Genomic DNA, 72,089 nt, shown 5'->3' on the forward strand with positions numbered 1-72,089 from the left:
TTTTTCTTTAGGAGGGAGAGAGAGGGGGAGGGAAGGAGGAAGGAAGAAAGAAAGAAGGAAAGGAAGAGGAAGGAAGAGAGAGAGGAGGGAGGGAGGAAGGGAAGGAAGGAAGGAAAATAACACCAGAAAGAAAGAAAGAAAAAAGAAAGAAAGAGACAGAGAGAAAAAGGAGGGAGAAAGAAATGAAGGAAGGGAAGGAGGAAGGGAAGGAGGGAGGAATAAATGAAAGAAAGAAAGAAAGAAAGAAAGAAAGAAAGGGGAAAAGGAGGGAGGAAGAAAGGAAGGAATGGAGGGGCGGAGGGAGGGAGGAAGAAGGGAGGGAGGGAGGAGAAAAATGAAAGAAAGAGAGAGGGGGGGAGGAGTAAGAGAGGAAGGGAGAGAGGAGGGAGGAAAGAGAGAGAGAGAGAGAGAGAGAGTGGGGTGGGGGGGAAACATCATTCCCACATACCATTACATTATTCTAGATTCTGAAATAAACACTAGCTGCCAGTTCCGGCTCAGTACCTTGTTTTACCTCAGGAAACAAAATATTTTTTTTCCTAAGGCCAAGCTGCACAATCTCTTCTCAGCCTTGTTTGAACAGGATCCGCCCCAAGCCATACTTGGCAAATCGAGCAGATGGAATCAGGATACAAAATTGAATTAGTTTTCATTTCCTTTGCCTTCTCCTTTAATTTAATCAAATTTATATGAGTTATTACGTACCCAAATCTGTGGAGATTTGCACAGTTAAAAACCCACACGTGAAATCAATTGAAATGTTTAACTGTTGAAAGAACCAGGGAAAAGCAAGCAAAAACCAAGCAAAACCAAGACGGGCAATCGAAATTAAGAACCGAGATGGTTAAGTTTTATAAAATATAGATGATCTATGTTTTTAGCTTCCCATCATTCGCTTCTCCTAGTGCTGCATTTTGGTTCTCTGAGGTCTGCATTCAGGCTTTTATTTTTCTACAGTTCTAGGCAGACCCAGGTGTATTTTCCAATAGCCAAGTTTTAGTATCTTTCCAGTCCGCGTGTCTCTGTACACGATGGTGGGGGAGGGATGTTATCAGGAACAAAATGTAATTTTCTATAAGAATGATGGATAATATTTTTAAAATACAGCAGCGTGGTCACATTTTTCTTGGGGACGGAGAACGTTACCAGATATTGGTTTCGATTCCTTGACAAAAACGAAATGGAGCCCTTTGCCGATCCGTTGACATTCCCATTAATCCCTTGGAACCGGCCTTCTTTCCTCTTGTTGGTCAAAGGACTTGAAAACCGTGCAGCAGTTCCTGGGGCATCCTTCATCAAGCAGCTGATGCCACCGCTGGAGAAGGCACTTAAACGTTCTTCATTTCCCAGCAGCTCCTGCATTTCGAGCAGGAGGAAGGAGCCCAAACAGGGAAAGGAAAGAGACGAGTTATCCTGCACTAGAGGACTTGGAAACAGAAGCTGGAAGGTCACCTTGGAAGAGATTTTCAGGTGGAACCTGCACCAAATATAGGGAGTTGAAATAAAAGACACCTAAGGAGCTTTCTATGATTCTATGAACAGGCATGTTAGGAGATACACTGTCTGTCTATCTAATCTAACTCTTAACTATCATTTATCGACCAACCACATTCACCCACTCACCCACCATTTCTCTCCCTCCTTCCCTCCCTCCCTCCCTCTTCTATCTATCTATCTATCTATCTATCTATCTATCTATCTATCTATCTATCTATCTATCTATCTATCTATCTATCTATCTATCTATCTATCTATCTTTTCTATCTGTCTCTCCTCTCTCTCTCTCTTGTATAATATTTATCTATCTATCTATCTATCTATAAATCTATCATCTATCTATCTATCCTTTTATCTATCTATCTATCTATCTATCTATCTATCTATCTATCTATCTATCTATCTATCTATCATCTATCTCTCTCTCTCTCTCTTTCCATATCTCTCTCCTATCTCTCTCTCTCATCTATCTATCTATCTATCTATCTATCTATCTATCTATCTACTCATCTATCATATCTGTCTGTCTGTCTGTCTGACGATCTTTCTTTCTTTCTTTCTTTCTTTCTTTCTTTCTTTCTTTCTTTCCATCTCTCTCTTATCTATCATCTCTCTCTCTCTGTCTGTCTCTCTCTCTCTCATCTATAGCCTATCTATCTATCTATCTATCTATCTATCTATCTATCTATCTATCTATCTATCTATCTATCTATCATCTTATTATCTATCTGTATTTCCATCCATCCATTCAACGGGTAATATGGCTGCCCATGTATCCAGGAAATTCTGGATGATGAACAAAATAAAAAGTAATAATAATTCAAGCAAAATACCAACTAAAATTTTTATTGAGGCTCAATAGAACCGAAAATACAGCATCCATCCCAGAGCTCCCACACTTACAGTGTTACCCCAGGACCAGGGGAAACAGCCTGGTCTTCACGGGCTTGCAAAATAGCTAATAGAGCAGGGCCTGTCTATATTTCAGGGGGAGGTTCTTCCATAATGCAGCTGCCATAACAGAGAACTGGAAGTATTAGTAGATGCTTACAGCTAGCCAGCCGTTGCATCATTTTTTTCAGGTGGGAAAAGAAAGGGATTTCTTTTCCAGCAGGAAATTTGGGGTCAGGATAAGGCACTTGATTGCTATTGATCAGCTAAGCAGCACAGAATTGCTGAGACATAACTACTGGCCAGAAGCAATAAGCACTGAATGGCAGTTGGTTTTCTGCAACTGCCGTTCATTTCACTTTCAAAAAAGTGAAAGTGACCGTTTGCAAATTTTAGAAACTGAGGCTAAACTTCTGCTTTGCTTCCATTGTGTTATGCACTGTTGATGTTACTTAGTTGGGTAATGAAACCTCTGCAAGAAAACACCAAGAAACCCACAGATCAAATCTCAGCTACAACATTTCCCTTCTATTGAAACATCTAATGAATCAAAGATTTGGAAAGTAAATGCCGATTGAAATACCGAAAAGAATATTTCAAATTCTTTCCTTTCCTTGACGTCTTTTAGGCATCTGTGAGATGAGGGGCTGAGATAAAGTCTGACAAAGCTGGTTTCACTACCAACGGAACCTAAAATTTTGAGCTAAACAAAGAAAAGACATCGGACTCTGCGCGTTTGCGAAACTAGGCTATTTTTCCTTGCTTGAGTTTGGGGGCTGCTGGCAAGAAAATTGTGGGTTTCGTAGAACATAGAATAAAAGAGTGGTGCGGTGGGCCAGAGGTGGCGTTCTCACCTCACAATCAGGAGGCTGTGAGTTCGATCCTAGGTAGAGGCAGATATTTCTCTCCCTGGGCATGATGAGACTATATCTACTGAATATCGCTCCGCATTGGTGACAGGAAGGGCATCCCGCCAGTAAACACTCAACTCCATTCAGTTGCCCAGACTCCACCCCACAAGGGATTATGGGGTCATTAAAAGATGATAATGATGATGATAGAACATAGAATCGAAGAGTTGGAAGCTCTTGATGTTTCAGACAAATGGTTGTCCACTCTCTTTTTGAAAGCTTCCAGTGATGGAGCACCCACAACTTCTGAAGGCAAGAAGTTCCACTGGTTAATTGTTCTAGCTGTGAGGAAATCTCTCCTTATTTCTAGGTTGGATCTCTCCTGGATTAGTTTCCATCCATTGCTTTTTGTCCAGCCACATGATAGCCGTCTTTCATTTTGTATATAAAAAGAACAGTTTGGTTTTTTTTAAAATATATATATAAAACAAGTGTGCTTCTTCCGTGATTCCAGTTTGTGAGGTGAATTCTTTTTCAGTAATTAGCAGAAATGAATACAGATAGTCCTTGACTTACAACTGCTCATTTAGTGACAGTTCGAAGCTACAACGGGATTGAATAAAGTGACTTAGGACCATTGTTCACCCTTACGACCGTGACAGCATCCTCATGGTCATGTGATCGAATTTCAGATGCTTGGCAACTGACTCATATTTATAACAATTGCAGTGTCCCAGGGTCACGTGATCCTCTTTTGCGACCTTTTCTTTTTTAAACGATTAAACAATTTTTATTCAACTCTTGTGCCTGACTGTGACCATTTACATATCATCCCATTAGTGTTCTCCTATACTCTATATAATTTTACTAAATCCACTATCTGTTAGTTCCCCTTTTTTCCTATTTTCAACCCAATTATACCATTTCTCCCATATTACATTAAAATCCAAACCCATCCGTCCTTTTAGTTCAAGTGTCATTTTGTCCATCTTGGCACAATCCAATATTTTTCTAATTATTAACTCTTCAGAGGGTGTATTTTTGTTTTGAAAATAGTTTTTTATTTTTTTATTTTCTTATACACATATTATAGATGTACATTTTCTTATTCATAAATAATCATACATATTCTCTCTAAGGAAAGCACAAAAATAAAACATTTTAATTACATTTGGGGTTGCTCTTCTACCCTTTCTTTCCCTCCATTTTACAACCAACCTTCTTCTTCTCTTTTCCCTCCCTCCTTCTTCTCCTTTCCTACCTTCTTCCTCCTCCTCTCCTTCCTCATATCTACTTCCCTTTCCTCTCCCCCACTCAGAGGGTGTATTTGAGCTTCTCCAACATTGCAACAAATGCCAATCTTGCCGCCGTTGTCATATGTAAAATAATATATGTTGTTGTTTTTTCATATTTTATTTTCATCATTCCTAGAAGAAACTGTTCTGGTGTATATTCTATCTGGAAGCCTGTTACTTCCTGTATCCAACTATGTATTTTCATCCAATATTTTTTTTTGTTTCAGAGCATAACCATTATCCCTTTTGAGACCTTCTGAGAAGCAAAGTCAATGGGGAAGCCAGATTTGCTTAACAACCGGGTTACCAGCTTATCCACTTAGTCTCTAAGTGATTCACTTAGAGCTGGGGTCTCCAACCGTGGTCCCTTTAAGACTTGTGGACTTCAACTCCCAGAGTTCTTCAGCCAGCTTTGCTGGCTGAGGGACTATGGGAGTTGAAGTCCACAAGTCTTAAAGGGACCAAGGTTGGAGACCCCTGACTTAGAGACTCTGGTAAGAAAAGTCATAAAATGGGGCAAGATTCACTTAACAAATGTTTTATTAACAACAGATGTGTTGTTGGGCTCAATTGCGGTCGTAAGTCAAGGGCTACCTGTAATCTAATGTGGGGGTGGGTGGGTGAAGAATGGTTAGATGCTGGAGGAGATACGTGCAGGAATCTGTTAGAAGAGTAATGTGGGAAGCTAGCCGTCTCCTAGAAGAATGAAATGTTTTGAGGAATATTAAAAAGGCAGACTATTATATCTCCTTGGATGAGAAATGGAGAAACATGTTTTTTTAGAGGGAGAAAGCAGCCCCCACCTTTCCTAATAGCCCTCAGCAGATGTCAGCACTTAAGAGATAAAGAGATAGATAGCTGTATTCATAAGCAAACACCTTCACCCAAGATCCAAAACAGGAGGAAAGCCATTAAGACACAGTAGGAATTGCCCAACACCCTTTCAGAACACAAGCCTCTTCACTACATCATCTCACAGCAGCCCAAACTTTAACCAAACGTAGCTCAGACAAACACGGCCCCTACATGACCCCATGAGAGTCTGATAGCAGCCAACAGAATATATGTTCTTGCACAGGAGCCAGAGGTTCAAGTACAAAGCCCAAGAGAAGGTATAAAAAAACACCCCACTCTCAACTCCATGTGGTCAGCTGCCCAGAACCACAAACTCATGTGCTTCTGCTTCATCATTAAACCATCTTTCCAATCTGCTTCCAGCCTCCATTTTGTCTCCAGTGCCTTTCTCCCAGTTCTTGGAACTGAACCAGATGGATATTTCTTCCCATGGTAGTGAGCTGGGAAGGTGCATTACAGCAAATTCAGGTTGCACAGGCAAAGCTTAAAAAAGGTGAAGAGAAAAAGGCATCACCTAAAAAAGGGGAAACTGGTAGCCAAAAGCAACATCAATGAGAGTTGTTTGCATATGGGCTCATCTGGAAAAAAAAATAGAAAATCTGTTTTGTATTTGCAATCGACATGATTCTGCTGCATTTAGTTTTCTTGCAGCCACATTTGAATTTGGTTTTCATAGCCTGTTTCAAAAGAAAGGAGCAATTTTTTTTCCTGCTCTCCTGGCAAGGCTTTATGACCCAGCTGGATGCAAAAAAAAAATAAAAATGAAGCTTTTTCAAGCTCCCCCCATGGCCTCTTGGAGCCTATAACCAAGCTCTGCAAAAATAATAATTAAAAAAAAAACACCTGAGATGTTGATGGATTCAGCCAAAGTTGAGATCACCAGGGAGAATTACTCACTGGAAATTTAGGTCTGTTACAGTCCAAGTGCAGTTAATGTGAGATGTAGAAATTGCATTACGGTAATTCCATGCTGGGAGGAACTGTATCAATTGGCAATTCTGCTGTGCTGGAGCTAATGAAAGTGCTGAGCTTTCAAACAAGGTGGAGACCCAAAAAACAAAACAACAACGCTTGAGCGGTTTAGTCTTTGAGAACTTCCATGCGACTTCACTCTGTTCTGCAGCTTGGAGGCTTAGTGTGGGTCTTCCTGTGACTATTCCCATATTTGAACTGTGAGGCAGGTCCGATGTATTAATTTTTTTTTAAATTAGTGACTAATTCAACCTTCATTGGACCCCCCTGGGAATGATGCAAGTTGCAAAACTCACTAGACGCCCTAGGTCACAATGGCGCAGAAACTGGGTACTGCAAAGTCCTTATTTTTGTTGATGAGGGGGGCAAATGATGTTCAAAAGCACCAGAAGGCAAGACAAGAAACAATGGATGGAAACTAATCAAGGAGAGAAGCAACTTAGATATAAAGAGAAATTTCCTGGCAGGGAGAACAATTAATCAGTGGAATAGATTGCCTTCAGAGTTCTAGGTACTCCATCACTGGAGGATTTTAAGAAGAGATTGGTCAGCCATTTGTCAGGAAACTTATTGGGTCTCCTGCTTGAGCAATGGGTAGGATTAGAAGACCTTCCAGGTCACTTCCAGCTCTGTTATTCTATTACAGTTACACCAAGAGATTTAAAGTACAAGTTGCTGCAGATGGATGGGCAATCAATGAAAACCAGAGTTTGGGCCGATCACCGAAAGCCTGGGAGTTCTAGTTCTACCTTAGGCATGAAAAACCAATTGGGTGACTTTGGGCCAATCACCGAAAGACTGGGAGTTCTAGTCCTGCCTTAGGCAAGTAAGCTTGCTGGTTGACTTTGGGCCAATCTACTCTCTCTCTCAACCCAACTCACCTCCAAGGTTGTTGTTTTGGGGAAAATAGAAAGAAGATTCTATTTAACATCTTCGCTGATGATGTTAAACTATTTAACACTATCAACAATACAGCTACCCTTCAAAAAGACTTTGATTTTGTGTCGGAATGGTCAAAAACTTGGCAACTCCAAATCTCAACCAGCAAATGCTCTGTCTTACACATTGGAAAAAAGAATCTGAACACTAAATACAAGCTCGATGGACATTACCTTGTAGATGACCCCAACCCTGTTAAAGACCTTGGAGTTTTCATATCAAATGATCTAAGTGCCAAAGCCCACTGCAATTACATCGTAAAAAAGGCTTTAAGAGTTGTAAACTTAATCTTGTGTAGCTTCTTCTCCAGAAACACTGCACTACTAACCAGAGCATATAAAACATTTGCTAGACCAATTCTTGAATACAGCTTGCCTATCTGGAACCCATACCTCATTTCGGACATTAATACAATTGAGCGTGTCCAGAAATATTTTACAAGAAGAGTTCTCCACTTCTCTGAATACAACAAAATACCTTATGCCACCAGACTTGAAATCCTGGGTTTAGAAAATTTAGAACTCCGCTGCCTGCAACATGACCTGAGTTTAACTCATAGAATCATCTGTTACAACGTCCTTCCTGTTGAAGACTACTTCAGCTTCAATCACAACAATACACGAGCACACAATAGATTTAAGCTTAATGTGAACCGCTCCAATCTTGATTGCAGAAAATATGACTTCAGTAACAGAGTTGTTAATGCCTGGAATGCTCTACCAGACTCTGTGGTCTGTTCCCAAAATCCCCAAAGCTTTAACCAAAAACTGTCTACTATTGACCTCACCCCATTCCTAAGAGGTCTGTAAGGGGCGTGCATAAGAGCACCAGCATGCCTACCGTTCCTGTCCTAATGTTCCCTTTGATTGTATCCAATTTCATATAGTTATTACATACTTATGATTATATTTATGCTTATATATTGTATAGTTATTTCATGCTTTTGCTTATATATGCTGTTGTGAGAAATAAATAAATAAAATAAATAAAGAATGAGTACTAACTATGTTTGCCACCTTGAGTTATTCATAAAAACAATAAAGGCTGGAAATAAATCAATAATTGAAAGAGAACAAGTCTGAAAAAAGCAGGAGGATTTTGTCTGCTTGCTTCCTACTGCATTCCACTAACTAGTGCAGTGTTAGGAAAGGGACCTGAAATATTAGCAGCCAGCTGTTTTCCATGGAGATAAGCAGCATCTGGCCAGTTGTCCTTAATAGATTCCAGTCTTCAATCTTTCCGAGATCAGCCTTGCCTTATTGGCCCTGGCCTTTTCTTCGTGCTCTTCACCTAATGACCTCTCTGCCTTTTTCTTTTAAACTTCGGAAAGCTTGTAATTCATGTCTGCTTCTTGCTAGCATGCAAACCTTGTCTTCCTTTGCTTTGAGCTGAATCCAATAACCAATTAAGCCTCTTAGAAAGCCTTATTTGACTTGAGCTTTCATTTCCCGTCTCACAAAGATGGCCGCGTGAATTACCTAATCGTTTCAGAAGAGGTTTCATGGCTTAAAAAGAGAATTGGGAAACAACCTGGTGGTGCATTCGCCAAACATTCGCAGTGCGGTCTTAATTTCAGGATTCATATTTATAGGTGGAGGTTTCCACCTGTTCAATCTGTGCCTTGCCCAGGTTCCTGGTCATGACAAAGAGAAGAAGAAACGGGTTCAACAAAGGAGAAAGGAGACTTTATGGTCCAAGTGTTAATACCACTTTATCATTCCTTGGTAAGGCCACACTTGGAATACTGCATTCAGTTTTGGTCGCCACGATGTAAAAAAGATGTTGAGATTCTAGAAAGAGTGCAGAGAAGAGCAGCAAAGATGATTAGGGGACTGGAGGCTAAAACATATGAACGGTTGCAGGAACTGGGTATGTCTAGTTTAATGAAAAGAAGGACTAGGGGAGACATGATAGCAGCGTTCCAATTTCTAAGGGGCTGCCACAAAGAAGAGGGAGTCAAGCTATTCTCCAAAGCACCTAAGGGCAAGACAAGAAACAATGGATGGAAACTAATCAAGGAGAGAAGCAACCTAGAACTGAGGAGAAATTTCCTGACAGTTGGAACAATTAATCAGTGGAACAACTTGCCTCCAGAAATTGTGAATGTTCCAACACTGGAAGTTTTTAAGAAGAAGTTGGATACCCATTTGTCTGAAGTGGTGTAGGGTTTCCTGCCTAAGCAGGGGGTTTGACTAGAAGACCTCTAAGGTCCCTTCCAACTCTGTTCTTCTATTCTATTCTAAGGGTAATTTACAGCATCCTTTTGCTGATAAGAGAAATCAGGGTAACTGTGGACCCAGAATTATGCCATTTGCATTCTGATGCTTCCGACAACAAAGTCAGCCCCTCCTGAAATTCAAGGATTTTTCGATTAACCGCCATTCAGAGGCAAACTCTACAATGCAAGAAGCCGTCCTTCTTTCTTCTTAATTTGACAGTAAGCAAATAATCTGATGTCTCCTGCGGTCATTATTTATTTCTTGGCTCTCATGTTTGCGGAGTTGTAAAATTCAGTTTCCTGCCTCGGAGTCACTTTTTTCTTTTTTTTTAAAGAAAAAGATGTCTCCACTGATGCCAAAGGAGGGTTTTATTTTATTTTATTAGAAAAATATGTCTGTGTTGGGATTTTTATGAGAAAGATTAAACTCCCTTCCAACTCTAAGCCTAGTAGTGCTGATGAATAATAATAATAATTTTAAAAAAGAAAGAAAGAAAGAAAATGGCAACTTCGCTGTGTTTAAATATTGATGTGGAAAGTAAAGGTTGCAGTGATGGTGATGGAAATGCCCTAAGATTAGGAAATTTTGGGGGAAGATAAAAAAAAATGGCTGGAAGAGATAAGTGGGCGGAAGATGTAAAGAAAACCAGAACTATTCCTCCTGGGTATTTTGGAAGGGAAAATGGGGGAAAAAATTACAATATATAATATTACATATACTGACGGCATGTAGAATTGTCATAGCACAAAATTGGAAACAACCGGATATCCCCGCCAGACCAAATTATAATTAAAAAATATATGAATGTGCAGGATAGATTATCTATGGAAATTAAGGAAAGGGAAGACACCAAGTACTATTTTATATATATATATATATATATATATATATATATATATATATATATATATATATATATATATTTGTTTTCTATATATATATAGGTCTTTGGTTGTTCGGGTTTTCTCCCGTGTAAAATTGGAAGTGTCTTGGCGACGTTTCGACGAAGTCTCATTCGTCATCTTCAGGCTTCAGCCGTGCTCCCAGAAGCAGGCTGAAGCCTGAAGATGACGAATGAGACTTCGTCAAACGCTGCCAAGACACTTCCACCTACGCGGGAGAAAACCCGAATAACCAAAGACCTACATACAAACACCCGCGAAAAACTCAGAAAACATATATATATATATATATATATATATACATATATATATATATATATATATATATATATATATATATATATATATATATATATATGTAGGTTGTTAGATTCGGGCAATAACGAGGCAGGAGACCAGGATAGTGACAACAGCTCTTTACTATATGGTGAACCCAGCAACCCGGGCTGGGAAAAACCTCTCCTTATATACAGTATAGCCGGTGGCTTCAACCAATCAGCAACGTGCTATTTTCCCGCCAAAACTTTTAAAGATACATTACACTCCTTCCCTCCCAGAAAACACTTTACCAATATTTACATAATTTTTACATCTTATTTCTCAACGTAATCACGCAAGTAGACTGGGCGTCTCCTGACTCTTTCAGACCTGCGCAATTCATTCTCTGGGAGTGAGTCGAGCTGGCCGGAGGGACTGTTCGTTCCTCTCAGCTCCTCCTCTAGGCCATCCGGCCCTGGATTATTTGCAGAGTTGTCCCTGCTGTCTTCAGGAGGAACCGGTTGGCGTCGCTGGACCTCCTGGAATTCAGATAAGTCCTGCGTTAGCCCCGGGTTTGTGTTAGTTGCGGATTCTAACAATGAATAGTCAGGGCATGTTTCGCCTGATTCTGTATTGCTTGTTATGCGTTTTCTTATCTGGTCTATGTGGCGCTTCCATACCCGGCCATCTTCCAACTCTATTAGATATGACTTTGGTCCTGTTATTTCTAGGATTGTTCCTGCTAACCAGGTTGGGCCCTCGCTGTAGTTGTGTGCCCACACTAGGTCGCCTGTTGCCATCCCTCTTGTTTTACCGTGTGCCCCTTTGTAACCGTCTGGTGTGTAGTTTGGGTTTAAACGGTCTAGTGGGCACCTAAGCTTCCGACCCATTAATAGCTCGGCCGGGCTGCGGCCAGTTGTGACACAGGGGGTTCTGTGTTGGACTGCTAAATATGTATCAATTTTTGTTTGCCAATCGCCTGGCCTGATTCTGGACAATGCTTCCTTTGCGCTCCGAACGAAACGTTCTGCAAGGCCGTTCGTCGCAGGGTGGAAAGGCGCCGAGAGGACATGTCGGATGCCCTCCTCTGCCAAGTACCCCTCAAACTGGGTTGCCGTGAATTGCGGGCCGTTATCGGAGACTAACGTGTCGGGCAACCCGTGGGTTACAAATAGGTGCCGTAGGACTGAAATCACGGCCTCGGCTGTCATGGATTTCATGAGAATGATTTCCAGCCATTTGGAGTAGGCATCGACTACTACCAAAAAGGTTTGGCCGTGGAAGGGGCCGGCAAAATCGATATGGATCCTAGACCAGGGGCCCTGGGGTCTCTCCCATTCCCGAATTGGGGCCGTTGGGGGTAGCGGTCTGGACTCCGGGCAGGCCTGGCATTTGCCTACCCTTTCAGCAATTTCCGAGTCCATTAGGGGCCACCACACATAGCTTCTTGCTAGACCCTTCATTCTCACGATCCCTGGGTGGCTTTCGTGAAGGAGATCCAATACCTTTTTTCTCAATTTCTCTGGGATCACCACTCGATCCCCCCATAGCAGGCACCCCCCTTGAGCCGAGAGTTCCCCACGTTTTTTTACAAACTCTTTAAACCCCTCGTCCGGCGCAGCGGGCCAACCTCTTTGTACCCAACCAATCACAGTTCTTATTGTAATGTCCTTATACGAAGCCCGAGCCACCTCTTTGGATGTGACTGGGCCAGAGTCCAAAGCGTCAATTAGCAGAACTGGTATCCCCGGAGTGGGGTCTTCGATAGTCTCTGGTAACGGGCATCTGCTCAGGGCGTCTGCATGCCCTAATTCCTTTCCTGGCCGGTGTAGTAGTTTGTAAGAATACGCTGCCAGGAAGATAGTCCATCGGGTCAGTCTTGGCGAAAGTGCCACGGGCGTTGGGCGGTTGCCTGCCAGCAAACCTAGCAAAGGTCTATGGTCCGTGATGATTTCAAAATCACGACCAAATACATACTCATGGAATTTCTTTACTCCTGAGACTATAGCCAAGGTTTCCTTATCAAGCTGGCTATAATTCCTTTCAGTTGATGACATGGTTCGGGAGTAGTATGCAATAGGGGCTTCTGTGCCATTTGGTAACCGGTGGCTGAGCACAGCCCCCACCCCATAGGGAGATGCATCGCAGCTTAACACTAATGGCAGCGTGCCATTGTATTGGATAAGGAGGCTATCACTCGTTAGGAGATTCTTTACCCCTTCGAATGCCCTAGCTTCCGCCTTTCCCCAAGACCATGCAGCCGTCTTAGCTAATAATTTATGCAGCGGCTCTGCTACTGTTGCCTTATTCCTTAAGAATACTGCATAGAAGTTGACCAGACCTAAGAATGCCTGTAACTCCGTTTTGTTCTTTGGAACCGGGCCTTCCTGATGGCCCGTACCTTGCTCTCAGTGGGGTGAATCCCTTCCCTGTCTATCCGGTAGCCCAGGAATTCCACAGACTCAACCCCGATCTGGCATTTGTTTAGTTTAACCGTGAGACCGGCAGACCGGAAAATGCCCAAAACTTTTCGCAGCCTCACCCCTAATTCCTCTAGGTTTTCAGCGGATACCAGTACATCGTCAAAGTATGGGACCACCCCTGGTAGGCCCTGCAATAGCCGCTCCATCAGGTTCTGAAATAACCCTGGAGCCACACTAACCCCAAACTGTAATCGGGTACACTTAAAAGCCCCTCTGTGAGTCACAATTGTCTGCGCTTTGGTTGTGCTGCTATCTACCGGCAGCTGTTGATAGGCTTGGGCCAAGTCTAGCTTGGCAAAAACTTGCCCTTGCCCCATTGAGTACAGTAAGTGCTGTACCACTGGGACGGGGTAAGCACTCTTTTGCAACGCTTTGTTAAGCGTTGCCTTGTAGTCAGCGCAAATCCGGACCGACCCGTCTGGTTTGACTGGGGTGACTAATAGGGGTCTCCCACTTAGCATGGTCAACTGGCACTAGAATTCCCTGGTTTACTAGCTTGTCCAGTTCCCGGTCAATCCTGGGCTTTAGGGCGAACGGGACCCTTCTAGCCTTTAGACGAATAGGGGCAACCTGGGGGTCTAGATTAAACGAGATAGGGGTCCCCATGTACTTGCCCAGGCAGTCTCTGAAAACATCCCCAAATTCTTTCACGAGTGCGTCTTTGAGGTCGACTTCGTTTCTGAAGATTCCAGTCACTCCCATGCCCAATGCTCGGAACCAGTCCAGTCCCAACAAGCTTGGCAGGGTCCCATCGACGATGGTGATGGGCAGAGTTTTCTTGTATTGTCCATACTCGACGTGGACGGACGTTACCCCTCGGACGGGGATGCGATTCCCTTGGTAGTCTTGTACCTTTAATTTCTGTGTTTTCAGCTTGCGCTTTGCGATGGCGGGTAAGGCTCTCACGAGAGTGTCCCAGGACATGATCGTGATCGATGAGCCGGTGTCCACCTCCAATCGGCACGGCACCCCCTCAATCTTTGCCTTTGTAAAGATTTTTTTCTCTATGCGAGTTGATGCGTGACCCACTCTCACGACAGTCTGATTCAACTTCGCGCCTTTTTTAAACTGACCACTCGCGGGCCGCTTAGCCGTTCCCGCGCTCTGATTGGCCGGTTTGAATTTTTGGCAGGAAGGTTGGGGAGCTCGACAGACCTGTGCTAGGTGCCCCTTCTTTTCGCAACGCCGACAAGTTGCATCCTTAAATCTGCATTGTTGTCGTTGGTGTTGCCCTCCGCAACTCACGCAGTCACCTCGGTCATCTTTCTCCGGCCTTCCGGTGTGGAAGACTCCTTCCTCCTCCTCACCGTCCGATTCGGCCTGGACCTCTTCATGGTGGACCGGGGTTGATTTTGCCCCGGCCGTTGGTGTGATTTGCTTTTGTAGGGTTTCCGCCGCTTGGGTAGACATCTCGTGAGCCCTGGCTTCGTCCAAGGCGTTTGCCAGCGTTAGGTTGCTTTTAGACAGCAGCCGCCTCTGCAAACGGATGTCCCTGACCCCGCGGATGAGTTGCTCCAGCAATGCCTCGTCCAAGTCTCGGTACTCACAATGTTTTGAGGCTTTCCTCAGGGCGGCCATGTATGCGCTGATGGACTCGCCCTCTTGCTGTCTGCGCTCCCCGAATTCGAACCGTTGCACATACTTGGATGGCATTGGTGCAAAATGGGCTTTTAGTAAAGTTTGCAGAGTTTGCCACGGTACCGACTGTACCAGCGTTGGCTCAGCCAGGGATTCTGCGGTGTCGAAAACTTCTGGACCGCAGTGGCTCAGGAAATAGGCTCGTTTCCTATTATCTGAAACTCCTTGGAGTTCGTTCGCCTCTAGGAAACACTCGAAGTGAGCCATGTATGACCCCCATTTTTCCTTAGCTGGGTCGAATGGCGCTGGCGGTGTGTAGCCGGACATCGCTGCTTTCCGCCCTTGTTTTGCTGGGTTCGCGTCTTCCTGGTGAGTTCAGCTCTTTTCCTGGCGCTCTTAGCCTCGAGATCCCACCTTCGTCACCAGTGTTAGATTCGGGCAATAACGAGGCAGGAGACCAGGATAGTGACAACAGCTCTTTACTATATGGTGAACCCAGCAACCCGGGCTGGGAAAAACCTCTCCTTATATACAGTATAGCCGGTGGCTTCAACCAATCAGCAACGTGCTATTTTCCCGCCAAAACTTTTAAAGATACATTACATAGGTCTTTGGTTGTTCAGGTTTTCTCCCATGTAAAATTGGAAGTGTCTTGACGACATTTCAACGAAGTCTCATTCGTCATCTTCAGGCTGATGTTTACTGCTTCGTGCTTCTAGGAGCAATGTGTGATCACAGCTGTTTCTTCCTTTTAACTTCTAGTGGGGATTTGAACTGATTGGTTGGGAGCTTGGCCATGTTCTGATTGGGTGGAGGTGTGTTCTGATTGGTTGGGGGGGTTTGGCTGTGCTCTGATTGGATGGTGGGGATGGCTGTGCTCTGATTGGATGGGGGTGTGTTCTGTTTGAGTGGGGGGGGCTTGGTTGTGCTCAGGTTAGTCTGAGTTGCAGGGGGATTTGAGTTGGTGAGCTGCACTGCTGTTGTTTGGCTTCGCGTTCGTGGTCGTGCTACATCTTCATGGTGGGTGTCAGTCTGCTGCATGTATGGATTGAAGATTAGTCTGGAGATTAGTCTCAGATTAGTCTGAGCACAACCAAGCCCTCACCTAAACAGGACACACACCCAGCCAATCAGAGCACAAAAAAACCCCCATCCAATCAGAACACAGTCAAGCTCCCACCCAATCAATTCAAACCCCCACTAGCAGTTAAAAGGAAGAAACAGCTGCGATCACACATTGCTCCTAGAAGCACGAAGCTGAAGCCTGAAGATGACGAATGAAACTTCGTCGAAACATTGCCAAGACACTTCCAATTTTACGTGGGAGAAAACCCGAATAACCAAAGACAGACATACACACACACACACACACACACACACACACACACACACACACATATATATATATATGTTTTCTGAGGTTTTCGCGGGTGTTTGTATGTAGGTCTTTGGTTATTCGGCTTTGGTTTTTCGGGTTTGGTTATTTGAGTTCTCAGCGTAAATTGGAAGTGTCTTGACGACATTTCAACGAAGTCTCATTCGTCATCTTCAGCTCGTGCTCCTAGAAGCACGAAGCTGAAGCCTGAAGATGACGAATGAGACTTCGTCGAAACGTCGCCAAGACACTTCCAATTTTACGCGGGAGAAAACCCGAATAACCAAAGACATATATATATATATACAAAGACCTACATATATTATATATGCTTATGCTTATATATACCGTTGTGACAAAATAATAAATAAAATAAAATAAAATAAAATTTGGAATAGATGGTATTCCTGGCTTAAGAGTAAATCTAAAACATAAGCAATATTTTGTTTTGAAACCAAAATGTGAACGGAAGTTATTTTAACTTAGATAAGGATGCAAGTTGAGATAGTGATAGATAGAAGTAGAATTTGTGCATGGAAGTTAATTAGAATAGAGATACCAATGAAGAACAGCTGTTACTAGTGTTTAAGTTTCGATGTGCTTGTTTTTGTTTGCTTGTTTTTGCTGTGTGTTATTGGGATGCAGTGGCTCAGGGGCTAAGACGTTGAGCTTGTTGATCGAAAGGTTGGCAGTTCAGCGGTTCGAATCCCTAGTGCTGCTGTGTAATGGGTGTGCTCCCGTTACTTGTCCCAGCTTCTGCCAATATAACAGTTCAAAAGCATGTAAAAAATGCAAGTAGAAAAAATAGGGACCACCTTTGGTGGGAAGGTAACAGCGTTCCGTGCGCCTTTGGCATTAAGTCATGCCGGCCACATGACCACGGAGATGTCTTCGGACAGCGCTGACTCTTCGGCTTTGAAACAGAGACGAGCACCGCCCCCTAGAGTCGGGAACGACTAGCACATATGTGCGAGGAGAACCTTTACCTTTAACTTTATGGTTTTCTATTTTTTACTCTTTGTTTTTTTTTTTGGACTGTGTATTTTAATGTTTGAAAATTTAATAAATATTATTATTATTATTATTTAAAAAAGGTTCCAGTGGTGGGGGGATCACTTGGGCTGTGATTCCTAAGCTAGGGGATCCAACAGATCTCAGGAGCAACATAGAGCTTTCTTTTCAGAAGAGGCTCCCTTCTCTTAGTGGCAGGGTGTAAAATTCAGGCAGAAACATCATGGACTATACAGCCATGATGAGCCATGGTGGCGCAGTGGTTAGAAAGCAGGATTGCAGGCTAATTCTGCTGACTGCCAGCCGTTTAATCCCGATCGGCTCAAGGTTGACTCAGCCTTCCATCCTTCCGAGGTCAATAAAATGAGAACCCAAATTGTTGGGGAAAATATGCTGATCCTGTAAACCATTTAGAGAGGGCCAGTGGTGGGATTCAGCCAGTTCGCACCTCTTCGGGAGAACCGTTTGTTAACTTTCTGAGCAGTTTGGCAAACTGGTTGTTGGAAGAAGTCATTAGGGCAGAGAACCAGTTGTTAAATTACTGGAATCTCACCAGTGGAGAGGGCTGTAAAGCACTGTGAAGCGATATATAAGTCTAAGTGCTGTTGCTATTGCTATAACACCGTGATGGCGAACCTATGGCACGGGTGCCACAGGTGGCACGCAGAGCCATATTGATGGGCATGCGAGCGTTGCTCTAGCTCAGCTCCGGTACAAATATTCACGCCGGCCAGCTGATTTTCTGGCCATCTGGACCCACCAGAAGTCGGGAAATAGACTGTTTCCAGCCTCTGGAGGGCCTCCAGGGGGTGGGGAAGGTGTTTTTGCCCTCCGTAGGCTCCTAGAAAGGCTCTGGAGCCTGGGGAGGATGAAAAACGGACCTACCATGCCCACCGTGCCATAAGCGGGGATCACACAGGGAGGTCGCGCGTGCATGCATGGGCAGGCAGGGCACACTGAATTATGGGTGTGGGCACACATGCGCGCGACCCCTCCACGCTCCCCCCACTTTTGGCACACAACGGGAAAAAGGTTAGCCATCACTGCTATAGCACAACTACGTAACTGGCATTGTGTATAGGAACATCTGCACAGGGTATGGCATGGAGCCTCCAAAGTCCAGAAGGGAAGTTCTATACAGGTTCATGGAGATCAGTAGAGTAAAGATGCTGTGGGACTTCCAGATCCAGTAGACAGGCAGGTACTGGCCAATCCATTAGACATCGAGGTAGCAGACAAGGACCGGAAGACAGCGGTAATGACAGATATAGTGGTGCCTAGTGACAGCAACATCAGGAAGAAGGAGTATGAGAAGCTGCAGATGGACCTGAGTCTGAAGGAGGAACTAGAGAGGAGGTGGAAAGTCAAAATAATCCCAGTGGTGGTAGTGTAGAAAGCTAGTACCCACCCCTCTCCTAGAAGAATGAATTATTCTAGGAAATATTAAAAAGGCAGAATATTATACCTCCCTGGATGAGAAATGGAGAAATATGTTTTTTAGGCAGGAAACTTCAGCTTCGATCGCAATCATACAAGAGCAAACAATAGATTCAAACTTAATGTCAACCGCTTCAAACTTGATTCCAGAAAATATGACTTCTGTAACAGAGTTGTTAACGCTTGGAACACACTACCTGACTCCATGGTCTCTTCCCAAAATCCCCAAAGCTTCAACCAAAAACTGTCTACTATTGACCTCACCCCATTCCTAAGAGGACTATAAGGGGCGTGCCTAAGAGCACAAAAGTGCCTGCCATTCCTGTCCTATTGTTCCCTTCATTATACCAAATTAACATAGCTGTTGCATACTTTTACTTATACATATATATATATTTCTTTTATGATGTGTTATTTTTTTATGTCGATGTTTGTGTATACTGTTGTGACAAAATGAAATAAAAAGAAAAAGAAAAAAAAGAAAAAGAAATAGACTCACTCTTAATAGCCCCCCACACTCTCAATAGCTCACAGCAGATGTCAGCACTTAAGTGATAGTTAGGTCTATTCATAAGCAAGTGTCCTCACCCAAGATCCAACAAAGATAAGATTAGCCCTCTACCCATCTAGCAACAGAACTCGCCACATGGCACCTGGGGAGATTGCATCACCCAGCAAGGCTCAACCAAGCCTGGGACTCAAAAGACAACCTACAAAGTTACCCTTGCATGGCTCCATGAGAGTCTGAATAACCAATCAGAATACAAGCTCAAATTCAAAGCCCAACAGAGGGTATAAATCTCTCTCTCTCTCCCTCCCTCCCTCCCTCTCTCTTTCTCTCTCTCTCCCCCATGTGCTTTTTTGCCCAGGACTTCAAAACCACCATTGTGGTCCTGTCTACCATTAAACCATCTTTTCAAGCAGCCTCCATGTTTCTCGTGTCTTTCTCCCCACTTGGAACTGAACCCAGAAGGATATTTCTTCCAACGGTAGAAATATTTGGGGCTGTGACCTCTAAGCTGGGAGACTGTCTCCAACAGATCCCAGAAACAGCATCAGAGCTCTCTGTCCAAAAGAATGCGGTGCCAGGAGTAGCTAAGATTCTGTGCAGAACCCTTAAAACTCCCAGGTCACTGGAGAAGACCCGAGTTGGAGGAGACACATAATGCTCATAGAAACTACTTTAGGATTTTCTTTCCACATCCTCTCTAGCTCCCCCTTAGGGCCCTGGTACTTCTTCAGCTTCTCACACACCTTCTTAATGTTGCTTCCATTTGGCGCCGCTACATCTATCACCATCCCTGCCTTATAGCCCTTACCTAATAGCAAGAGTTCTGGTAGGTTGGCTAGTAGCAATAGCACTTACTGTATATGCCGCTTCATAGTGCTTTTACAGTTGTTTCTAAGCGGTTTACAGAGTCAGCATATTGCCCCCGACAATCTGGGTCCTCATTTTACCAACCTTGGAAGGATGGATGGATGGCTGAATCAACCCTGAGCAGGTGAGATTCGTACCTGCTTGTCTGCCACCCCTTAAATGCTCTCTTGGGGAAAAAATACTGTGTTGTTAATAGTTACTGTTCTGTAATTCATTGAGAAAATAATATTATATGGTAGTTGTTGTCATTGCAATAGTAACATGATATCGTTCTAACACTGGAGGAAAATAACTGGTACAAATGACTATAATTTTATCTCATTTTGATTGCCTTTCCTCAGGATACTTAACCTGATTACTGAATTAACCTATTTTCTAGGCAAGCTGTTGCTAAGCTACAAGAAAACAAACTAACAAGCTGCTAACCAAGAGGGAAGCGCAAAGGTGTGATCTGGAGATTCAGCAAGAAGGCCTCTCGATCAACTATTGAAATTTATTTCATTTTTATTTATTTATAAACATTTTTATTGTACTGAACTCAAGACAATTCTGGGTGGTTTGCCATAATGAAAATCAATCATTCAAACCATGAGAATGGTATCAAAATAACCACGCAAAATTGAAGATCGTCAGCTGGTCACTGTGAACTCATCAACAGCAATAATAAACTTATTTTTGTTATGAATTATGTACCATGGAGATCATAAGGGAGCCAATTTGTTCTAGTGCAGTGGTGGAATTCAATTTTTTTTTTACTATCGGTTCTGTGGGTGTGGTTTGTTGGGCGTGGCATGGCTTGGTGGGTGTGGCAGGGGAAGGCTACTGCAAAATCTCCATTCCCACCCGACTCCAGGGGAAGGATACTGCAAAATCCCCATTCTCCACTCCAGGGCCAGCCAGAGGTGGTATTTGCTGGTTCTTTCAAAATTTCCGCTACTGGTTCTCCAGAACCTGTCAGAACCTGCTGGATTTCACCCCTGGTCTAGTGGTTAAGGCACCAAGCTAGAAAGTGGCATTTCACGAGTAGAAATAGAAATAGGATAGAATAGACTTTGGAGGTCTTTTAATCCAACCCCCTTGCTCAAGCAGGAGACCCTATACCATTTCAGACAAATGATTATCCAATCTCCTCTTAAAAACCTCTAGTGATGGAGAACCCATAACCTCTGAAGGCAACTTCTGTTCCACTGATTAATTGTCCTTGCTCTCAGGAAATTTCTCCTTATTTCTAGGTTGGATCTCTCCTTAATAAGTCTCCATCCGTTGCTTGTCTTGCCTTCAGGTGCTTTGGAGAACAGGTTGACCCCCATCTTCTCTGGGACAATCTCAAATGTTGGAAGGCTGCTATCATGTCACCCCCTAGTCCTTCTCTATGGTAGTTGTACACCTACCCTGTTTCTGCAACCATTAGCCGTGAAGCCCAGCTGGGTGACTTTGGGCCAGTCACTCTATCTCAGCTCAACTCACCACACGAGGTTGCTGTTGTGGAGAAAACAGGAGGAGGAAGGTGTGTTGGACATGTTTTCCACCTTGATTTAGTTGTGAAAATATTAAAAGGCAGGCATCTTAATAATAAAGGCAGGATGAGGTCCAGGCAGAAGAAGAGCATCATGGCTTCAGAACCTAAGGGACTGGTCTGGACAAAATTCAGCAGCATTTTTTCATGCGGCTGTTGACAAAAATAGGATTGCCAACATGATCGCCAAAGTCCAGTGATGGATATAGAAGAAGGAGGAGGAGGAGGAAGAGGAAGAGGAAGAGGAGGAGGAGGAGGAGGAGGAGGAGAAGGAGAAGGAGAAGGAGAAGGAGGAAGAGAAGGAGGAGAAGGAGAGGGAGGAGGAGGAGGAGGAGGAGGAGGAGGAGGAGGAGGAGAAGAAGAAGAAGAAGAAGAAGAAGAAGAAGAAGAAGAAGAAGAAGAAGAAGAAGAAGAAGAAGAAGAAGAAGAAGAAGAAGAAGAAGAACAACAACAACAACAGCAACAGCAACAGCAACAGCAACAGCAACATCTTAGATATGTATACAGGTTGGGCGAATTATCCTTGGAGATTTTAGTCCCTGATATTTCTAAACCGAGTCATTTAAATTTGAAATGTCAAACAAGGTAGCAACAAATGAATCATTCCTTCTATTCAAAGCATCAGTCTCAATCAAACTGATTTTAATTGACAGGACAATTCAGTTAATGTTGCGCGTATGTGTGTGCTCCATTTGCTGCTTTCAACCATTGCATCAGAGCACCGTCAGTACAAAACAATTCGACTTTACACACTGAATCAACAATTCAAATCAAACCAGGGACGATTTGCACATCCCTACCATAGAGTATTCAAACTGAGAGATTGCGAAATGCATCACTGTGTCTTTAATTTGATGTGACTAAGATGGTTGTATAACATAAAATTGATTTTGGATTTCCCGAAGGAATTGGCAGCTGTTGGAATCCTTTGGTTGAGAAGATTTGAGGAGGAATGAGAAGAAAGTTGAAAAGAAAATCACAACCATGTTTAAAAGAGATGTGGAAAGCTACTTCATCCCATCAAAGTTATCACCACAGCACAATGCACTTCGCTCACAAATAAGTATAACTTGTAAGCCACCCAGAGTCACATTATAGGGCACATGTGTGGCATACAAATTTAATAAATAAAAATCAAGTCAGAATAGAATAGAACAGATTTGCCCCCAACACTGTAATATTCCCAATCACCTCCATGATTTATGGATGACAAAGTCCCCACTCCACCACAGAATTATTCTGGGATGTACAGAATTTTTGGATATAGGATCATTAAAGGAAAAAAAATAATCAAAGGGAAGAGATGATTGTACATAGCTGGTAAAGCTGAAGACATGAACATCATAAATATAGGATGAAAATCAATCGACTGCCAAGTTTAGCCCTGATTTCAAAAGTAATTCACATCCACTCCAGATATGAATCTTGGGAGTGTTGAAGAATCCAACAGTTGATGTATATATTCCATGTCATTGAGGGTTTGATCCAGTGGTGAAATTCAATTTTTTTTACTACAGGTTCTGTAGGTGTGGCTTTGGTGGGCATGATGTGGCTTAGTGGGCATGGCATAAGAAGGATACTGCAAAATCTCCATTCCCACCTCTCTGCTGGGGGAAGGATACTGCAAAATCCCCATTCCCTCCCCACTCCTGGGAAAGGATACTGCAAAATCTCCATTCCCACTCCACTCTGGGGCCAGCCAGAGGTGGCATTTGCCGGGTCTCCAAACTACTTAAAATTTCCACTACCGGTTCTTTGAACTACTCAAAATTTCTGCTACCGGTTCTCCAGAACCTGTCAGAACCTGCTGGATTTTGCCCCTGGTTTGATCCGTGGAGGTCCATGTGTGATAGAATGTGGCCCTAGACAAGCAGTGCAACACAGAGCTTTCCCAGAGACGGGCCCAGATTCAGAGGCTGGACAATCCCAAGATGGATGAGGGACAGGGAAGAGCTCAGGGTCACCCCATCCTAGAATCTCTCAGGATATCTAGTAGGTTAGAAGGTTATATAGCTTTAATTTGGCAAGATTCTGTCTATTGGATGTAAGCAAAGAAACCATTGAACTTGATTGGATTTTGCTGTGAGGCTCTGGGTTTGGGCCTGACATCATATGTGGGGGCCTGTGGAGTAGCATCAAAGCCATTGTGCCAAGCCAACTAAAATTCATTCATTCATTCATTCATTCATTCATTCATTCATTCATTCATTCATTCACTTTCTATACCTCCCATCTCACCTATGTGCTTTGGGCAGTTTCAAGGTTAGCTTGGAATGTCATCACTATTATGGACACTCCATTTTCATTCCTGCAAAAACAGTCTTTAGTAAAACATGCAATGTTTTGCCTAAGATGTGGTGTCAAGTCACAACAAGATAAATAAGAATAAGGAAACTGAAGGTGATTCTTCTTCTTCTTCTTCTTCTTCTTCTTCTTCTTCTTCTTCTTCTTCTTCTTCTTCTTCTTCTTCTTCTTCCTCTTCCTCTTCCTCTTCCTCTTCCTCTTCCTCTTCTTTTTCTTCTTCTTCCAAAATCCCATCAAGGTTTTGTGCAGTTCTTTCTGCAGAGAAAAACACTACCTATTAATTTTGAGGGAGAGATATTTTGGGTGATGGAACATCTTTGTGGAGCATTTATTTTACGCCTTTTAAAAGCATCTCCTTTTTAGCTTTACAGCTAAGTGTATTAATTAGCAGGAGAGCTACATAAAAGCATGAGATAAATAGAACACTAGCTATGGAAATAGTTCGGCATCCTTGCAAGATGAAATCAATCTCAGGCAAAAAGTAGGAAATCTTACCCAAAATCAGACTGTAGGGTTCTTTTTTTTGAGGTCACCTGTATCAGGTGCAATGAATCCATTTTAGCTCACAGGCGCATCTCATCATTGTCAGCCATTCAGTCATGTCTGATCCTCAGCTACTTTATGGTTCCGCACTCTCCATGCCCCTCTGTCTTACATTTCCTCCTTCAGAATCACCATGGTCATCCAGGTGTCATCCTTCATAGTATCCAGCCAACAGGTATTCCCCTTCTCCTTTTTCTGCTGGTCACTTCCAGCATGATTGACTTTTTGAGTGACTCAGCTCTCATGTCATGACCAAAGTATGACAGCCTCTGTTTGGCAATCTTGCTTCAACTGATACGTTTGGTACAGGGGTGAAATCTACTTACCTTCCTTACCGGCTCAGAAGTGCACACACCGTGCGTGCAGACCTTTTGCACATGCGCAAAACCTTCTACACATGCACAGAAGGTAAAAAACACATTACTTCCTGGTTAAAACCAGGAAGCAATGACACCCGGGTGTGTGGGCGGAGCTTTGCTCCGCCATCGCTACTGGATCCCGAACCACTGGTCGCGATAGCTACTGGATTGTGAGATCCAGTCAGAACTGGCAGCATTCACCCCTGGTTTATTTTATTTTATTTATTTATTTTATTTATTTTGTCAAACAGAACAATATATATAAGTATAAGCATGAAATAACCACACGAATTGGATACAATCAAAGGGAACATTAGGACAGGAATGGTAGGCATGCTGGTGCTCTTATGCACGCCCCTTACAGACCTCTTAGGAATGGGGTGAGGTCAATAGTAGATAGTTTTTGGTTAAAGCTTTGGGGATTTTGGGAACAGACCACAGAGTCAGGTAGTGCATTCCAGGCATTAACAACTCTGTTACTGAAGTCATATTTTCTGCAATCAAGATTGGAGCTGTTCACATTAAGCTTAAATCTATTGTGTGCTCGTGTATTGTTGTGATTAAAGCTGAAGTAGTCTTCGACAGGAAGGATATTGTAACAGATGATTCTATGAGTTAAACTCAGGTCATGTCGAAGGTGGCGTAGTTCTAAATTTTCTAAACCCAGGATTTCAAGTCTGGTGGCATAAGATATTTTGTTGCGATCAGAGGAGTGGAGAACTCTTCTTGTAAAATATTTCTCGACACACTCAATTGTATTAATGTCCGAAATGAAGTGTGGGTTCCAGACAGAACCAGTGTGGTTTGGTGAGATCCAGTCTAGGACTTCTTTGTTTGTGATTTTTGCAGTCTATGGGTTGTGTAACAGTCACTTCCAACACCATCTTTACCTTATGTGGTCTTAAACCATTCAGGAGATTGACCAATACTTTGAACAGGAGGCAGAAACACACCTGGAGGGTGAGAATCGGTAGCATTTCAATATTTTATTAACCAAACCTACTTTGAAACTTCACTTGCAGATTGGTAGAAGACTCATAATTAGAATTTCTTGGTAATAATACAAATTGCTGAAATGGCTTTCATTATTATTACATTATTTTTCTATACACATTATGGTGGTGTATCTCAATTATAGCAATTTTCAGGTGGGTAGACTTCAAATTCCCAGCCAGCAAACTGCTAAGGCTGAGAAAAACTATATTATAGCAATTTTTATTAGCATTCGTGAGGGCTGTATTTTATTTGTCTGATCTCATGTAACCAGCTTGAAGTGCGTTTTTCCTCTTTGGCAGAGTAATAAGGGGGGGGGAATCAAACCAGGAAATAATTGAAATTATTCCATTCTACAAAGAAGGATTTAATACCTATGAGAGCCAATCACCCAAGGTCCAAAGTTCTAGCAAGATGCACAAATTATATCAGGGTATTTCATTTTCAGCGCTGTGTTTCCTGAACAATTTGCATGTTGGCTGTTAGAAGAAGTAATATCCAATTCTTCCAAAATATTTTACCTGTGTAGAATCCCATTTTTGGAATATATAACTAGTGATAGAAATATATATATTTCTGAGAAATATATATCTCAGCTTTGCTGGCTGAGGAACTCTGGGAGTTGAAGTCCACAAGTCTTAAAAGAGCCAAGTTTGCAGACCCCTGCACTACTGGATCAGTGACGATCATAAGTCAAGGACGACCTGTGATGTGTGGAAATAATCTTGAGAGATAGGAGGAAGAGTTGCAGACTATACAACCTTAATGGAAAAGGTATCTCAGCTCTCAGAAGAAAAAGGGTTCTGGGAAGCATCTCAGAATTGACCCACTCTTCTTCTCTGGAAAGTAAAATTGAGGAAGGGAAGAAATGTTTTCACACTTGCAAAATTCTGTTACCGTAGCCTTAAATAGTGGTAGTGTTAGTACTCATGGTTTTTGAGCTTCTGGTCTGGACTCCTCAAAGGACCAATAGTATCACAAATACATTGTGATTCCTATGAATTGTGTCAGTTCCAATTCAAGGGCTTTTTTCCCACCTGTTGTGACCAAGGCCCAAGGAGTGATTACTAAATACAATTCAGTCCTCAACAAACTTATTTTATTAAAACAGCTGAGAATGAATTAATTCTCAGCTGTTTTAATAAAATAAGTTTGTCCAAAACAAAATTCTTAATAACCAGTCCGTCAGCCTTATCACCAACCTGCCAAAGGCTTTTCTTGGCAAAAACCCCACACAGTTCAAGAGACGCTAACAAGAAGCACTGGAACCCAACTGCTTGTTGCTGCTCTTTTAAGCCTTATCATCTTACTCCCAAGCTGTCCTTTTTTTCTTCAGCTGCTCTTGCCTTCTGGCAGCTCTTTTCATGCATGCACTAGGAACAGGCTTCTCCTGTTCCTCTGCCTCTCTGCTGTTCGCCTCTGGAGGCTCTGGAATCTGTGCATCACTCTCAGATGGCCCTGGCCCTGGCCTCATATCTACCTCCAATGCAGAGCCCTCATCCAGGCCTTCCCCTGACTCTAGGACTGGCCCATTGTCCTTCCCAGCCTCCTCACTGTCCACTGCCAGCTCCACAGGTTGCTGGTCGACCACAACACCACCTGAAAATTACCATTGCCCTCTTTTTATTTATTTGTATTTATTATTTTTACAAATAACTCAAGGTGGCAAACATATCCAACAGACCTTCCTCCTCCCATTTCTCCACAACAACAACCCTGTGAGGTGGCTTGGCCTAAGGGAGAGAGAGAAAGTGGCGGAAAGTCACCCAGTCGGCTTTCATGGGCTATGGCAGGACTTGAACTCACAGTCTCCCACTTTCAAGCCTGATACCTTAAACAGAAGGCCAAACTGGCTCTATCTTCTGAACTCTATTTACCTCCTAAAATCTAACAAAATATTTTCCCCAAAACTTTAGATTAGCAATTTTAACTGCTTCTCACTTCTCTATTGAGGACAGTGTGCTCTTATACACAGTAGGACAAAGAACCTCCACTCCCTGCCTTTTTCTGACATCATTTCAATCTGCAAAAAGTTTTCGAGGTTTGAAATCAATATAATTAATGGATGATGATGGACATGTGGTATTCTTCTTTATACAATAAAGAAGTTCGTTGTAGCTGAAGGACATAAAGGGAATATAACTGAAAGCCCCTGAAAGTCCATTAAGGTGGGGAAGAAGATATATTTGAAGACCACAATAGTTGACCAAGGCTATTAAAATACAGGCTATTAAAGGCTATTAAAATACAGATGAGTCATACTAGTTTGATGGGCATTGCCTTAGTTGCCACTAATTTATGAGTGTCATTCCTAAACTGCTGGTGTTGACTGACAAAACTTTTCATTGCTTAGTTCCTAGTTATTTTGAAGCAAGTAGAAACCACCTATCTCATGTCATCATCACTAGAAGGGGAGGCATAATGGCTCAGTGGCTTAATGATGCTAGAGATGGTCTCAGCTCCAGCACTTCAAGCAGGGGTGAAATGCTCCTGGTTCGGACCGCATCATCCGATCTGGTAGCGATGCCAGCGGGTGGCAAAAATCCCTGCCCCCCCACATGCTCAGCTGAGCCACGCGATCATCAGAGGTTTTTTTTTTACTTTTAAAAGCATTTTTTCTTTGGCCAAAAAAATGCTTTTAAAAGTAAAAAAAAAGCCTCTGATGATCGTGCGGCTCAGCTGGGATCATTAGAGGAGCCTTTTAAAAGCATTTTTTCTACAACCTCTTCAACCGAAGAGGTTGTAAAAAAATGCTTTTAAAAGGCTCCTCTGATGATCCCAGCTGAGTTGCCTGATCGTCAAAGGCTTTTTTTCTTTTAAAGGCAAAAAAATGCTTTTAAAAGAAAAGAAAAGCCTCTGACGATCAAGCAACTCAACTGGGATCATCAGAGCCTTTTAAAAGCATTTTTTAAAAACCTCTTCAGCTGAAGAGGTTGTAGAAAAAATGCTTTTAAAAGTAAAAAAAAAAGTTAGCCATGCCCACCCAGTCACATTACCCCACCACCACCAAGCCACACCCACAGAACTGGTAGTAACAAATTGTATATTTCGTCACTGACTTCAGTCCCTAGCAAGGTGTGGCAGTGTGAGGTCCTGTCACTCGCCTCATTTTCTGTCCACCCTAACAATTCAAAAGCTTGTTCAATGCAAATAGATAGATAGGTACCACTTTGGTGGGGAGACAAGCTGGTGCTCTGTGCAGGCAGTCAAATTGCTGACAGCTGTGAACCTACCTGGGTTGTGATGCCCATTGGTGAGGCAACTCCAGGAAGGGGACCTTGGGAGACCCTGCTGTTCTTTCTGTCTGGTGCACAGCCAGCTTACCTTCCTATGGTGCACCTTGTGAAGCATGTCAGCATTTCCTACAACAGGGCTAGTACCTTTGGCAATCCAATCTACAACTCTGTAATAGCATTATGGTCTCCTGGCTTCTGTAACAAGATTAAATATGATATTCAGCTGGTTTGGACCGGTTCACCTGAGCCAGGAGGAGAAATCACGGGTGGGCCATTCCATTTAGTCATGTTTGTGAGGCTGGGCGCATGCGCAGAAGGTGCGCACGCCAGCAAAGCGCATGCATGGAAGGCTGGCCGCATGCGTGGACATTTGCAAACCGGTAGGGAAGGTACTCAGTGGCTAAGACGCTAAGACGCAGAGGCTCAGTGGCTAAGATGCTGAGCTTGTCTGTCAAAAGGTCGGCAGTTCAGCAGTTCGAATCCCTAGTGCCACATAATAGGGTTAGTTCCTGTTACTTGTCCCAACTTCTGCCAACCTAGCAGTTCAAAAGTACGTAAAAAAATGCAAGTAGAAAAAATAGGGACCATCTTTGGTGGGAAGGTCACAGCGTTCTGTGCGCCTTTGGTGTTTAGTCATGCCGGCCACATGACTACGGAGACGTCTTCGGACAGCGGCGGCTCTTTGGTTTTGAAACGGAGATGAGCACCACCCCCTAGAGTCTGGAACGACTAGCACATATGTGCGAGGGGAACCTTTACCTTTACCTTTAGGGAAGGTAAGTGAATACCATCCCTGAACAAGACCATATTTTAATCATCATCATCATCATCATCGGAGGATTCTACTCTGCATTTGGTTAGAGGGGTGAGGGAGGGCCCAAGACAGATCTCAACTATATTAATTTGATATAATGAAGGGAACAATAGGACAGGAATGGTAGGCACTATTGTGCTCTTATGCACGCCCCTTATAGTCCTCTTAGGAATGGGGTGAGGTCAATAGTAGACAGTTTTTGGTTGAAGATTTTGGGATTTTGAGTAGAGACTATGGAGTCAGGTAATGAGTTCCAAGCATTAACAACTCTGTTACAGAAGTCATATTTTCTGCAATCAAGTTTGAAGCGGTTGACATTAAGCTTGAATCTATTTTTTGCTCTTGTAATATGACGATTGAAGCTGAAGTAGTCTTTTATAGGAAGGATATTGCAATAGATGATTTTGTGTGTTAAGCACAGGTCATGTCAAAGTTGACGGAGTTGTAAGTTTCCTTTGCCATGACCACAAAGAATCTAAGACAAAGGTTTTCTGGACTATCAATTCCCAAAATGGGGAGGGGGGGTGCGTTTTATAACCATCCAGAGTCAGTCCACCTCATCATGCTTCGTCTCATTATTTGCAATTCGGTCAGATACGATGCAGAGCCCTATTTGACGGCATCACAGTGGCTTTTTCCATCCCCGAGAAGAGCCAACTTCCTCCTCTTGCCTCCAACCCAGGGGATTAGTTAATCTGTCTTGCATGCCCCTTAACATTCTTTTTCTTCCAACCGTTGCAAATAAAATTAGGCTTCTGTGCTAACAGAGATGTCAATACACCCAGTATCACTGAGGCTAGCTTTCTTCTGATTCAGGTTTGTTTACATGTGGCCAGACAGAGAACTGATGAATTGCCACAAAGAATGCAGCCTCTAACATCCTGTTTTCTCCGGCTCTACAGCTGGGAGAAGCCGTAATGTTCCCTTCCCCCTCTATTGCATGCCAATGGACTGATTAACACAGCATACTGTTTACTGCCATCCCAAAGCCAGCTAAGCTCTTTGGCTCCAGTAATCCACAAGATGAGATTTCTCTCTGTTACTCTGGTTTTCAAACCTTTTGATTGTTTTGTTTTGTTTTATTTATTTATTTATTTGTCACAACAGTATATATAAGTATAAGCATGAAATAACTATACGATATATAAGCATATATATAAGCATAAGCATGAAATAACTATACGAATTGGATACAATCAAAGGGAACATTAGGACAGGAACGGTAGGCACGCTGGTGCTCTTATGCATGACCCTTACAGACTTCTTAGAAATGGGGTGAGGTCAACCTTCGGACCTTTTGCCGCGAGCTGAAGACGTACCTATTTCTTCGAGCAGGACTGGCATAGGATTTTAGAATTTTAATATTTTATTATTGGGATTGTAAATTTTAACTGGGTTTTATTGTTTTATAAGTATCTTAAACTGGGCCATTTTTGATAGGTTTTTTAATTACTGTTTTATTATATTTATTATTGTGGTTTTATTTGGCTGTGAACTGCCCTGAGTCCTTCGGGAGAAGGGCAGTATAAAAATTTAATAAAATAAAATAAAATAAATAATAAATAACAGTAGATAGTCTTTGGTTAAAGCTTTGGGGATTTTGGGAAGAGACCACAGAGTCAGGTAGTGCATTCCAGGCATTAACAACTCTGTTACTGAAGTCATATTTTCTACAGTCAAGATTGGAGTGGTTCATTTTAAGTTTAAATCTATTGTGTGCTCATGTATTGTTGTGGTTGAAGCTGAAGTAGTCTTCGACAGGAAGGACATTGTAGCAGATGATTTTATGAGTTATGCTCAGGTCATGTGTTACTGTAATGGGCTTCAGGGTGGACTCCTTTTTCAAAATTGATGAGAAACACCACTAATTTTATTTCATTTATATAGCACAGAATAGAATTCTTTATGGGCCAGGTGTGATTGGACATACAAGGAATTTGTCTTTGGTGCATATGCTCTCAGCGTACATAAAAGAAAAATAAAATACATTCATCAAGAATCATAAGATACAAGACTTAGTGACAGTCATAGGTTACTAATAAGCAATCAAATCATATTAGGAAACAAATAAAACAATATCAATTGTAAAGATACAGCCACAAGGTTATAGTCACAAGGAGAAAAGGAGATAGGTACTAGGAAGGCTGAGAAGAATAATAGTAATACAGTCTTAGTAAATAATTTGGCAGTATTGTGGGAATTAGTTGTTTAACAGAGTGGTGGCGTTTGAGAAAAAACTGTTCTTGTGTCTAATTGTTTTGGTGTGCAATGCTCTCTAGCATCGTTTTGAGCGTAAGAGTTTATGTCCAGGATGTGAGGGGTCTTTCACAGCCCTCTTTTTGATTCGTGCAGTATACATTCCACAATGGAAGGCAGGTTGGTAGCAATTGTTTTTTTCTGCATGTTCTAATTATCCATTGAAATCTGTGTCTGTCTTGTTTGGTCGCAAGGCCAAACCAAACAGTTATGGAGGTGCAGATGACAGACTCAATGATTCTTCTGTAGAACTGAATCCCACCTTTATTTATTAATTTTTTTAAACCTTTATTAACATTTAAAATCCTAAAATACAAGTAAAAATACATCTATAACAATAATAGTAATAATAATTATACAATTCAACATCATTCTCACAGTACATAATTCTTAACTTTGTTCATCTATTCCCACATATTCCTACTTAATCGACATATTTAAACACACTTTATATCTTATTTTATTCTATATATTCCTTATTTTTAATTTCTATCCATTGATACCAATTTTCCCAAGTTAAGTAGTATTCCAAGTCTTCCTTATTATTTAATTCTTAATTAAGTAAGTTTGTCCATTTCTGCACCATCAAAATTTTTCTGGATTATTACACAGTCTATTGGTATAGTGAACATATTCCAGGCTTGTGCGAGTACAATTCTCGCTGCTGTGGTTATATGAATAATCAAATATTTAATCCTTTTAGGGTAATTTCCTTTAATAATCCCCAGAAGAAACAGTTCAGGGCTCAATTGTATATCACAGTGTGTGATTTCTTTTAGCCAGTTTTGTATTTTAATCCAGAATTGGCAGAGCCTAGCCAAACAGTTATGGAGGTGCAGATGACAGACTCAATAATTCCACTGCAGAACTGAATCCCACCTTTATTTGTTTATTTTTTATTGTTGCCTTTCTTGGCAAATGTGTCTAATGCTCCTTCCTTCTCCTATTTTCCTCACAACAACCCTGTGAGGTGAGTTGGGGAGAGGAGAGGGAGAGAATTGGTTTTCAGGCTTAAGTTGGCTTTCGGGCTTAAGGGAGGACTAGAACTTACAGTCTCCTAGTAATTGGCTCAAAGTCACCCAGCCAGTGACTCTCATGCTAAAGGGGGACTAGAATTCACAGTTTCCTGGTGATTGGCCCAAAATCATCCAGCTACCTTTTGTCCCTAAGGAGGGACTAGAACTCATGGTCTCCTGGTTCCTAGCCTAGTGCCTTAACCACTAGACCAAACTGGCTCTCAGTGGTAGCTAAATCCCTTTTTGTTCTGGAAGCAAAGAAAAAAAAGGAAACAAACAAGTTGATAAGAATACAGATGAGCCAACATCTTCTCAAACTTCTTAGGGACCTGAGATACTTTCCTCACAGAAAGTCCTAACATTTAGGATGCCTTTTAGCTTGGGGAAAGATGAATAGAATAGAATAGAATAGAATAGAATAGAATAGAATAGAATAGAATAGAATAGAATAGAATAGAATAGAATAGAATAGGAATTCTTTATTGGCCAAGTGTGATTGGACACACAAGGAATTTGTCTTGGTGCATATGCTCTCAATGTACATAAAAGAAAAGATACCTTCATCAAGGTACAACATTTACAACACAAATGATGGTCATAGGGTACAATTTGACACTTAATGATACAACACTTAATTATAATCATAGGGTGCAAATAAGCAATCAGGAACAATCAATATCAATATAAATCATTAGGATTGCCAGCAACAAAGTTACAGTCATACAGTCGTAAGTGGAAAGAGATGGGTGATGGGAACGATGAGAAGATTAATAGTAGTGCAGATTTAGTAAATAGTTTGACAGTGTTGAGGGAATTATTTGTTTAGCAGAGTGATGGCGTTCGGGAAAAAACTGTCCTTGTGTCTAGTTGTTCTGGTGTGCAGTGCTCTATAGCGTCGTTTTGAGGGTAGGAGTTGAAGCAGTTTATGTCCAGGATGCGAGGGGTCTGTAAATATTTTCTCAGCCCTCTTTTTGATTCGTGCAGGATACAGGTCCTCAGTGGAAGGCAGGTTGGTAGCCATTGTTTTGGAGTTCTGCAGTTCTAATTATCATCTGAAGTCTATGTCTGTTTTGTTGGGTTGCAGAACCAAACCAGACAGTTGTAGAGGTGCAGATGACAGACTCAATAATTCCTCTGTAGAACTGAATCAGCAGCTCCTTGGGCAGTTTGAGCTTTCTGAGTTGGCACAAAAAACATTCTTTGTTGGGACTTAATTGAAGTCTATACATACTACACCTGGCAAAGAGAAAGTGCTTTGGGAGAAAAAAAAAAACTCATTTTCTTAGAAAGCCAGGACTGTGAATCATTCTATAAAGCTAATTTGGAAGATTTAGAAGAAACAAATGAAACATCATATGCTCTTTATTGGTAATGACGGCCGCTAACTTGGACAGCTATAAAAAGGGATTAGATAAATTCATGGAGGACAGGTTTATTGAAGGCTGTTAGTCTGGAAGACTTAATATCATCTCCAGGTAAAGAACATAAAATACTCTTGGATTTTAGATCCATCCAGTCCAGCAGTCTGTGTCATACAATGGCCAATGGGCTACATTTCCCCCTTTTTATTATGTCGTTATTAATCTCAATATACGGGACCGCCTGCTATTACCTTATGCCTCCCACCGACCTGTACGCTCACACAGAAAGGGTCTTCTCAGGGTGCCGTCCGCCAAGCAATGCCGGCTGGCGGCCCCCAGGGGAAGGGCCTTCTCTGTAGGAGCTCCTACCCTTTGGAACGAACTTCCCCCAGGTTTGCGCCAATTACCCGACCTTCGGACCTTTCGCCGTGAGCTGAAAACGCATTTGTTTATTCAAGCGGGACTGGCTTAAATTTTTAATCCTACATAATTTTAATCGGGGTTATTATTTATGAATTTTAAGGGTTTTAAATTTGATCGTTTTAAATTTCGGCCATTTACGGATCATGCTTGTTTTAAGTTTTTGTTTTAATTGTACATTGTGTTGTTTTTTATAATTTGGCTGTACACCGCCCTGAGTCCTTCGGGAGAAGGGCGGTATAAAAATCTAAATAAATAAATAAATAAATAAATATTGTGGGAAGGAAATCAAACCCTTCCTTGCCATTCATCCTTCCTTCTGTTTCTCTCATTCCAATCTCTCTGCCATTCCCAGTGGAAAAGGTTAGAAATTCCATTGACAATAAAGACAACAAAGTTGACCAAGACGTTGAAATTGGCCAAATGTGGAAGTCCAGTCAGATAAGCATTCCTTTCGAGATGCCAAGATGATCATTTATGTATTAATTTCACCCATTAATACATAAAAAGAACATTTATTCCAGGGGTCTCCAAACTTTGCAACTTTAAGACATGTGGGATGTCAACTCCTAGAATTCTCCAGCCAGCATGGCTGGCTGAGGAATTCTAGGAGTTGACGTCCACAAGTATTAAAGTCGCCAGGTTTGGAGCAGTGGTGGGTTTCATTTTTTTTTACTACCGGTTCTGTGGGTGTGGCTTGGCGGGTGTGGCATGGCTTGCTGGGCGTGGCTTGCTGGGCGTGGCATGACTTGGTGGGTGTGGCCTGGTGGGCGTGGCAGTGGAAGGATAAAATCTTCATTCCCTCCCCACCCCAGGGGAAGGTTACTGCAAAATCCCCATTTCCTCCCAATCAGCTAGAACTCTGGAGGCAGAGAATAGATGGGGGCGGAGCCAGTCAGAATTTTTACTACCAGTTCTCCGAACTACTCAAAATTTCCATTACCAGTTCTCCAGAACTGGTCAGAACCTGCTGAAACCCACCTCTGGTTTGGAGATTGCTGCTTTACTCCAGGAGACCACCACCTCTATTTCTAATGCTAATTGAACAAGAAATAAATGGGGAAACTACAGCTTAGCAGGCTACCTGACCCTAGAGTGCCCCCTTTTGGAAAATCAATCAATCACACTTTCTAAGACAGGCAAAAGTAAGGTTTTCCTACAGAAGTGTGGCTTGTGAGGGAGAACTCAACATAGCCACCTCCAATACCTGGTTTGGATTCTTTCAGTATTTGTGCTCTGAGAAATGAACTCCTGTGCTTCAAGCAATCGACTATATTTTACTTTCTTTCACGCTGGTGCATAAGCGCACCAGCGTGCCTACCGTCTCTGTCTTAACGTTTTCTTTGATTCGTATCCTTTTCATGTATTTATAATTATGTTCACACTTGTATCTGTCATAAAATCCATGCTTGGCAAATAAAATAAAATAAATAAATAAATAAACCTCAGCTTCCCAAAGGTACTTTTTCAAGAGGCAACTAGACTTTCCGGTTTTTAGAATAGAATAACAGAGTTGGAAGGGACCTTGGAGGTCTTCTAGTCCAGGGGTCCCCAACCTTGGCAACTTTAAGCCTGGTGGACCTCAACTCCCAGAATTCCCCAGCCAGCTTTGCTGGCTGGGGTATTCTGTGAGTTGAAGTCCTCCAGGCTTAAAGTTGCCAAGGTTGGAGATCTCTGTTCTAGTCCAACCCCCTGCTTGGGCAGGAAACCCTACACCACTTCAGACAAATGGTTATGCAACATCTTCTTAAAAACTTCCAGTGTTGGAGCGTTTACAATTTCTGGAGACAAGTTGTTCAACTGATTAATTGTTCTAGAAATTAATTAATTGTTCAGGAAATTTCTCCTTAGTTCTAAGTTGCTTCTCTCCTTAATCAGTTTCCACCCATTGCTTCTTGTCCTACCCTCAGGTGCTTTGGAGAACAGCTTGAGTCCCTCTTCTTTGGGGCAGCCCCTGAGATATTGGAACACTGCTATAATTTTCCCCCGACAGTCCGTCTTTTCCTTAAACTAGACATACCCAGTTCCTGCAATCGTTCTTCATATGTTTTAGCCTCCAGTCCCCTAATCATCTTTGTGGCTCTTCTCTGCACTCTTTCTAGTGCAGACATTTTCTTTGAAGACATTTCGCTTCCCATCCAAGCAGCTTCTTCAGCACTGAAGAAGCTTCTTGGATGAGAAGCGAAACATCTTCAAACGGGAAGTCCAATTGCTTCTTGAAAAAGCACCTTTGGGACAACCATGACCTGGATGACTGAGAATCTCCATAGACATTAACCTCAGCTTGGAAACAAATCCGGTTCTCCTTCTAACAATTACATGATATCATTTCAATACAATGATATTTCTACACACCAATTACGAATCCTTGGCACTGTATTACTTAGATTAATTTGGAAACATTTGGGAAGATCACAAGTCTGGACCTGAATGCGATATAAGCTACTTCCATTGATATGTCAGGCACAAAGGATCAGAAGCTTGTGTTCAGTTGGAGTTGAACGATTTATTGCTCAAGCCTATACACAAGAATGTAGTCATGTTCTGTCTCCTTCCCCACTTCAGAGCAACAAGCTGGCCTTCAGCCAGTGGATTCATGGTTCTTATCAGTCCTGGCAGAGAAATCGCAGCTGCCTGCCAAAATTCAAACAAATGACTCACAGAGTAAGACTTTTAGCTCTCTTTGAAACGGTTCAGCTAATTTTTGCTTCCCGTGGAGGGAGAGCAGTCCCAAAGCTCCTTATATATCCTGTGGGGTGGGGCTCCTGCTCCACCCTTCCTGTTGTGTCCCACTCCCCCTCCAACGACCAGGTCTAGGAAGTCTATATCAAACGTGGCCACGAAGCCTCTGCAGCTTTGCCAAATTCCTTTCAGATTTTTCAGGGCAGGCAGGAATCCAAGTTGTGACTTCAGCAAACCAGATGAGACTTTGCTTGACTCAAAGTTACTTGACTCAAGCTGATCCTTTATATAGGCTGTGGGGTATGGCTCCATGACTCAGCACTTATCCAGGCCTGCCCCTCCCTTCCTTCTGTTTTTTTTTTTTTATAAAAAGTTTTATTTTTACAATCATATCAAATAATTCATCCAATGTACAGTTATATACAATTAGTCGGGCTTGCCCAGTCACCACCACCCTTTTTAACACTCTTCCCTCTTCTACCTTCTTTTACTTTCCAAACCTTCCTCTCCTTCTCTTATCTACATCCGCTCCTCCCTCCACCCTACACCTTCCTTCTCCCTCTACTATCCCTCTTCCTTCCTCTTCTCCTCTTTCCTACCTCCTACTCTCTCTTTTCTCCCTCCTCACCGTTCTAAAATGGTAACTATGCAGACCCGACCCTACATTAATTATATTTCTTCAATAATCCCTGTCGTTAACCATCACTCCATCTCTACCAAACCCCCCATTCCCTCCCCTTACCCCCACCCCCACCCCGACTTCCCAGAACAAAATGCAGGGTATCAAAACTAACAATCATAATCCAAAATAATTCCTAAATTATAATCTCTAGTCACACCACACTTAGTCACACTCTCAATTCCCCTCTCCTTCAAAAATATATCTAATACAAAATATTTCCTAAATTTACTCATATGCTATTCGATATTTTTTTTATCTGATACTTATTTTAAATATAATCAATCCACATTTTCCATTCTAGAATATATTTTTCTAGTGTATAGTCTTTCAAGTAAGCGGAGATTTTTGTCATCTCTGCCAGATTTGGTACTTTGAGTGTCCATTCTTCGATTGTAGGTAATTCTTCTTTCTTCCAATACTGAGCAATCAAAAGTCTTGCGACTGTTATTAAGTTCAAAATCAATTTAATCTCTATAGCTGTATAGTCCATAATTATTCCTAGTAGAAAGAACTGCGGAATAAACTTAATCTTCTTTTTCAAAATATTCTGCATGATCCACCATACTTTAATCCAAAATGCTTTAACTTTTTTACAAGTCCACCATATATGGTAATAAGTAGCATCTTCACAATCGCATCTCCAACATTTAGCAAGATCTAATATGTGTTTCTTGTAAACAGGTAATGTCATTTTTAAATTGTTTCAAATAATGAAATACTTTCCTTCTCTTCTGCAATGAGTTCAGGCCATTAACATTCCAAGATAATAGTTTAATTGCCATTATCGGCCAAAGGAAACTTTTGGAACACCAGCCGCAGATCACATTTTACTTTAGGCCTTGCTCCTCCCACTGTTTCCGTTGTAGTAGTTGCCAATTGTTGTTGTGCCTTCATCTCTTGTTCCTTGCGTTTAGCAGCAGCTCTTGTCAGCCTTTGTTCTTTTGAATCTAAACCCGTCGTAGGTATTTCCAACACTTGTAATAAATCTTCTTCCATCACAATCTGTTCTTGTACCTGCTTCACTTCTCTTTCCTTCACTTCAGCCTCCCTTCTTCTAGCTTCCAATGGGGGAAGACTTCCAACTTTTAATACCTCAACATAAAATTCTCTTGCTTTTCCAACCGTATTGAAACGATGTACTTTCCCTGCATAATATACTATTATACCAGTTGGAATATCCCATCTATATTCAATCTGATGTTTTTTAAGTTCATTCACCAGGAAGGCAAATTCCTTCCTAGCCCTTAACATTTTGGTGGAATTTCCTTTAATATCAAAATATCTTGACCAGCAATCTGAATCTTCTCCCCCTTATATGAAGCTTGCAAAATCTGATTTCTCACTGTTCTGTTTGTAAAATAAATAACAACATCCCTTGGCAACTTTTTTTGCCTTGCTATCCAAGAATTCACAAGATATATTTTATCAATTTGATAAGCCACATCTGCTGGACGAGCTGCTAATATCTCAGCAAATACTTCAGAAAAAATTTCCCTTAAATTCTCTTCCTTATTTTCTTTCAAACCTCGAATTCTAAGAGCAAATTCCATATTTCTATATTGTATCAAAACTATTTCATCCTCTGTTTTTTCCATTTTACTTTGAAATTCATCCATTTTATTTTCTAATTTTAAATTATGTTGCTTAATTTCTTCAACCTCCTCTTCCAATAAAATCACATTCGTTGCCAAACTTCGTACTGCCATTACAATTCCTTCTTTAACTTCTTTATTTCCCACTTGTATTTCTGATATCTGCTCTTTCATTTCAGACATCTCATCAGTTATTACTTTAAATTTTTCTTCTATAAAGCCTTTTAAGTTCTCTTGTAACGCCTCTAAATTCAATGTTCTAGTCTCTGCTGTATGAGCTGGAGAGACACCAGCTGATAAAGTTCCAGAGCTCTTTGTTACAGTAGACTTTAATTGTTTGGCTGCCATCTTCTATAAAATTATTTATTTATTTATTTCCAACTTAATATTCACTTTAAATCTTCTTAACCTCTAAGAAACACAGTCTTTTAAATTTTTAGATTTTTAAATCTCCCCTAGATTCTATCAGCAGGCAGCAAAGAGTTAAAGAGTAAAAGCAGCAAGTAACATGCAAATTACCAACTGCAGACGGCAAACGCTGAAAGTATTGCTTTCGCTTTCCACTCGTTAACTTGTTAACAATTCGCCTCCATTTTTTTACTGTTTTCAAGCTTGTTACAAAGTATCGGGGAATCGGCTTGGCTACTTGCATAAAGTTCTCCCACTTTCGTTCTGTCCGGTATAATCCTTTATTGTCCAAAATAAATCTCGGCGTTTGGTCGTGGTGATTGGTTCCGCCAAAGCAGAAGAATCCTCGGATCTGGAGCACTTCGGGTTACTGGAGGGAACTTAACCCTTCAAACCCCTTTTTTCTCAGGGGCTTTAGGGAAATTCAACCTCTGCCCTCAGCTCACCACCTTCTCCTTCTCCCGAAGAGGGGGTTTTCCGAACCGCTGGACAGCAGATTTAAGCTATCCTAGCGATTCCACATAATCCAGAGGTTGGTGATCGTAAAGATCACCGCCATCACCTACGGTGCCAAACCGGAAGTCCTCTCCCTTCCTTCTGTTGACATCGCCTCTCAGATCTCCGGAAGCGGGGATCCGTCCACTGTGGATTCCCTTCCTCTGAATCTGCTGCCGGTAATTCTAGCACGTGGCTGGCTCCCTGCTCACATGCTGTAGGAGTGAGGTTTGTTTGTTCATTCCTGACATTCTGTCCGGGCATGGTGCCAGGGCTGGGGGATAGAGGCATGCCAGGCCGTTCCTCTTCATTATCAGACTCTGAATCTGATAGCAGGTCCGGGAGGAGGCAGGAGGGGCCCGGCTGAGGAAGGGAGGGAGGACGAGGCATAACTCTTCCCTTTGATGACGCCGCCTCTCTAATCTTCTGAAGCGCGGGTCAGTCCAAGCTTGATTATTATTATTATCAGCTGGGTCTGAAGGCGTAGCTGGGGGAATGGAGGAATCAGGGGATAACGGCCTCATTACGTCCTCCGACTGGTCTGGTTCTGGCTCCTGGAGCCAGAGGCATCAGTGCTACTGAGGTAAGCCTTACTGGCCCTTCCCCCTCACTCTCAGAGTCACTTTCGGGCATGGGGCCAGGTTCGGGGGCTGGAGTCACAACAAGTCAATTGAAGTCCAGTATTAAAATGGCACCAGATCAGAGTCAGAGGAATTTAAGAGAGTTTGGAATTGGACCATTTTCGGCAATGTAAGGATTCTAAGCTAATGACACGCTTCACTCCATCCCTCAGCTCTCCCTCTCTTCTCCTACTGATGCTTCTGAACAACCAACATCAGGGGTGTCAAACTTGCGGCCCACAGGCTGGATGCATCACAAGCTAGCCCTGGCCCTCCCGGTTTAGCAAAGGGGGGAAAAGTCCAGATATGTCACGTGACGACGTGGTGTTGATGCGAGTTTGACACCCCTGTCCAACTTTGAGGTGGAGTTGCCAGAATCTCTCCCCAGTTCTACATAACTGACCTGATAGATCTATCAAGAGAGACAAGCTCTGGATCCCATCCATTAGGGAATGCCACTAGCAGATCCAGGAATATAGTCTTTTTTATTGTGATACTCACTCTCTGGATGGATTTGCCTCAACCTTGCTGCCCTTTCATAAGACTTCGAGGACCTGGTTTCGTTCCTGAGCCTGTGCAGCTGAACCTGTATTTAGTTCGTGTTGATAGTGGTGTTGGTTGGTCTTTGACTGCTGTCTATATTATTTTTTTAGTTTGTTGGGCTAGAAGGCCTCCAAGGCCCCTTCCAACTCTGTTATAATCTTTTAATCTGGCTCTTAATCATTGTTAGCTTTCCAGAATCAGGAGTTTGATATGGGCATCTGTGTAAATTAAATAAAGACACTTTTAAGCCTTACTGTCCATGTTTTATCCTTGTGGAAAAATCTATCTGTCTGCTTGCTAAGAGTTGACACCAACTGGATGGCACATAATCAATGACCTATGCCTCTGGAGGTAGTAAACAGTCATCAATATCAATAGCTTTTAATAATCTGATCTCCTATGAGCCTGTCCAGTCCAGTTTTCATTTAAAACCATCCAGACTGGCTGTTTTTTTATCACAACTGCAGGCAGAAAACACACCTACAGATACCAGGGAAACAATAACGGAGTGAGATACACAACTCTTGTTTATCAGTACCTCAAAGGCTCTGGTTGATTACTGTGAAAATGAAAATCTATACAAAAGGGGACCTTGGTCTGAATCACTTGGATTACAGGATTTTTCGGAGTATAAAACACATTCCCCCACCCCAAAAGAAGGCGAAAATCAGAGGTGAAATATTTTTTTCCCCCTTACCGGTTCTGTGGGTGTGGCTTAATTGGTGGGCGTGGCTTGGTCAGGTGACCGGGTGGGCGTGGCCAATAACAATAAATAATAAAAATAATAAACAAAGTACACAAAATAAGAGGTACCAAAAACCAACTTTCACATTTTACATACACACAACACAACACAACACAGACTCACAAACAATGTAAAAGCAGCTGCACTTCACCCAAAATGGCCCCTGCAACAAGCAGGAACCTCACACAGCCACAAAAAGCTCAAAAACCAACTTTCACACTTTACACACACACACACACACAACACAACACAACTGACTACGCCTCGCTTCCCTCAGTGCCACTAGGTAAGTCCTAGTATAGGACTTCACTAGTGTCCCATCAGCCTCCGAACGGCTAGACCTCCAAGAACTCTCTAGGCGTCTTCTCTGGCGCTTCATCCCTCGCAGCTCCTCGGAGAACCAAGGAGCTGGTTGGGACCTGCGCCGGGTCAGAGGCCGCAAAGGCACGACTCGGTCTAAGGCCCCCGCCGCGGCCCGTTCCCAGGCCGCAACAAGTTCCTCAGCCGAGCCGTGGGCCAGACCCTCAGGGAATGGCCCAAGCTCCGTCCGGAACCCCTCCGGGTCCATCAGGCGCCTGGGACGGAACCAACGCATCGGCTCCGTCTCCCTGCGGTGGGGAGTAGCGGTCAGAAAGTCCAGGCGAAGAAGAGAGTGATCTGACCATGACAAAGGTTCAATGACTATTTCCTTCAAGTCCAGATCTCTCAACCACTGACCAGAGACAAAAATCAAGTCCAGAGTGCCACCCCCAATGTGAGTAGGGCCATCAACTACTTGGGTCAGGTCCAAGGCCGTCATGGAAGCCATGAACTCCCGAGCTGCTGTCGATGACGAGCCGGAAGATGGCAGTTAAAGTCCCCATGACTAAAAGTCTGGGGTCTCAACTGCCACCCGGCCAGCACCTCCAGGAGCTCGGGCAGGCGACTGTCACGTAGCAAGGAGCCAGGTGCGCGATCAGTAATCCCATCTGACACCTATGACCCCATCTCACAAAGAGGATTCGCACCCAGCAATCTGAGGTACAGTGGTCTCCCTCGGCTCTAGGCTCTCTAATCACAACCACCACCCTCCACCCCTACCCTGGGCCCTTGGCTGATGGAATGCACGGAAACCCGCGGGCACATCTCAACAAGGGCACACCCCTCCGTGCCCAGCCAGGTTTCCGTGCGCCTATAAGGTCATAGCGCCCCTGAATAAGATCATGTATTAGGGGCCTTATTGACTACGGACCGTGCGTTGCATAACATCAGCCAAGGCCCAGGCTCTGAGGGTCTTGACCATCCGGGAACGGGAAAAGGAGGGATCGGGCGCGCGATCGCCTGCAAACATCGACCGCGCCCCCAAAACAATATGGTCCCCTTCCGCCATATCTGCCCCTCCCACTTACCGTGCAAATCAGACCACCCTCACCAGCAGGAACGCAATCTCCCCTAACCTCCGAACCCATTAAAGAACCGTCGCGAGCACGCGCAGGACTGGCTCCCCACCCGACGGGCTACCCCAACACCCGCCCTACCCTCCCACCCCTTAAAAGCCCTATCTAAAAACCCCAAAGGCTCTTTTTTTTCGTGATGCCACCTCTGTGGGTCCCAAGACCCGTCATTGAGGCCGGCCCTTGATAATGCGGGCCATTCCTGCATGAGGCACTAGGCGCAAGAGTTCTAAGGCAGAATATCGCATAAATGTCCAAAAGCATAAGCAGGAGAAAGAAGACAGCGAGAGGTAGTAGTATAATGTCTGGGGTGGCAGGATGTAATGCCAAATCCTAATGGATACCCATCTGCCAGAATATCTTCGGATGGTGGCTGGCTTAACGCTGACACAAGATGGTACAATAAGCAGATGTAGTCTGATGGTAAAAAGTTATTACTACTCTGCACCAAGCTCAGTCCTAAAATCCATAACCTAATAGAGGTGGTATTCCTCTCTCTGTCCACGGCGTCTCAGCTATTTCCAAGGTAGATGGTTCCACAGAAGATGTTTCAAGATAAAGTCCCACTGCAACAGTCGGTCTCCAATCATCCTCCCGGGAAGTTCCAAAGATGGCCGAACCCAGAAAACTCCGGCCGGCCATACAAAGTGCAAGATGACAAATGCAGGTGACAATGTTACGGATGGCAATGTAACTTCCTGGTCCGGGAAGAAGCAGGCCTAGCTAGGCCCGACCAGGCCAAACTAGGCCAGGACACCTCCAGCAGGGGCCACCAGGGGGATCCTTCACAGCCCTTCGCCCCATGGCCATCCACCAACTCCAAAACAAGACCAGGGGAAACCAAGGAGAGCTGGTAAGCCCCCAAAATAATCCGAAATAGCCCGAGAGCGCTAGATGTCTGAAAGACAGGGAGAGAAACCCAGCCGCGGCTTCCCAACAACTAATTACAAGCCGCGGCCTCGTCCGTAGTCCAATGGCCGCCATTCGCCGCTCGCCCATCCCCGGTCTCATTTCCGGCAGCCGGGAGTCCAGAGAGGCCCACAGGCCTCTCCCCCGGCTGCCCGAAAGATGATCTACCTGACCGGGGGGCGAAAGCCGCTCGGCAAGCCATCTGGGTCCCGGCGTCCTTTCCTCCATTACCCAGTTTCTTTCTTCGGCTCCTGCCCGGCCGGGTGGTAAAATGGCCGCCGTTCGCAGCTCGCCCTTCCGCAGCCCTGGTCTCGGCAGCCGCGCGTCCAGGGAGGTCCCGAGACCTCCCCCACGGCTGTCCAGAAGATGATACGGCCAACCGGGGGGCGCAGACTGTTCGGCAGGCCGCCTGGGCGCCGCCATCCCCCTCCTCACATAATCCTCGTCGTCTCCGAACTCCGGCTAGGCTGCCATCTTGCGCATGCGCAGAGCCCTTTATGATTCAGAAAGTGAGAGAGAAGACCTGGCAAGCCCTGCTTCTCTTGAGCCCTCTCCCTCCCTGGCACCCACTCAAAGGGAGGAGGAGGGGCCGGCAAGGCCTGATTCTCTGGAGCCTTCTTCTGATTTGGCAACGCCCCAAGAACAGTTTTGGAGTGATGCAAGGCTGCGGAGGCGTGACCGACGCGCGCAGCAGAAACAGCATTGGGAGGAAGCCAAGTCATGATTGTCATGCAGTGACATCTGCAGAGACTATAAATAGGAGGCGGGACTTCCTGGTTTTTTGTCTTGGACAAAGTAATGAATTGGCGCGAGCTAACTGTCTCAATGGAGGGAAGAATATATTCGTGAGTAATTCTGGCCTTATCTATAATTTCCTCGTTATCTCCAGAAACTTGGCAGGCCCGTGGGTAGACGTGGCCAGGACATGTATCTATGTAAATAAAAGGGAAAAAAAAGGCCTCTGACGGACTCTTTGCTGGGAGTATTAGGGGGAGGGAAACAGAACATTTTGTCCAAGACCTGACTAAAACATCTTCCACCAAAGATGGACCAGCAGCAGGTACAGCAGCAGTTAGAGCAGCTACAAGCAGCTAATCAACAGCTCCAGCAGCAAGTGGCTCACTTGGCAGGCCAACTTGCTGCCAGGAATGTGCCTGCAGCCCCCCCCCCCATCCTCCCACTCCTCCTCCTCGTCGCAAGTGCCCGATAACCGTGCCGGATAAGTTTTCTGGGCAGCCTGAGATGTTCCCGACCTTCTTGGGACAGTGCCAGCTCTACATGGCTATGAGGCCAGAGGATTTCCCAGACGACCGGGCTAAGGTGGCCTTCGTGATTAACCTTCTTTCCGGCTCGGCTGCTCGATGGGCCACGCCCTCTTGCTCCAGGACAGCCCCTGCTGGCGGACCAACAGCGTTTTGGCAGCACCTCGCACCATGTATGAGGACCCGTTCGAATGCTGGCGGCAACCAGGCGCCTTAAGGAACTCCGTCAAGGAAACGCCCCTGCAGGAGTACATCGCGAATTTCGTCTTTTGTGCCAGGACTCTGACTGGAATGATGCAGCGCTGGTGGACGCGTTCCAGGAGGGACTCTCAGAGGAATTGCAAGGCGAGCTGGCCGCGTGGGCGCCGCGGACCCTCGACAACTTGGTGCCCCTTTGTCTCCGCCTCGATGCCCATCTGCAACGGCGACCGTCCCGTCGCACCCCCCGGGACCCGCCGTCGACATCTGCACCCCCACTTCCTGCACCACCAGCACCCAGGGTCGCCCCACATTTTGTAACCGCTGCGGAAGAGCCCATGGAGTTGGGAGCGGCCAGACCTCGCCTAACAGCCCAGGAGCGGAACCGGAGGTGCCAAGGGGGATTGTGCCTGTACTGTGGGGAGCCCGGCCACTTCGCCGCTTCTTGCCCCAGAAAGCGAAGTGGGGCACGCACGCCGGTCCCCGAATCACAGCGTGACCAATCGGGAAACGGAGCAGGCCCGACCTCGGGGAAACCCTAGGTTGGGCACGTACTAAGCCCCCACTGGACGTTGCGGAAGTAGACTCTGGGCCTCCTCAGCATCTGATTCTGGACACACGGATATGGTTGGGGAACCAGTCAGACGGGCTCCAGGCGCATGCGCTGGTGGACTCAGGGGCCACAACAAACTTTATGGACCAGGCCTTTGTGACCCAGTTTGTGGTCCCCGTGGTTCCGGTGGACCCTCCGATGCGGGTAGAGACAATTGATGGACGAGAACTGGTGTCCGGCCCCATTAAATTCGCCACCCAGCCTTTGCGCCTGGCTATTGGGGACCATGAGGAGGCGATCCAGTTTTATGTCACGGCGGACCTTCATTTTCCTTTGGTCCTTGGGTTGGCCTGGCTTCGGACCCACGATCCTCAGGTGGCCTGGTCGTGGAATGCCATCTCTTTCCCGAGTCTGCAGTGCGTCGATCACATCCGCCACACCTGTGCCGGCCAGAACGTCCCCACCGCTGCCATCACCTTGCCTCCTGAGCTGACGGACTTCGCCGACGTGTTCAGCGAGAAGGAGGCGGACCGACTACCCCCGCATCGGCCCTACGATTGCCCCGTGGACCTTCTGCCCAACGCACCACTGCCTGTGGGACGTCTGTATTCCATGTCGGAGCCCGAGTTGGCCGCCCTCAGGGACTTCCTGGACAAAAACCTGGCCCGAGGGTTCATCCGGCCTTCAAAGTCCCCTCTCTCGGCCCTGGTCCTCTTCGTGAAGAAGAAGACAGGGGACTTGCGCCTATGCTGTGATTACCGCCGGCTAAACGCCATTACGGTGCGGAATCGCTACCCCCTGCCGCTCATCCCGGAGCTACTGGAGAGGTTGCGGGAGGCCACGATCTTCACCAAGCTCGATCTCCGGGGCCTACAACCTGGTGCGGATGCGAAGGAGACGAATGGAAGACGGCATTCGCACCCGATACGGACACTACGAATACACTGTCATGCCATTTGGGTTGACCAACGCTCCGCCGTTTTCAGCACTTCATGAACGACGTGTTCCGAGACATGTTGGATCGGTTCGTGGTTATCTACCTCGGCGACATCCTGATTTACTCGGTCCAGGAAAGCCACGTTCGACACGTCGGTCTGGTTCTGCAACGCTTGCGGGAGCAACAACTCAATGCGAAGCTGGAGAAATGCGTCTTCTTCCGGACTTCCATAGAATTCCTCGGGCATATCATCTCGCCCGAGGGCATAGCCATGGACCCATGTAAAGTAGAAGCTTTGTGTAGCTGGGAAGCCCCTCGTCGGGTGAAGGATGTTCAGCGCCTGCTGGGCTTCGCCAACTACTACCGGACCTTCATCCCGGGCTTCGCCACACTGACAGCTCTACTAACCCAGCTCCTCAGGAAGAAGGTTGCATTCCGGTGGGGTCCCCCGCAGCAAGAAGTATTCACAGCCCTCAAGAAAGCCTTCGTCACGGAACCCGTCCTGAGGCATCCCGACCCGCTCCGGCCTTTTGTGGTGGAAACGGACGCGTCCAATGTGGCTCTGGGAGCGGTGCTGCTACAGGCTCCGACGAATGGCGGCACACTTTTTCCCTGTGCTTACTACTCCCGGAAACTCAATCCTTCCGAGCGCAACTACACTATCTGGGAAAAAGAGTTGCTGGCTATCAAGGCTGCATTCGAGGCTTGGCGACACCATCTGGAGGGGGCCCGACATCAGGTGGAGGTCCGAACGGACCATCGGAATCTCGAGCACCTCACCACAGCTCGGAAGTTGAACCAGCGGCAGATCCGGTGGTCGTTGTTTTTTGCCTGGTTCAACTTCCGCGTGACCTACATTCCCAGCGGTCACAACCGGAGGGCGGATGCCCTGTCCCGCAAGCCAGAGTACCTCTGCACCAAGGATCTCCTTCCTCCACGGACGGTGCTGCTGGCAGAAGCCTTGGCCGCAGTACGGGAACCAGTGGACTTGTGGGCCCAGGTGCAAGAGGCGCAGTGCCAGGACGCCTGGTCGCAGCAAAGGAGAGCGGAGGTGGATCCCGCGTCTCCTTGGACCTTGGAGGAGGACTTACTCAAGTTTCGGGGGCGATTATATGTGCTCACAGAACCACTCTGAGCCCTCGTCATGACCCAGTGCCACGACAACCCTGCAGCAGGACATTTTGGGTTCTTCAAGACCCTCCACCTGGTGACACGGACCTTTTGGTGGCCCCGAGTGCGGCATGATATACATGCCTATGTGACATCCTGCGTACCGTGCCGGCAAGCCAAGACCGCCACGGGGGCCCCTCCCGGGCTCCTCCAGCCCTTGCCGACACCCGACAGACCCTGGGGGGCGATCTCTATGGACTTCCTGACAGACCTGCCGCCGTCCTCTGGGTTCACCACCGTGCTGGTGGTGGTGGACATGCTCACCAAGATGGCACACTTCATCCCATGCCGCGGACTGCCCACAGCCGCAAAAACGGCCCGTCTCTTTCTGCAGCACATCTTCCGCCTCCATGGTCTACCGGACAGGGTGGTTTCGGACTGCGGAGTTCAGTTCACAGCCCGCTTCTGGAAGAGCCTGATGGCCGCGTTGGAGGTGCAGGTATGTCTGTTGTCATCGCACCATCCGGAGACCGACGGGGGTACAGAGAAGGTCATCGGTATACTGGAACAGTATCTCCGTTGCTTCATCAACCAGCAACAGGACAACTGGGCCAACTACCTGTCCCTGGCGGAGTTTGCTTTTAACAACTCTCAGCACACCTCTACTCAGATGACCCCGTTCTTTGCCAATGTGGGGTACCATCCGCGGCTCTTCCCTCTGGCACCACCGGACTCTCCTGTTCCCGAAACGCAGACCTTCCTGACGGAATTGCATGCGGTCCAACAGTTGGTACGTCAGCAGCTGAATCAGGCAAAGGAGGACTACAAACGGTCCGCCGATCGCTCCCGACGGGCAACGCCCCCGCTGGCAGTTGGAGACCGGGTGTGGCTCTCCACCAAACACCTCCCGTCCGACCGCCCGGTAAAGAAGTTGGACCACCAATTCATCGGCCCGTTCCCTGTCGAGGCAGTCATCAACCCGGTAGCCTACCGACTGACCCTGCCACGATCCATGCGGATCCACCCCGTCTTTCACCGGTCCCTTCTGGTTCCTGAGGCCACACCGAGTCCCCTTCGGTGCCCAACAGCACCCGTCACTGTCGCTGAGGACGGGTCGGAGGAATACGAAGTCCACAGCGTACGAGACTCCCACTGGCTAAAGGGTCGTTTCCAATATTTGATCGCGTGGAAGGGATACGGGACTGATTTCTCCTGGGTAGATGCCTCCGACGTTCATGCCCCTGACCTGGTGCAGGCCTTCCATGAGCAGAACCCAGCCCGACCGCATCCCGATCGTCAGCCCGGGGAAGGGCCCTGCGGTGAGGATAGTGTTGTGACCCAGGTTCCTGGACCCAGACTCCTGGACTCGGATGATTCAGAAAGTGAGAGAAGACCTGGCAAGCCCTGCTTCTCTTGAGCCCTCTCCTCCCTGGCACCCACTCAAAGGGAGGAGGAGGCCGGCAAGGCCTGATTCTCTGGAGCCTTCTTCTGATTTGGCAACGCCCAAGAACAGTTTTGGAGTGATGCAAGGCTGCGGAGGCGTGACCGACGCGCGCAGCAGAAACAGCGTTGGGAGGAAGCCAAGTCATGATTGTCATGCAGTGACATCTGCAGAGACTATAAATAGGAGGCGGGACTTCCTGGTTTTTTGTCTTGGACAAAGTAATGAATTGGCGCGAGCTAACTGTCTCAATGGAGGGAAGAATATATTCGTGAGTAATTCTGGCCTTATCTATAATTTCCTCGTTATCTCCAGAAACTTGGCAGGCCCGTGGGTAGACGTGGCCAGGACATGTATCTATGTAAATAAAAGGAAAAAAGAAGGCCTCTGACGGACTCTTTGCTGGGAGTATTAGGGGGAGGGAAACAGAACAGGTCCGAACCAGGAGCATTTCACCCCTGGTGGAAATGTTGATGTGTCTTATATACTGAATACAGCCCTGCTTGTCCCATTTTTGTGAAAAATGGGCCCATTTTTCACAAAAACAGGGTGCACAGTGATTTTGGGAGGCCCGCAGAATGCTCCTGGGGGCCGGGGAGGGCAAAAACTTTTTTTTTCTTATTTACCTCTTCGAAATCTTGGTGCGTCTTATACACCGGTGCATCTTATAATCCGAAAAATACAATACATGATTTTTGTGTCTTGCTGCTAACCTTTTAAATTCAAAAAGATCTAGATCTGAGATGAGGAAGCCCCTTCTTCCTTTCTGGCTCCTTTAACTGAAAGAGAAAGATCTTCTTTAGATGCCACCATATTTTGATCTTAATTCTTGGTATTGAAATGGACCTCTGTATTTAAACAATGCTTTCTAGTTACAGATCGTCCTTGACTTATGACCACCACTGAGCCCAAAATTTCTGTTGCTGAGTGAGATCATTGTTGTGAGGTTTGCCCCCATGTTATGATCTTTCTTGCCACGGTTGTTAAGTGAACCACTGCTTGTTAAGTTAGGAACATGGTTGTTAAACGAATCTGGCTTCCCCATTGACCTTGCTTGGCCGAAGGTTGTAAACGATGGTCACATGACTGCAGCCCACTGCAACTATCTTAAATAGGACAATTGCCAAGCATCCAAATTTTGATCACGTGATTATGGGGATGCGGCAATTGTCATGAGAGCGAAGCATGATCATAAATCATGGCCATTGCTACCAATAATTGCTACCAACCTGCCTTCCATTGAAGACCTGTATACTGCACGAATCAAGAAGAGGGCCGTGAAAATATTTGCAGATCCCTCGCATCCTGGACACAAACTGTTTCAACTCCTACCCTCAAAATGACACTATAGAGCACTGCACACCAGAACAACTAGACACAAGAACAGTTTTTTCCCGAAGGCCATCACTCTGCTAAACAAATAATTCCATCAACACTGTCAAACTATTTACTGAATCTGCACTACTATTAATCTTCTCATAGTTCCCATCACCAATCTCTTTCCACTTATGACTGTATGACTATAACTTGTTGCTGGCAATCCTTATGATTTATATTGATATATTGACCATCAATTGTGTTGTAAATGTTGTACCTTGATGAACGTATCTTTTCTTTTATGTACACTGAGAGCATATGCACCAAGACAAATTCCTTGTGTGTCCAATCACACTTGGCCAATAAAAAATCTATTCTATTCTATTCTATTCTATTCTATTCTATTCTATTCTATTCTATTCTATTCATTGTAACTTCAAACAGTCACTAAACATCAATACAGGTAATCAAGAACTGCCTGTATTGATGTATAGAATAAATAGAATAACAGAGTTGGAAAGGACCTTGGAGGTCTTCTAGTCCAACCCCTTGCTTAGGCAGGAAACCCTACACCACTTCAGACAAAGGGTTGTCCAATCTCTTCTTAAAAACTTCCAGTGTTGAAGCATTCACAACTTCTGGAGGCAAGTTGTTCCACTGATTAATTGTTCTCACTGTCAGGAAATTTCTCCTTAGTTCTAAGTTGCTTCTCTCCTTGATTAGTTTCCACCCATTGCTTCTTGTCCTGCCTTCAGGTGCTTTGGAGAATAGCTTGACTCCCTCTTCTTTGTGGCAGCCCCTGAGATATCGGAACACTGCATGTTACTTTATTATCAAGGCTTTACTATCAGCCTCCTATGAAGATCTAAAAAGTTAATCAAAACACTCGAGTAATAAACTATTCAGACTATTCAAACTATTCAGACTAGCCGGAAATCCTGGTCTAGTTTTACACTCAGTCTGACTGACTCAATCAGTTCACAAAAGTTGATGAAAAGGAAGAATGAGTTCAGAATGATATTTGTTTGTACAAGGGCTTATGGTCCAGAACATTGTGCTGAGATAAAATGTAGAGTGGACACAAATGGATGCATCAGATTAGATTAACATATGCAAAGCTCACAATTCAGAGTAATGAGCTGGAAGAGTAAATAAGAAAGGAAGCACCAAGAAGTGCATTGTCATAAATTAGATTGTGCACAGTAGGGAAGATTTTATATTTTTTTTGAGACAAGGAACATATTTGTTTCCAAATCTACCAATCCAACTGGCTTAACCTACAGTAGTGGCCAAAATTGTGGAAACCTTTTGGGGAAAGTGTATTTTTGAGGTTTGAGGACTAGTAACACCATTTTTTGGGTGGGAGTTTCAAGATAATCATATTCCACTGCTGGAATGGCCTGGGAATAGCCCAGACCTTAACCCAATTGAAAATCTATGGAACTGACTAAAGAAACTTGTTAGTCAGAAGCGACCCAGAGATAAAACCCAGTTAATAGAAGCAATCATTCAATCTTGGTTTCCCATTATAACAGCTGCAGAACTAAAAGACTTGATTCACTCCATGTGAAGATGTTGGAAGGCCGTAATTCATGCTAAAGGTTACCCAACTAAGTATTAACTGACATGGTGATCATTTTTGTATATCTCATTTTTTTCTATGGTGATAATTTTTGTATATCTCTTTTTGTTCTAGGTATTTCACTTTTCCTCTTTATACTGTAACTGCTATTCTAATAGCAAATCCTTCATAAAAGTTATTGCATTACATTCTTGATTAAATTATCTTTCCACTGATATATAATTTTATGGTACTACTCCAAAAAAAAAAGTGGTGTTATTAGCTAGTTTTAGAAAATACACTTTTCCCAAAGGTTGCCACAACTTTGGCCACTACTGTAAGTGAAACCATTTAAAATTGTTCCATACTAAAGATAATAATAATAACAACAGAGTTGAAAGGGACCTTGGGGGCCTTCTAGTCCAACCCCCTGCCCAGGCAGGAAACCCTACACCATCTCAGACAGATGGTTAGCCAATATTTTCTTAAAAATTTCCAGTGTTGGAGCATTCACAACTTCTGCAGGCAAGTCGTTCCTCTTATTAATTGTTCTAACGGTCAGGAAATTTCTCCTTAATTCTAAGTTGCTTCTTTCCTTGATCAGTTTCCACCCATTGCTTCTTGTTCTACCCTCAGGTGCTTTGGAGAACAGCCCGACTCCCTCTTCTTTTTGGCAATCACACTGCTATCATGTCTCCCCTAGTCCTTTTAATTAAGCTAGACATACCCAGTTTCTGCAACCATTCTTCATATGTTTTAGCCTCCAGTCCCCTAATCATCTTTGTTGCTCTTCTCTGCACCCTTTCTAGAGTCTCAGCATCTTTTTTACATCGCGGTGACCAAAACTGAATGCAGTATTCCAAGTGTGGCCTTACCAAGGCATTATAAAGTGGTACTATCACTTCACGTGATCGTGATTCTATCCCTCTGTTTATGCAGCCCAGAACTGTGTTGGCTTTTTTGGCAGCTGCTGCACACTGCTGGCTCATATCTAAATGGTTGTCCACTAGGACTCCAAGATCCCTCTCACAGGTACTACTATTGAGCAAGGTACCACATATATGGTACCTGTGCTTTTTTTTTTTTTGCCTAGATGTAGAACCTTACTTTTTTCACTGTTGAATTTCATTTTGTTAGATAGCGCCCAATGTTCAAGTCTGTCAAGATCCTTCTGTAACTTGAGCCTATCTTCTGGAGTGTTGGCTATTCATATGGATGATCATATGGATGATTTAGATCATATAGATTTAGATCATATAGATCATATGGATGATTTAAATCAAGCTAAATGGTTGATTCTTTTGGGGTATCCATTGGCAACTTGGGTCCTATGGATTTCATTTTTCACTCCTCAGTTCAGCAGATGGTTGTTCACAAGAGATTGAGGCTGCTATTTGATCAGCTTGCTTGAGCATTGATTCATTCCTCTCAAAAGCCAAGCCCTCTCCTCTGGTCTCCACAAAGTTTGTTCCAAATCTTTACAGAGAATTTTGAAAGTCATTTTCACTCAACTATAGTGAAATGGAGTAGGGAGAATTAACATATTGTCACACTCAAAGGAGCAACTCAACACTGATTGAGACCTAGGGGAATGTGGAGATAGGATTTGTTCAAAGCAAAAAAATATTGGTGGCTAGGGATGAGAAAGATTAAAGGAATCTCTTGTTAAAAATAAAAGTGCATAGTTGTTGGTCTCTATTCACTATTAGAATGTGCTCCTTGTTAGAAAAACCTGGATTAAATTAACAGGCAAACAGGTGAACTCAATACAACTAAGCAGAATTGTTACAGAAATTACAGACTTCATCTGGCAAAAATTCTGGTGAATAATCCTGACAACTCAATCATAATGCTGCTTGTGGCCAGTTCGCAAAATTTTGTTGCAACCATTGATCAAAAATTCAGTTGTTTTTATTATTGCTTTTTACATGATGAATTTCTGCCTTCATGCAATTAGTTAGCAAGCTTGTTCTTAAGCCACTAAAATAAAGCTTTCACTTTTCCTTCCTTCCTTCCTTCCTTCCTTCCTTCCTTCCTTCCTTCCTTCCTTCCTTCCTTCCTTCCTTCCTTCCTTCCTTCCTTCCTTTCTCTCTCTCTCTCTCTCTTTCTCTTTCTCTCTCTCTCTTTCTCTCTTTGATATTTTTATTGGCTTTTCCTTCTACAGGTATATTCTTCAAGTACTGTATTGGCCATGCATTGGCTTGTTCTTGCAATTAACAAATTCGTTTTTGAATGTTTATTTCTTATATATAGTCTTTACCTTTATTTTGTTGTCATTGTTCAGTTGTTAAATCATGTCCAACTCTTAAGTGACCCCATGGACCACGGCACACCAGGCACAGTCTCCCAGATTTTGCCCAAATTCATGTTCATTGTGTCGCTAATGCTATCTAACCGTCTCATCCTCTGCTGTCCCCTTCTCCTTTTGCCCTCAATCTTTCCCAACATCAGAGTCTATTCCAAGAAGCCCTCTCTTCTCAATTGATAGTCTCTACTCCACTCCTATACTCACTCCATTATTACTCCACTCCTCTACTCACAATAGAATTCCCTATGCCAACAGATTTGAAATTTTGGGCTTGGACAATCTGGAACTGTGCCGCCTGCGGTATGATCTAAGCATAGTACACAAAATTATCTGCTACAATGTCCTACCTGTCAACGACTTCTTCAGCTTCAACCTCAATAATACACGGGCAAACAAGTGATACAAATTCAAGGTAAACCGCTTCAAACTCGATTGCAGGATTTACTTCAGCTTCAGTCGCAACAATACACGAGCACACAATAGATTTAAGCTTAATGTGAACCGCTCCAATCTTGACTGCAGAAGATATGACTTCAGTAACAGAGTTGTTAATGCCTGGAATGCACTACCTGACTCTGTGGTCTCTTTCCAAAATCCCCAAAGCTTTAACCAAAGACTATCTACTATTGTCTTCACCCCATTCCTAAGAGGCCTGTAAGGGGTGTGCATAAGAGCACCAGCATGCCTACCGCACCTGTCATGTCCTCCTCCCCCTCCGACGACCGGGTCTAGGAAGTCCATATCAAGCGTGGCAACGAAGCCTCTGCAGCTTGTCAAATTCCTTTGAGGCTTCTCAGGGCAGGCAGTAGTCCAAGTTGTAACTTCAGCAAACTAGATGAGACTTTGCTTGACTCAAGGTTGGAATGCCAAAAGCAGGTCCTTTATATAGGCTGTGGGGTGTGGCTTCATGACTCAGCATTTATCCAGGCCTGCCCCTCCCTTCCTTCTGCTGGCATCACCTCTCAGATCTCCGGAAGTGAGGATCCTCCCACTTTGAATTCTCTTCAGCTGGATCTACTGTCAGTAATTCTAGCACGTGGCTGGCTTCCTGCTCACACGCTGTAGGAGTGAGGTTTATCAGGTTTGTTTGCTCATTCCTGCAATCCTCTCCGGGCATGGGGCCAGGGCCGGGGGCTGGAGGCACGACAGGCCGTTCATCTTCATTATCAGACTCGGAGTCTGATAACAGGCCCGGGTGTAGAAGGGAGGGGCCCGGCTGAGGAGAGGAGGGAGGATGAGGCACAACAGTACCTGTCCTAATGTTCCCTTTGATTGTATCCAATTCGTATGGTTATTTCATGCTTATGCTTATTTATCGTTTAGTTATTTCTTGCTTATGCTTATATATACTGTTGTGACAAATAAATAAATAAAATAAATAAGTAAAAAAAATATGATTTCAGCAACAGAGTGGTCAACGCCTGGAATGCTCTAACCGACTCTGTTGTTACATCCTCAAACCCTCACAGCTTCAATCTTAAACTGCCTACTGTGGACCTCACCCCATTCCTAAGAGGTCCGTAAAGGGGGCATGCATAAGCGCACCAGCGTGCCTACCATCCCTGTCCTACTGTCCCCATTTATTTGTATTCATTTCTTTCATTCATGTCCATGTGTATGTTTATACCTGCTATTTTGTATGTGTTTGACAAACTAATAAAGGTAATAAAGCGGTGGTGGATTTCAAATTTTTTTTACTACCGGTTCTGTGGATGTGGCTTGGTGGGTGTGGCTTGGTGGGCGTGGCAGGGGAAAAGATACTGTAAAGTCCCCATTCCCTCTGTCGTGTCCCACTCCTCCGCTGACGGCCGGGTCAGGGAAATCCGAATCAGGCTTGCCTCTGCAGCTCTGCCCAAAGTCCTAGCAAAGTCCTCAGAGAAGGCAGGAGACCAGTAAGTGACTTCATCAAGATAAGTTTGACTTTTGCCTGACTCAGAGACTGCCAGAAAGTAGATCCTTTATATAGGCCATGGGGTGTGGCTCCATGACTCAGCACTCATTAAGGCCTGCCCCTCCCTTCCCTCTGTTGCCTCCGCCTCTCCAATCTTCTGATGCGAGGGTCACTCCAATCAGCTGTTGTGAATAAACCCTCCTCAGGCTCACATGCTGTGGAGGAGGGGGAGGGGTCTAGCTGCTCCGTTTGCCTGGGCATGGAGTCAGGGCTGGGGCCGGGAGATTCTCCTTCTTCTGCAGTTTGTGTGGGCATGGAGCCAGGACTTGGGCCGGGAGGCATACATTCCTCAGTGTTCGGGAGCAGGTAAGAAGGCCCCGGCTGCTCTGAGGGCGGGCAAGACACAACACCCTCCTCATCAGACTTGGGAGGCAGAGAATAGATGGGAGCGGGGCCAGTCAGAATTTTTACTATGTGTTCTCCAAACTACTCAAAATTTCCACTACCGGTTCTCCAGAAATGGTCAGAACCTGCTGAAACCCACCTCTGTACTCAAGGTGCTAATGGTAGTCAAGGAATTTGACTACTTCAGCTTCAGTATCTGTCTTCCAAAGAACAGTCAGGGTTTATTTCCTTTAGAATTGACTGATTTGAACTCCTTGTAGTACTTTTATGTATCTGTTCACACATAACAATGTGAAGTCACAGCTGCCAATTCTTTAGCTGGTGTTGCCCTTCAGACACACCAAGTTCTTCCCAGGAACCTGGAATGTCATAATATATCCATCTTGTACATGTGGTCTTTTGCAAAAGACAGATATTTTTTTAGTCAACCTGCAGGTTTTCTAAGCGCCAGCCAATCTTTATTATTATTTAGGAACCAATTGGACCAGCTCCTTGGATCCAGAAATCTCCCCGCCAGAAGCTTATGTTCTACTTAATCAATGAATTTTTGCTTTTACTAGAGATGTAAGTTCATAGTTGTGATAGCAATAGAAATTCAGCCTTCCCCAATCAAGAACGCTGCAAACACAAAGTTTATGTTGAACATATGAGGCGTCGTATAAAGTTTCTTCAATTATTTTTGAGAGTGTTAAAATATTTTTGAGTGTAATGCCGTTTTATCTACAGGGACTATGCCAACATTTCAGCTTGTTTCTCCTACAATTGAGCATCAAAGCCTGCTATATAATGAAGAATAATATCAGCTGTCTTGCAAACACTAATGAATTCCACTGGGCAGTTTTTAGAGAAAGGTAGGTGCTCGCATTTTGCCAGAGTTGTATTCTAGACGATGCCTGGCTTTTAACGTCATTAAATTTAATTATGGTTTGTGTACATTGTCCTCCATCTCTTTTTCTGGATCATTAAAAAGTCAGAGGAAACTTGGATATAGAAGTTCTCCTATTTGCAAATTCTGTTTGAAATATTCCCAAATACTATCTGACCTATGGGCCTTGAAAACTAAAGGGACTTTCTTCTAAAACAGTGTTTGGGGAATTTGGGGAGCTGAAATGCATACAATTTAAAGTTGCCAAGGTTGAGAAATCCTACCCTAAGGGATTTTGGAGACCGATAGCTACCCATATCTTAGTCACTCCCTGTCTTGACTATATGGGGCTGCCTTAAAAGTAGTTGGAAACTTCAGTCGGTTCAAAATACAGTGACCTGTAAGACTTTATGCAAACCTTGATATGCACAGGTGTCACCTCTCTTGTGCTAATTTGCTGCCAGTCCAATTTGAAGTGCTGGTTGTCACCTTCAAAGCCCTACATGGCTTGGGACCAGGTTATTTGAAAGAGCATCTTTCCTTTTCCCACTCATATCTACCCCACTCACCTGAGCAGGGAGGCGGGGGAAGCTATAGGTGGTTGTGGTCCACCAGCAGCCTGTAGAGCTGGCAATGGAGTCAGACAGCAATAAGGCTGAGGAAGAATATGTGCCAGTCCTGGAGGCTGGGGAAGGCCCGGATGAGAGCTCTGCGTCAGAGGCAGAGGTGGGGCCAGGGCCATCGGGGAGTGATGTGTGGACTCCAGAGCCTCCAGAGGTTGACAGTAGAGAGGCAGAGGAACAGAAGGTGCCTGTTCCTAATGCACACATGAGAAGAGCTGCCAGAAGGCAAGAGAAGCTAAAGCAAAGAGGACGACTCGGGAGTAGGGCCAAGAGATGATTGGCTCTTCCCATAAGGCTTAAAAGACCAGCAATGGCATTTGGGCTCTTTGCCAGAAAACAACGTTGCTAGCTTTGTCTTGCTGTATTTATTTCTTATCGGCATCTTCTGCTTTTGAACTTTTGCCAAGAAAGGCCTTTGGCAGTTTGCCTAATTAGACCAAGGTTGGTGATAAGACTGAAGAATTGTGTTAAGAAGAATTTGCTTTGATTTAATTTGTACTACGCTGAGAATGAGTTAATTCTCAGCTGTTCTAATAAAGTTTGTTTATTTTTAAACTGACTGAGTTTACTACTACCTACTTGGGCCTGGGTCACAACAATAGGTCCCTTCTTCTAAGGAGATCCATCTAGAGCAGGGGTGTCAAACTCAAGGCCCGGGGGCTGGATCTGGCCCACAGGGCTGCCTGGAAATAGCGAAGGACTGGCCCGTGGTGCTTCTTCCAACAAAATGGAGCTTTTGCTGCCAGTGGGTTGAAGGAGGCTGTCACAGCCGAACATGGAGCATGCGAGGGCCACAGGCAGCCCTCCTGAGTTCCGTTTTTGCTGGCAGAGGGTTGCAGGAAGCTGTCGTAGCCAAAAACAGATCTCGGGAACCTGTTTTCACTGGCAGAGCGCTCAGGCCACCACAGGCGCCCCCAACACTAGTGACATCGAGCTGGCCATGCCCACCCTGGCCCCCAGAGGTCAAACACAACCCTGATGCGGCTCTCAATGCAATCGAGTTGGACACCCTTAATCTAGAGGGAGCAAGAAGGATCTTCTCCCTGTGACTCCCTCCCTGTGAAATATCATCCCCAAGGAGATAAGATTGGTCCCCAGTTTGACACTGATTCACAAACCCCTGATGACCTGGTTTTGCCAATGGGCCTGAGGCCCCCAGAGTAGGATGGAGACCACCAAATGGCTCATTTGATTGTTGTTGCAGTGGGGGGAGGGGAGTGTTATTGCTTGTTCATTGTTCTTATGTTTTATCCTTGTAAGACACCCGGAGTCACCAGGGCTGTCTTACTGCATGGGCCTGATGGGCACTTGCCCCTGGGTCCCACGAGCGTAGGGCCCCGTACTAATCTGTGTATGTTAATGCACCTTGTATCATATAAATACAGCAACATATTTATTACATTCTACTGCATTGTTTTAATTAATACTAACATGCATTAATAGAAATTAACACTGATAACACTGATAAATATGTGCTTAATTTTATCAACCTGTATACTGCACGAGTCAAAAAGAGGGCTGTGAAAATATCTACAGACCCCTCACATCCTGGACATAAACTGTGTCAACTCCTACCCTCAAAACGACGCTATAGAGCACTGCACACCAGAACAACTAGACACAAGAACAGTTTTTTCCCCGAAGGCCATCACTCTGCTAAACAAATAGTTCCCACAACACTGTTTTACTATTTACTAAGTCTGCACTACTATTAATCTTCTCATTGTTCCCATCACCCATATCCTCCCACTTATGGCTGTATGATTGTAACTTTGTTGCTTGTATCCTTACGATTTATATTGATATTGTTTCCTGAATGCTTATTTGTACCCTATGACTATCATTAAATGTTGTATCATTAAGTGTTAAATTTGTACCCTATGACTATCATTAAGTGTTGTAAATGTTGTACCTTGATGAAAGTATCTTTTCTTTTATGTACACTGAGAGCATATGCACCAAGACAAATTCCTTGTGTGTCCAATCACACTTGGCCAATAAAAAATCCAATCCTATCCTATCCTATCCTATCCCATTCCATTCCATTCCATTCCATTCCATTCCATTCTATTCTATTCTACTCTATTTACATTTTTATTCCTGTGAGTACTTGTCACCGGGGTCCCAGTATACTGCTTTGCCTGGGGCCCATAATGCTGTTCAGAAAGGCCCTGGGAGTCACTGAAAGTAAATTGGGTGGCCATATAAATTGTCCTATATAAATAAATAGAAGCATGGTAAACAAATTGAAATTATGTACCACAATCTCCCTTGACAAATGAAATCCTTTGCAGAATGCCACAGCTTGTATTTATTTAGCTACCTGAAGCATATGCAGAGAGACACACACACACACACACACACACACACACACACACACACAACGTTTTAGGAAGAGATGTACTGTACATAACACATGTCAGGTGTAAGAAAAAGCAGGACCCTAGTTTGCGCCACAAACTATTTATTAAAGTCTATACTCAAGAATCTGGTCAACTAACGATCAACACTAAATTGGCATTAAATAAGGGTCAACCGAATTCAAGAGAGGTTAGATTTGGGTTTCTTGTGACAACATAACGACTCTAAACTAATGACATGTTAAACTCCACCCTCCAGCTCTGCCTGTTCTTTTTCTACAACACTATGAACAATAGTGGAAAGTTGGAAATGTAACCTCCCAATTTTTCTGAAAAAATGTTGCCGTCAAATTGTATTTTTTAATATAGAGGAAAGCTTGCCACAGAGAAGGAAAGTCATCACTTCAAATTAGTTTATTTTTTAATTACATTTAAATCAAAGCAATTAAAAATTTAATTGAATTCAATTTGTAATTGTTAATGTGGACAGAAGGAAATAAAATCCAGCAAACTCCCAGGGATTATTCATATTAACAGTTCTTCATTAGTTTAATTTGATTTTAATTATATTTTAATGTAAATCATTTGTGTCTTGGCTCCATCTATTGCTTTGTCTGTGTTCTGCCTGCCTTGGGTATAAAAGCCCCGGTGGGCTTTTAAGACAAGTGAATTCCATTCCTCCCCTACCTCAAAAAAAAAAAAGGTGTCTATTTGAACATGTAGAATTTTTCAAACAATATAAAATTGAAGGGGCTGATGCAGTTTTGAAGGATTAAATAATGAACTGTTCATGTATTTATAAAAAAACATAATATAAAAAAAGTTTCTGGGATTAGGAAAGGAAGAGGATTAACTATTAATGAGAGGCAGCCCTGGTAGTTTTCTAGAGTGAAAAAACAAAATTAAAATCAGGGAGAGGGAAAGAGGGTGAGAGCAAGCAGGGGAGAAGGAGAAGGGAGAGGGAGGGAGTGGGGGATGGAGACAGGGTGAGGGGAGAAGTAGAAGGGAAAGGGGGAGAAAGGGAGAGATGGAGAGGGAGAGGAAGAAGGGGATGGAGGGTGGGGAGTGGAAGAAGAGCATGGGAGGAGAAGGGGAGTAGGAATGGGAATGGGGACAGAGGCAAGGGAGGGAGAGAGAGGAAGAAGGGAAAGGGAGATGGAGAGAGAGGAAAGATGAAGATGGAGAGCGAGAGGGGATGGACACAGGGTGGGAGGTGAAGAAGGAGAGAGGGGAAGGAGAAGGGAATCGGAGGAATGGGGGATGCAGAAAGGGTGAGGGAAAGAGGGAAGAGGGGAAAGGGAGAAAGGAGAGATGGAGAGAGAGGAAAGATGAAGATGGAGAGAGAGGAAGAGGGGAAAGGGAGATGGAGAGAGAGGGGAAGGAGAAGGAGAAGGAGAGGAGAGTGGGGAAGGAGAAGGGAATCAGAAGGAGTGGGGGATGCAGAAAGGGTGAGGGAGAAAGAGGGAAGAGGGTGAAAGGGAGATGGAGAGAGAGGAAAGATGAAGATGGAGAGCAAGAGGGGAATGGACACAGGCTGGGGAGGTGAAGAAGGAGAAGAGAGGGGGAAGGAGAAGGGGAATCGGAGGGAATGGGGGGATGCAGAAAGGGTGAGGGAAAAGAGAGAGGAGAGAGAGGGGAAGGAGAAGGGAGAGGGAGAAGTAGAAGGAAAGGGAGAAAGGAGAGATGGAGAGCAAGAGGGAGAGGGGGATGGAGACAGGGTGGGAAGGGAAAAGAGAGGAGAGGAGAGAAGGAAAGGAGGAGGGGAATGGAAGGTAAAGGGGGAGAGGGGAGGGGAAAGAGGGAAGGGGAGTGGGAGGGGAACAGAGGGGCAGGGGCAAGGGAAAGGGGAGGGGGAGGGGGAGGGAGAAACCAATCAGTCATACTTTGAAAACTAACCAATTGGACTTCATATCAGCTAAGATGGTGTTTCTCAGTCTTGGTGACTTTAAAATGTGTGGCCCTCTACTCCCACAAATTCCCATGCTGGCTGAGGAATTCTGGGAAGTGAAGTCCATCTTAAAGTTGCCAAGGTTGACAAATATCACCTAAGCTCAGGACAGGCACAACACCAATCCTCAAAAAGTATTTTGGAAAGGTTTGCATTGAATAGGCCTGTTAAGTTGGGTGATTGAGGAGACAGGAGACAGGTCGTAGTGAACAACAACTCTTTAATACATGGTGTGGATCCAGCAACCGTACAAGGGGAGAAGCTCTCCTTTTATACTTTCTCTTACAGTGTGTTAGCCAATGAACATCAAGCGTTTTCCCTCCCAATTTTCCCTCCAAAATTGGATACGTAACAAGGCCTTTTCTAGAACTAGGCAGATGCTGACCAGTCCGGCTTTGATGAAGGTCTGAGCAAAACAGCCCCTTTGGAAATGCCTCAGTGAAAGGCCACACTTTTACTCCACTAACTGGTGGAGGGAAGAGATCATTTCACTTTCCCGCCAAAGGGTCTTTTATGATACACAGAAGTTGGTTCTCCTGAAGTGAAGGCAGGTGTGGGCTACTGGGGGTTCGCAAGGGTTCGGGAGAACCTCTAGCTAAGATTCTGTGCAGTTCAGAGAACCCCCAAATCCCACTCCCAGCCAGCCCTGCTCACCCCACCCCTCCCCTCCCAAGAATCCCCACACAGCCCATTTTGGATGCAGGTAAGTGCAGGGCACACACAGAGACTTGAGGAGGGTGAAAAACAGGCCGACCAGAAGTTCAGGAAGGCTGGAAACAGGCCCGTTTCCAGCCTCCAAAGGGCCTCCAGAGCCTGGGGAGGCCGTTTTCTCCCTCCTGGAGGCTCGAGAAAAGCCTCCAGAGCCTGGGGAGGGCAAACCCTCACCCCCACCAAGGTGCAGGAGGCTGACTAGGCCACGCCCACCATGGCCACGCCCATCCAGCAACCGGGCAGAGAACCCCTTGCTAAAATTTTTGAAGCCCACCCCGAGGGAAGGGAAATACTGAGAATCATGAATCACATCAAGATAGAGCGATGGGACTCTTCTCAAGTGTTTCTTGGCTGACTTGAATCCAGTTCAGATGTCAAATCTTCTCATGGTTTCACAATTCCACAATTCCATAAGGAAAACATTCCAGCCCCTTTTGAATAGATGACTAAGGTCATCATCCTCTACTGATTCTAAAAACAAACAGTTCTTTTGTGCAGGAAGATTTTTGTCTCGTTGCCGGAAGATGGGATTTGAATTCCAATCACCTTTTTATTTGGTTGTTCTTTAACTATTTTCTGGGGCAATAGTGGTGGTCCTAAAGGATTATTTGCTGCTCAGCGTCGCAATGTGGACAGCTGTATTAATTCCTCAAATACATAAATACACCTTTCCCCTCCCCTCTGGGAGTATCTTGCAGCATTTCTTCCGTAACCACAAAGTTTGGGGAAAAAGAAAGAAAAGAATACAATGCTGACAGCATCATTAGATTATTATATACAGTATTTCTGGGGTCCGGGAAGAATATATCCATATTGATTATTTCACATTTTACATGATACTCAGCAATATGCAAACCGATATATTTGCTGCATACACACACATCAGAAGTTCAGGTTTCCAGACTGACATTCCTGTCAAAATATAGAGACATTTTTAAAACAAGAAGTCTCATTTTTGCAAGATGGCTCCATAAATTCCTCGATACGCTATCTTTCTTCTTTGAATGAAAGCATCTTTCCCCTGGAGGTCTATTCGTTGTTCACCCACTATTGTCAACATTTGACTGATTAAGGCATCAAAGATCTCCGGTATGAAGAAGTCCTTCTTGTAAAAATCACACTTGGAGCGTCACCCTAAGGGGTGTAATTTTGGGAAAATTGAAAACAAATATAAGGCATATAACTGTACTATCTTGGAGCACCAAAATCCTTCATCCTTATTCTGCTTGAGGACATCCTAGGGGCAATATTTTTCATCAGTAAGAACTGAGTGCTAACGATGTTGCAATCACTTAAATATAAACATCATCAAAAAAGGACAACAAAGAATGATCTTTCTGCGCCAACTCAGTAAGCTCAAACTGCCCAAGGAGCTGCTGATTCAGTTCTACAGAGGAATTATTGAGTCTGTCATTTGCACCTCTATAACTGTCTGGTTTGGTTCTGCAACCCAGCAAGAAAGACACAGACTTCAGAGGATAATTGGAACTGCAGAAAAAATAATTGCTACCAACCTGCCTTCCATTGAGGACCTGTATACTGCATGAATCAAGAAGAGGGCCATGAAAATATTTACAGATCCCTCACATCCAGGACATAAACTGTTTCAACTCCTACCCTCAAAACGATGCTATAGAGCACTGCATATCAGAACAACTAGACACAAGAACAGTTTTTTCCCGAAGGCCATCACTCTGCTAAACAAATAATTCCCTCAACACTGTCAAACTATTTACTAAATCTGCACTACTATTAATCTTCTCATAGTTCCTATCACCAATCTCTTTCCACTTATGACTGTATGACTGTAACTTTGTTGCTGGCAATCCTTATGATTTATATTGATATATTGACCATCAATTGTGTTGTAAATGTTGTACCTTGATGAACGTATCTTTTCTTTTATGTACACTGAGAGCATATGCACCAAGACAAATTCCTTGTGTGTCCAATCACACTTGGCCAATAAAAAATTCGATTCTATTCTATATAAGCCAGCGGTGTGTTGTAGCTATCAAAAAAGCCAATACAGTAATAGAGGGATTAGCATAGTATCACGTGAAGTGTTACTACCACTTTATAATGCCTTGGTAAAGCCATACTTAAAATAATACATCCAGTTTTGGTCACCACAATATAAAAAAAAGAGATTGAGACTCCAGAAGGAGTGCAGAGAAGAGCAACGAAGATGATTAGGGGACTGGAGACAAAACCATCTGAAGAACAATTGCTGAAATTGGTATGCCTACTTTAAAGAAAAGAAGGAGTAGGGGTGACATGACGGCAGTCTTCTAATACTTGAGGAAAGAAAAGAAAAGAGGGACAACCTATCCTTCAAAGAGGGACAACCTATCCTTTTTTTTTTCATAAAAAAGTTTTATTTTTACAATCATATCAAACAGCTCATCCAATGTACAGTTATATACAATTAGTCGGGCTTGCCCAGTCACCAGCCCCCTTTTTAACACTCTTCCCTCTTCTACCTTCTTCTACTTTCCAGACCTTCCTCTCCTTCTCTTATCTACATCCTCTCCTCCCTCCACCCTACACCTTCCTTCTCCCTCTTCTACCCCTCTTCCTTCCTCTTCTCCTCTTTCCTACCTCCTACTCTCTCCTCTTTTCTCCCTCCCCACCATTCTAAAATGGTAACTGGGCAGACCCGACCCTACATTAATTATATTTATACATCTTCAATAATCCCTGTACATTAACCATCACTCCATCCTCAACCCTCAACCCCCCAATTCCCCTCCCCTTACCCCCACCCCCACCCCGACTTCCCAGAACAAAATGCAGGGTATCAAAACTAACAATCATAATCCAAAATAATTCCTAAATTATAATCTCTAGTCACTCCACACATAATCACACTCTCAATTCCCCTCTCCTTCAGAAATAAATCTAATACAAAATATTTCCTAAATTTACTCATATGCTATACGATGTTTTTTTATCTGATACTTATTTTGAATATAATCAATCCACATTTTCCATTCTAAAATATATTTTTGACAACTTATCTTTCAAAGCAGGGGTCTCCAACCTTGGCAACTTTAAGCCTGGAGGACTTCAACTCCCAGAATGCCCCAGCATTGAAGTCCTCCAGGCTTAAAGTTGCCAAGGTTGGAGACCCCTGCTCCAAAGCATCTGAAGGCAAGACAACAAGCAATGGATATAAAGTAATCAAGGACAGAACCAATCTAGAAATAAGAAGAAATTTTCTAACAGTTAGAATAATTATCCAGTGGAGCCACTTGCCTTCAGAAGTTGTGGGTGCTCCATCACTGGAGGTTTTTAAAAAGAGATTGGACAACCATTTGCCTGAAATGGTATAGACTCTGCTGCTTGAGCAAGGGGTTGGACTGGAAGACCTCCAAGGTCCCTTCCAAGTCTGTTATTCTGTTAGGTGATCCTCCAAACTAAGGTAATCTTCTAGTCCAACCCCCTGCCCGTGGCAGGAGATCCTATACACAGTCTAGACTTTCTTTGAGCTTGATTTTTCTGACCTAACTAGCACTGTGATGACCCAGGGCGTGACACAAAGGCAACACAGCCAGAGAACCGATATGAGTCCCTTTATTATCACCAAGATGGGGAAGAAATGGAGGTAGAGACAGATTTTATTTTCCTGGGCTCCAAGATCACCGCAGATGGGGACTGCAGCCAAGACATTAAAAGACGCTTGCTCCTGGGGAGGAAAGCTATGGCAAATCTAGACAGCGTACTAAAAAGCAGAGACATCACCCTGCCCACAAAAGTGTGTATAGTCAAGGCGATGGTTTTCCCAGTTGCAATGTATGGCTGTGAAGGTTGGACCATAAGAAAGGCTAAGCGCCAAAGAATTGAGGCCTTTGAACCCTGGTGCTGGAGAAGACTCCTGCGAGTCCCTTGGACTGCAAGGCGATCCAACCGGTTGGTCTTAGAGGAGATCAACCCTGACTGCTCTTTAGAAGGTCAGATCCTGAAGATGAAACTCAAATACTTTGGCCACCTAATGAGAAGGAAGGACTCACTGAAGAAGAGCCTAATGCTGGGAAAGATTGAGGGCAAAAGAAGAAGGGGACGACAGAGAACGAGGTGGCTGGATGGAGTCACTGAAGCAGTAGGCGTGAGCTTAAATGGACTCCAGAGGATGTTAGAGGACAGGAAGGCCTGGAGGAACATTGTCCATGGGTCAGACATGACTTCGCAACTAACAACAACAACAAAATTATCACCAACTGTGCCCCCAATGTCCCTTTCAACACTCCGGCCTGGAGAGAGCTCTTTGACCAACCTGTAATAGTCTTCAGTCCCAAATGCTGTAAGCAGAAAACTTCCAACTATAAATCCAATAAGGCAAGACAAGGTAATTAATCCGGCAGGACAAGCAAGATAAGGAATTCCAGAAGTGAAGCAGCAGGGCAGTAAATTAAACCAGTTGGGAAGATGCCAGGAACTCAGATAAACACCAGACGAACTCAGTGTTTGTTCCCGACAGCCACCCCTCCCATTTGCCTCTCCTTTTAAACTCCAGCTCCAGGTGTATCTTGTGAAGTGGATCGGGGCCCTTTCCTCCCTCGTAAGCCACACAACCGACGTTGCTCTCTTGTCCATGCCCTAGGATGAGGAGGGGGTGGCCCTTGGTCTCCATCAGAACCCCCTCTCGCTTGTTCTAACTCTCCCCTGCTCGGCCCAGCCTAACTTTGCCCTTCCCCAGTTTCCTCAACAGCAAACGGAGCCACTCTCTCACTCTCTGTCAGCTGTTCGTCTTCCGTCTCAGAGTCAGACTCCAACAGCGGCATGACAAGCACTCTCCCCAACTGACCAGTGGGAAGACACAAACATTGGCATCCAACTAACATGTCTCTTTCACACATAAACTATGTCACCACATGGTGTTTGATTCACAGTGATGGACAAAACAGTCTCTCCGTTTGAAAAGCCCAATGAAATGAGGCCAAAAATGCCCTGAACTGTGACTTCATGTGGGAGGAAAAAATGTTGACAGCCGAAAGAAAGATTAGTGATAATGTTTGCCAGTGGGAAGTCAACTACTGTATTTCACAGTGCTGTCTCCTAAAGATCTCTGCATTGAAAATCCGAAGAAATGGTGGCATGATGCTCAAAGACAGGGTGCATACAGGATTGTTTTCTTCTCCTTATTGGGGTTCTCTTCTTCAAAGTCTCTTTAGAAAACTATGCATCATCTCTAATTAATCCAAGTAAGCTGGTCCATTTCCTTGAGAAATGGAGATTTTTTAAAAAATAGATGTTCCTATATAAGAATCCAATAGCAAAATACTAGGATCTTCAAGAAATCGATTTCAAGAAGATGAGGTGGGATGATAATAGGATATCATTCCTTTTCTCTCTCCTTTCCTTTCTCTTTCCTCCTTTTTCACCTTTCCCTTCCCTTCCCCCCTTCCTTCCTTCCTTCCTTCCCAGTTTCTTTCTTTCTTTCTTTCTTTCTTTCTTTCTTTCTTTCTTTCTTTCTTTCTTTCTTTCTTTCTTTCTTTCTTTCTTTCTTCCTTCCTTTCTTCCTTCCTTCCTTCCTTCCCTCCCTCCTTTTTCTTTCTTTCCTTCCTTCCTTCCTTTCTTACTTCTTCCCTACCATCCTTCCTTCCATCCCCTCCCATCCCATCCCATTCCTTCCTTCTTTTCCTCCTTCCTCCTTCCCTCACTCCCTTCCTTCCTTCCTTCCTTCCTTCCTTCCTTCTTTCCTTCCTTCCCACTTTCTTTCTTTCTTTCTTTCTTTCTTTCTTTCTTTCTTTTTTCTTTCTTTTCTTCCTTTCTTTCTTTCTTTCTTCCTTTCTTCTTCCCTTCCTTCCTTCTTCCCTTCCATCCTTCCTTCCATCGCCCTCCCATCCCATTCCTTCCTTCCACCCTCCCTCCCTGCCTCTTCCTTCCTTCTTTTCCTCCTTCCCTTCCTTCCATCGTTCCTCCCTCCCTCCCTCCTTCCCTCTCTCCCTTCCCCTTCCTTCCTTCCTTCCTTCCTTCCTTCCTTCCTTCCTTCCTTCCTTCCTTCCTTCCTTCCTTTCTTCCCTGGCCTCACATCCTGAGTCTTACTAAGAGCTTTTCTTTTAAAAAGATATCCCCCCACCCCAAAGGTCACCTGTAAAAAAGCAGAGAAATCCATCACCCTTTGGGAAAACCATTTGGCAGAGAGAAAGTAAAAATGGCAAATGCTATTTAAAAGCAGCTCTAATGAGCAGAAAAGAAGAGATGGCCATTTTTATTAGAGGCTCGCAGCATCCCCTGAAAAGTCACACGTCAGCTCAGGCACTGCTATTTCCATTTCCCTGAAATCTTTTACCTTTAATTTGGGAGGGGGAAAAAATGCTACAATGGATCGGGTTTTGGAACAGCTCAGCAGTATAAATTCGCAGGAAGCCTCTTTCAGTTCATGAAATTAATGGCATAAAGCTAACGGCTTTCCGGGAAAATAAAGCAAAGCTACGTCTGATTAAATAACTACTTTACTATTTTATATAAATAGCACGAATTCGGGGGCAGCCTTGTAAGATCAGTGATAAGGCACATAGCACATGCCAACTTTTTAAATCAGCATTTAGGGCATTGCTGGAACTTAAATTCACAAGCACCAGGGAATTTTCTTTATCTGAAAGCACTTGTTTATTTCTCTGGTCTATTTAATTCTGAGTTGGAGGCTCATCTTGGATGTGACCTGCCTGGAAGATAATTGATTCGGCAGTGAAACTGCCTCTTGCTGGGCCCCCTAATAGAGATGGAAGATAAAAAAAAAAAAAAACCAAGTGGTTTGGTTGAGATTTCAAGGGAAAGTTAACTAATTTTCATGCTTTTGAAACAGTATGTGCACTCCAGACTCAACCATCCTTGGAAAGTCTCACATTTCAACATTTTGAAATGCAGCGTAGTGATCTTGCTTTTTTCCCTGAATAAAGGGGGAAGTGCACAAAACTACACAAAACTGGAGAAAAACAGCTTGCTTAACATGTGTGTTAAGAAATTGTACACACTAAAGGCACAAAAGGGACACAGTGACTCAGTGGCTAAGACACTGAGCTTGTGGATCGAAAGGTCGCCAGCTCAGCGGTTCGAATCCCTAGTGCTGCCGTGTAACAGAGTGAGCTCCCGTTACTTGTCCCAGCTTCTGCCAACCTAGCAGTTCGAAAACAGGTAAAAAATGCAAGTAGAAAATTTAGGGACCACCTTTGGTGGGAAGGGAACAGCGTTCCGTGCGCCTTTGGCGTTGAGTCATGCCGGCCACATGACCAGGGAGACGTCTTCGGACAGCGCTGGCTCTTTTTGAAACAGATCTCAGAGTCAACATAGAGTAAAATAGAACCTTACCTTTTAAAGGCACAAAGGCACATCAGGATCTTTTTTTTTTTTTTAAAGTTTTATTTTTACAATCATATCAAATAATTCATCCAATGTACAGTTATATACAATTAGTCGGGCTTGCCCAGTCACCACCCCCCTTTTTAACACTCTTCCCTCTTCTACCTTCTTCTACTTTCCAAACCTTCCTCTCCTTCTCTTGTCTACATCCTCTCCTCCTCCACCCTACACCTTCCTTCTCCTCTTCTACCCCTCTTCCTTCCTCTTCCTTCCTTCCTTCCTTCCTTCCTTCCTTCTTTCCTTCCTTCCTTCCTTCCTTCCTTCCCTGGCCTCACATCCTGAGTCTTACTAAGAGCTTTTCTTTTAAAAAGATATCCCCCCACCCCAAAGGTCACCTGTAAAAAATCAGAGAAATCCATCACCCTT

This window comes from Ahaetulla prasina, chromosome 3 (assembly GCF_028640845.1).
Source record: "Ahaetulla prasina isolate Xishuangbanna chromosome 3, ASM2864084v1, whole genome shotgun sequence".
NCBI lineage: Eukaryota > Metazoa > Chordata > Lepidosauria > Squamata > Colubridae > Ahaetulla > Ahaetulla prasina.